This window comes from Plectropomus leopardus, chromosome 8 (assembly GCF_008729295.1).
Source record: "Plectropomus leopardus isolate mb chromosome 8, YSFRI_Pleo_2.0, whole genome shotgun sequence".
NCBI lineage: Eukaryota > Metazoa > Chordata > Actinopteri > Perciformes > Serranidae > Plectropomus > Plectropomus leopardus.
This window is the reverse complement of record NC_056470.1, coordinates 31,609,541-31,662,923: the sequence shown is the minus strand read 5'-3', so window position 1 is coordinate 31,662,923 and position 53,383 is coordinate 31,609,541. Positions and strand designations below refer to the sequence as shown.

General features: G+C 39.1%; 3 protein-coding genes across 6 annotated transcripts; 1 reads left to right on the top strand and 2 right to left on the bottom strand.

The window, feature by feature from the left end:
* Nucleotides 1–4,202: 4,202 nt before the first annotated feature.
* On the top strand, nucleotides 4,203–11,216 carry cd40 (CD40 molecule, TNF receptor superfamily member 5). Of its 2 annotated transcripts, none has more exons than XM_042492613.1 (9): nucleotides 4,203–4,311; nucleotides 5,105–5,180; nucleotides 6,710–6,832; nucleotides 6,925–7,071; nucleotides 7,169–7,262; nucleotides 8,468–8,526; nucleotides 8,982–9,074; nucleotides 9,178–9,194; nucleotides 10,565–11,216. In XM_042492613.1, the coding sequence occupies exons 1-9, from the start codon at nucleotides 4,243–4,245 to the stop codon at nucleotides 10,859–10,861; spliced, it is 975 nt and encodes a 324-aa protein (XP_042348547.1). In that variant the 5' UTR covers nucleotides 4,203–4,242; the 3' UTR covers nucleotides 10,862–11,216. The 2 variants fall into 2 exon arrangements, with proteins under 2 accessions (XP_042348547.1, XP_042348546.1); XM_042492612.1 differs by having other exon boundaries at nucleotides 9,178–9,200.
* Nucleotides 11,217–15,093: 3,877 nt separating this feature from the next.
* Nucleotides 15,094–16,781, bottom strand: irx7 (iroquois homeobox 7). The gene is made up of 2 exons (XM_042492604.1): nucleotides 16,560–16,781; nucleotides 15,094–16,070 (listed from the first exon to the last, which is right to left on the bottom strand). Exons 1-2 carry the CDS (start codon nucleotides 16,779–16,781, stop codon nucleotides 15,330–15,332), a joined length of 963 nt encoding a protein of 320 aa, XP_042348538.1. The 3' UTR covers nucleotides 15,094–15,329.
* Nucleotides 16,782–28,560: 11,779 nt separating this feature from the next.
* LOC121946711 (ankyrin repeat domain-containing protein SOWAHB) lies at nucleotides 28,561–51,248 on the bottom strand. Of its 3 annotated transcripts, none has more exons than XM_042491420.1 (14): nucleotides 50,935–51,248; nucleotides 46,557–46,618; nucleotides 44,438–44,659; nucleotides 43,620–43,730; nucleotides 39,716–39,772; nucleotides 38,129–38,230; nucleotides 36,730–36,742; nucleotides 33,538–33,542; nucleotides 31,960–32,046; nucleotides 30,919–30,951; nucleotides 30,518–30,520; nucleotides 30,227–30,299; nucleotides 29,965–30,060; nucleotides 28,561–29,075 (listed from the first exon to the last, which is right to left on the bottom strand). In XM_042491420.1, the coding sequence occupies exons 1-14, from the start codon at nucleotides 51,065–51,067 to the stop codon at nucleotides 28,903–28,905; spliced, it is 1,170 nt and encodes a 389-aa protein (XP_042347354.1). In that variant the 5' UTR covers nucleotides 51,068–51,248; the 3' UTR covers nucleotides 28,561–28,902. The 3 variants fall into 3 exon arrangements, with proteins under 3 accessions (XP_042347354.1, XP_042347355.1, XP_042347356.1); XM_042491421.1 differs by having other exon boundaries at nucleotides 30,919–30,921; XM_042491422.1 differs by lacking the exon at nucleotides 43,620–43,730.
* Between the last annotated feature and the right edge of the window lie 2,135 nt (nucleotides 51,249–53,383).

Sequence of the window (53,383 nt, the reverse complement as noted above, 5' to 3'; positions counted from 1 at the left end):
TATTAATATTCTAGTTATACTGAAATCAATGTTATACATTGATGGAGTCAGAGAGGTGTCACTGAGAAACAAACTAAGGTAAGACATAGGAGAGAAAGAAAAAACCCAAAACTAATTAAATGTACACTGATACTAATCCTGCCTTCGCCGCCACCAGTGCTACTACTGCTCCTATTACTTCCATCCTTATCTTCTTAAAGAGATGCAAACCATTACACTTTCTTTAGCATTTTCATTTTTACTTTATTATTTCAGCTGTCAGTTAATGTTCTTAATCTTTTATAGATTTATTTCGTGAGTTTCAGATTACATTACAATAAATGCTTTTGACTATTTTTCTTCCTTGTATGTTACATCTTTGCTGTTTTGATTTTTAGTGGTATTATGGTTACAATTTATTATAAAATTTTAATTTATGATACATTTAAAATGATAAATTATGTATATCCATATTTATATCCATTTAATATGCAAAGTCAAAACTTATTTAAAGGGTAAGAGAAAATTTTACATTTAACACAGTGTTGCTTCGGGACATAAAAGTTGGATTTGTCAAATAAGTTTTTTTAATGTAGAAACAGAAAAGCATGTGACTAGAAACACATTCTTTATTCCAATCAAATGAAAAAAAAATGAGTAGTACAAAGTGATGAAAAATGTGTAGTTTCCCCTTCAGCCATCTTTCCATCATCCCTTTTTTCTAATTCTTGTCAACAATTCACTGTTTTCAAGACTTGCATGAATATAAACCAAGATGAGCAGAGCGAATACAAGAAAAGGCACAGTATAGCGCTCAAATGTCAGAGCAGAATAGAAGAACAAAGACAGCGGGTCCCAGTCCAACTGTATAATTTACAAGTCAAAATACCCCGTCTCTCACAGGTGGATCTGTGGCATGAATAATACGAAATCACACAACCAGGAATATCATGATCATTTCTACTGAAACATTATCATAACATAACATGAGCTTTGGTATGAGAGAAAAGTTCACAGGTGTTATTATGTAAATGATGACTTCAGTTTCAGTGTGTGCTCAGGGAGAACGCTCTTATTAGGAATCCATTGGAATTTCCAGCAATGAAAAGCTTATGAGAAGTGAAGTGCACATGCCGTAATTGCATGAATACATGTGCAACAAAATCTGAATGGCAGCTTATTGACTGTGTTTCAGCAAACACAAAAGGCATCGGTTCCCTTTTTGTTACATTAAATTGTCAGTGTGCATGTCTGAACACAACAGCAGTGCACTCTCACCAGCGCTTCTTACACGACGACCATGCGGGGAATCCCCATTCATGAAAACTCCTTGGGGAATCCCTCCAGCTGCCTTAGTTTCAGCCTTTACAGCAGAGCAGTTGCGGCCGAGAACAATGAAACAATAAACCTTCTTCTGTCATGAATTTCCCAAGCAGAGATACATTTGGGGGAATAATACATTAGATAACTCTGTATTTTTTTCCCCATAGATAAACATGAAATCTGTATGTTGTTTAACCCCTTGAAACCTGGTCAAATTGGCTTGAGTTCTGTCAAAAATGTGGGAAGATGGCAATGAGCAATTTAAGAAGAAATTAACCAAAAATCAGCTAGAAATAATAAAAATGTACAGGAAAACTTGAAAATATTAAAAAAAACAAACAAACAAACAAGCAACATCAAAAAAGGGAAAGTAAAAATGTATTTTTTAAAAAATGTCCAAAAAACAAGATAATGACCTGAAAATCTGCTTACAAATTATAAGGATTCTCTAAAATAATTTAAAATGTATATATAATTTTGATAATTATGAATAAATAGTTGTTGGCTTTGAGTAAGTGTCGGCAAAATTTACAATAATGTCACATGCATTACATATTAAGTATTTTACTTACCTCTCATATATCACCTATTTGACTCACTACTCAGATTACTTTACTCTTGTATTATAATAACCTGTATGTGTTTTTAGGCAAAATTGATGACATATCACTGCTAGCAGAGCATGTCCCCCTGATGTCTCAAAACAAAGACATTCAAAGTCCTGTTTGAGAACAAACTACATGCTATGCTGCTACTCTCGCATCAACAGACGGTGGTTTCGAAAATCAGGAGTAAACTCAATGACCTAATTTATGAAATGAACATACAACAGAAAAGTGGGCGTACGGTCATTTCCACGCAAAGCTTTCCATTTTTCAATGTGAACGTGAACGGAGGCTCCAATCAAATTTTACATCAGGTCTCAGCTCATGTACGCAAGTTTGAGTCAGCATAAACTGGCTGTGCTGCATTGTAAACTTCCTCTGCATTAAAGGTCGAAAGTTTGCTTTAAGTTTTAAGCACACCGCAGTAGCGCGTGTTCACAAATATTGGTTGAACTTAACTCAGCTATGGAAATAACAAATTCAAATTCTTAATTCCAAATTCCCTTTTACTTTTAGTGGCGCACTTTCAAAGTTTAGTGTTAGTATTTTTACTGAAAGCTTTCTTCATATGTTAGTTTTTTCACTGTTTCATGAAGATGAGTTGATTTGGGCGTGATTATCCACGATCGATATTACGTAATATGGATAAAGCCAATCCAAAGCCAGCCATGAAATGTTAAAATGGCTTGACATACAAAACAACGTGCCGTACTCCGAATACTCTGATGCAGTCACTGACACTTGCATCAACCGCCCGCTTACTCGCCCAATCACACCATACGCTCACACATACAAGTCAAGTCAGTTTTATTTATAAAGCCCATTATCACAAAACACAGTTTGCCTCAGACATCCCTCTGTCCTTAGACCCTCACATTGCCTCAGGAAGAACTCCCCCCAAAAAACCCTGTAACAGGGAAAAAAATGGAAGAAACCTCAGGAGGAGCAGCTGAGGAGGGATCCCTCTTTCTGAAAGGACTGACTTGCAATACATGTCGGAAATAACAAATAAATACAGACACCACCCTGTCTCTAAAGCACCCACGCCACTCTTATAACACTAATTTAACATGCCAAATTGAAATCCTTCAGTGCTCCTTTCAAGACTGTAGATGTAACGTAACCAGATGTGGCAGTTTCTTTGTGGCTGGAACAGATAGGGCTGTATCACACCGACTCAGCTTTGCTCCAGGGCTGTAGGGGAGATAAGAGACAGTTGACAAAGGTGGGATCCAGGGAGCTGTCAATCAAAACGTGATTTGCCACGCCCACACAGTCTTAAGAAATTCTATTATCCTCAAAATGTGCTGTTTTGAACTCAGTTTTCCAATAGTTAAGAACATTCATGTTCACTCAGATCTTAGTAGATACTTAATGAGAAACTCAACTTTGATATAATATGTGCATTTGTATTTTTTCAAGCCACATTTCCAGAGGCAGTAGTAATAATCCAACAAAATAGTAACACACCACTGAAAGAGGTATTCCTCTTCATAAGTAGTACTTTTACTTTTGACTTAACGTGCATTTTGTAGACAATACTTATTTTTACTTGCACTTGGTGTATTAGTTATAGAGACCAAAACTGGATTTTATACCAGGCTTTAAATATGTTTATTTCTGCTGTAAATTTGGACATTTTAACATGGGGTCTATGGGGATTGACTCTGTTTTGGAGCCAGCCCCATGTGGCCATTAGAGGAACTGTAGTTTTTTGCAATTAATTTTTTGGGGGGGGCTTAATTTTTCAGCTTTGGAGGTTGGCACTTGTAAAAAAAAATAATAACAATATCATGTTGGCAGACACCTGTATCTGTTCATAAATCAAATTATTTTTAGAACTATTAAATTAATCTGTGATTAATGGAAGGTTAAATCATGTTGACATAAAAATGGCCCAACCTACCCCGCTCTCCCCTATTTCTTTTGATATGCATTTTGTTGATAATGTTTAGGCTATTTTAATTGCATTTAGTGTATTTGCACACAGTGATGTCGCTGTTTTTGTTGAAGTACCAATATCTCAGTATTTTTTCTACCCCTAATAGTTACCAAACTTTCATTTCATGTTATTTTCTGTAAATCAACCACAAAGTCTCATGTTTGGGCAGGTGTTTTAGTAAGTGAAGAGGATAAAATGGACATTTTAGGAACCAAACTGACAATACCATACGAATAATTTACAGAAAATGGTCAAGTGACAAACACACACAAACACACACACACACACACACACACACAGGAAATACCCTCGCGTGCTCCTCCCTTCGTGAGGTAGCTATTAGAGGAGGGAGCAGATCTCACAGAAAACAGACTGTGAACGCAGAGCAACAACATGCGGCGGACACAATTCAATAAAATGTATCTTTTACTGCTGTTATCGATGTTGATGTGGGCGTCGATGGTGAGTCACATGATTCATGTATTTAACTGTTAAAAAATTCAAATAGATTTTGACTCGTCATAACTGAAAGCTGCTGCGGTTACATTTTCTCACGCAGTCGTGCCGTTGTCGGCTATAATATGGTACTTTTATAGTTTATTTTATGAATTTTTCACGTTAAGATGTAGTGTAATCTGATATTTTGGTCGAAATTTCGCATATTTTTGTTTTCTTTCATGGTGATACTGTGGCGCACATTTGCAAAAATAAGTTTCACTTTCGTTTTCCGCGCTGCAGTAAGAATAGATTAAGTTCACGTGAAAGTGCATGGCTTTATCTGCATCGTAAACCAGGAATAATGATATTAATTGAAAAAAAAAAGCAAAAGAAAGACCAAAAGGCACCTGGCGTTCAGTCTCAGAGTAAACTCCTTTATGAGTGTTTGGGACTTTCCTCCACGCCCCTTACAGACGGCCCGAGAGGAAGTGAACCAACAGTCACAAACAGACAGAAAAAAAATCTAATATCAAAACTCATCAGTAATGAATAGGCAAAAATTAGATTATTTAGACATTTCAGTTAATTCCATCTTCATAGCACACTGAAGTCTTATTTTTATGTTTCTTCATTTCTCTACATTTTATTTATTATGCTATTTAATTTATTTTTTATTATGAAATATTGATATATACCTTCTATTTTGCAAATTTCGCATGTATATGTTTTGAATGTGTCAATAAGGTTTAAGGGCAAAAAAACAGCAGGGATACATTTTTTTAACTGCCTTTTTCTTTCTGTATTTTTTGTCTTGCAGGCTGCTGCTCAGTCCCGCTGTGACCCTCTGACTCAGTATGAGAAGAATGGCCAGTGTTGCAAAATGTGTGGTCCAGGTATGTAAACACACTGACATTTTTTGCATAAAATGATGTTGGAACCTGTTCAGTCTGTTATTGCAGACAGTCACTCTTTGTCTCTATGTAGAGGTTTTGTGACATATTTACTGGCAATTTAAAATGTAGCTGTGGCCACATTGTTGGAAAACAGTCTCAAACAGCATCAATGCAGATACTAAAAACATTAACTTTTGCTTTCACTCAGCTCCCCTCCTTTCCTTCATTAGTTTCTCTTTCACTTTCCCCATCCTAACATTCATAGCACTACAGAGGAATATTCTGGGAAATGCACTTTTCTGCTTTCTTGCCAAGACTTAAGGAGAAGATGAATGCTTCTCTCATATATGTCTGTAAATAAGAAGCTACATCCAGACAGCTGAGATGATTAGTGTTGCGGTCATTTGTCAGCAAAATCAGAATGAAACTTAAACATAGAATTAAAGGGCCACTGGTGAGTCATGGGCATGTGATGTCTGCAGGCAAAATAATGACCTTTTACAGTCAAAGTTTCTTCATTTCACTGATTCATTTATCCAAAAACAAGCAAGCAAACAACAGCATGAAGAAATCATGGCCCCCGCTGCCTCTCTTGCTCAAAAAAAAAACGCCATTTTGCCTACCCAGGTGCATGCTGGTCCTGCCTGATATGTATCTACATAATCATAGGTGACTTGCATTACCCAATTTACACACACACAAAGGTAATAATTATACAAAACTAAATATGCAAAATGAAATAATGATTGGTATTAATCTAAACAAATAACTAGCAAATAAAAAAGTATTGAAATCTAGCTAAATAAACGAACATCAAAAATAATCGAAACAATATTCCTTATGATTAGCAAACAATGCTTCTACAAGTTGATTAATCAGTTAATTCGGCATTGATGGAATCACAACAACCAGGTGAGCGCGCTAGTTTTATCTAATTTTAGCCTCTTAACCAATGAGATGCGATGATGTGCTTATACAAAATATCCTCCATATCTGCCCAAGCAGCTCAAACCTCGATCCAAATTAGTCCGCACTGAGTTTGAAAGAGTGTCTGAATAAGTGAGAGAAATACAAAGAGAAGTAACCAAAGCAACATTTCAACAGCCTCCATCCCTGCTGCTTTCTGCTGCTGTTGACTAACCTGTTAGCCAACTTGACCACAGAGTCAAATGTGACGCACCAAAAATAAAACCAACACCCACAGATAATATAAACAACTCTGCTCTGCTGGCAATGGGAAAGGAGTCTGTAGCCTATTTTATGTGGGTTAATCGTCTTCAAAATCATGTGTATATACTCTAATTATGTTGGAAAATGGTTATAATAGGCGCACAGCTGTAGCTTTGTATTTAACAGACAGATATGAGAGCAGTATTGGTCTTTTCATCTCTCAGCTAGAAAGCATGTTTGCGGAAATGTCATACTATTACTTTAAGCCACAGGTCCCCTTTTACTGCATGTGTTTAATACTATGATACCGCACTGTTTTGCTTCTTTGTTTTACTATGGAACAACTTCATGTTTTTCAGGCACCAGGATGTCCACCGTTGGCACCTGTGAAGATCCTCAGTGCACAGATTGTGGTGATAATGATTATCAGGATAAATACACCACTGATACAAAGTGCACACCTCAGCCGTACTGTGACCCACGTAAGAAGCAAATCAACATCTCCGCATTTATATATTGATAGACTTTTATTTGATATAGCAGGGTTTACAGCTTGTGTCCATTCTTCTTTCAGATAAAAACTTTCAGGTCCATGTCAATAAAAACAAAAAGGAAAAAAGCGCCTGCATGTGTAAAGAGGGATTCCACTGCTCCAGTGCCGTGTGTATAACCTGCGTGCCGCACACAACCTGTAAACAAGGATATGGGGCTAAAACCACAGGTACGACTTAACATTTGATATTAACCCAAATGTATAATAATCAGCTTTGGTTTTTAAATGTGCTAAATCATTTTTTGGCTGTCTCACTCTGCTTTAGGCAGCCATGCACGCGACACAAAGTGTGAGGAATGCAAAGAAGGCACATTTTCCGACGAAATCTCGTGGAACGGCGTCTGTAAGGAATGGTCAGAGTGAGTAAAGAAACTCAGATTCTTTTACATATGAAACGAGATTGCTCTGAAAAAAACCCCACCAGAAATTCATTATACATTCATTATATAGCACTTTTCTTTTCCAGCTGTTTCAGAGGCCTTTTTTAACAGAGATTGTGCTATACTGCTGTAAAGACGATTTGCCGTTACGCAGGCTTTAGAGAGCACGGCGGCATTTCGGAGGCAGAAGAGCCGTGACATGTAACACAGCAGCATGGGCGTCTCATGTGATGTTTTACACAAACATCAGTTTGACACTATTGCCCAGGGTTCATACGATGTGCTTGAAGTGCTTGAATTTTCCTCTCAGAAATTAAAGTACTGTAATACTTTGAAAATCAGCTGAAAGAGGGCAGTTATACGCACATCACGTAGGTGCAAGGCTATCAAAAAAAACAGCGTACATGAGGAAAAAAGTAATTCCTGCACACTTACTCCATGCCACATCAGTTCATCCATGACCACCAAAATCTAGTAAGTTCATCCTTGAGTCCATTGGAACATTTGTGCCAAATTTGAAGAAATTCTCTATAGATATCGTGTTCGCAATAATGAGACAGACAAGGTCACACTGACCCTGAGCTTTGACCTTTGACCACCAAAATTTAATCAATTCATCCCAGAATCTAAGTGAATGTTTGTGCCAAATTCGAAGAAATTCCCTCAAGGTGTTCATGAGATATCACATTTACAAAAATTTGACAGATGAGGTCACAGTGACCTTAAACTATGAGCTTTGACCACCAAAGTCTAATCAGCTCATCCTTGAGTCCAAGTGAATGTTTGTGCCAAAATTTGAGGAAATTCCCTTCTTGAGGTATTGCGTTCACCAGAATTGGCCGGACATACAGACAGATAACACGTAAACATAATGCCTCCAGCCAGCAGAGGAGGCATGAAACTGGTGACGACTTAGAGGAAAACCGAGAATAATCGAAGGGAGAAACATAACAAATGCTTCCACAAAGTCCACAAGGGTGACGTTATGGCCTTTACAGTCACAGATCTCAATGAAATTTAACATTTATAACACGTCACATGTGGTTTTATCCATTATCAAAACACCAAATGACAGAATAACTTTTGGAAGAGTTGTGTTTCGTCCCTTCCACAGAGTTTCAATCTGAATATTTTGATCACATGAAGCCAGAAAATATCCTTTAACACTGTGAAATTCTTTGCAGATGTCGGGATGGATACCACGTTAAGCAAAAAGGAACAAACACAACTGACAGTGTCTGTGGTAAGTTCTGTGTGGGCTGATAAATTATAAACGTTTCTCACTTTTAGCGCTCCCGCCCTCTGCAGCTCTGTGGTTAGTCGCGTCTTTCTCAAAACGAAACCATGACGGTGATGAGATGGTGCAGCACACAAATCTATGTTGGTCTGTGGTTTTGACTGTGGGATTTTCAGCTTCACCTACACAATGTTTACACTGTGTGTAGACTCCCGTGTTTTTAATGGCTAAAAAAAACACTTTTTTAGCCATTAAAAAATTGGTATGGACTTCCTGAAAGTTTTTACGCCTGCTCATGTGAGCTTCCTCTGTTCAAATGCAAATGTGTGGCAGATATGAAACCTTTTCAAACCATTTCCTGTTGTCTGAGTTCTGTATTTTTCTAAGTGAATACACATATTCCACTTAAATACTCTCATTTTTTTGTCAAAATGTGTTTAATTTCTTACTTTCTCTTACAGAGAAAAACCAGCGAAAGCACGTCGTGATCTGTCTCGTGACTTTAGTGATTGTGACTCTAGCTGCAATTTCACTCACGTATTGGTTCTGCAAAGGTACGCTGTGCTCTAAAAACTCTCTTTTATAGCATGTTTAATGAGTAAAGGTTTTAGTAATCCATTTTATGTACTAATGTTTTCTGTTTTTTCTTCTTTTCAGGAGATGCAAAGGAAAAGGTAAAGGTAAATTTGAATTTTTATTGTATTTATTTATTTTTATTTATTATTATTTATTTTTACTGAAAATATCTGTATATCCTAACAGTAGTACATATGATAAAAATAACAATAATAATTGTAGCTTTGTTTATATAGTACCTTTGAAAACAGAGTTTACAAAATGCTTCAACAAAGCAAAAGCAGAAATAAGATACATGGAAGTTAAAAACAAAAAACAAAAAAGTACAAATAATAATAATGCAATAATAATGCAAGATCCAGGATGCATAATGTCAATATTAAATAATACAAACAAATAAACCAAAAGCAATAAAACACTCAAATAAAGGGAAATCAAATGAATAAAACATAAATAAAATCTGTAAAATAAATGAAAAGAAACAAAAAGATGACGTCACACAAAAGCAAGTCTATAAAAATGGTTTCAAGTAGTGAATGAAAAGAAGTCAGTGATTCTGGGATAATCTGTGACGAAAATCATTTTCCTCCTCATCGTAGTGCTTCTACTGGTATTTGCAGTAATTCACCACGGCTGAAGGAAAGCAGCCAATCAGAGCTGAGGAGACGCTGCTGTCAGTCACTGCTCATGAGCGTTAAACTCGGCAGCGCTGATCAAACATGAATCATCATTCTGTTACCACATCGGCGGTTTGTCACCTCAGACGTATACATATCCATGTTTTAGTGAACTGTTCAGCTGTTAATGAGAAAGTTTGCTCTGGTTGGTGAACTGTTTTCAACGTGGCAGCCGGATCACAGTTATTGTCATTTTACATCTAAACAGTACACTAAAATATGTTTCCGAAGACATTTGAGGTGAAAAATAGGCAATGACAGTCAAATGAGACTGACGGCTGCGTTAGAGACTCCTCAGCTCTCATTGGTTGTTTTCGTGTCGTGGACTCTTGCAGAACTTATCCGAGCATCAGTTTTGTAACCGAGGAAACAGGTATCCAGGTCTGTCCCGAAGTAACAAAATCAACCTTTGAGCACCTCCAAAGCTCACTAATTAAAACATTATGTCATTTGTTTAATCTGCATTAAAACAAGTTGTGGGGCGACCTGTCGCTCGCCTGGTAGAGTGTGCGTCCCATTTAGGCTGAACCCTTTGGTGGGTTCGATTCCGACCTGCTGCCCTTTGCTGCATGTCAACCCCGCCCACCCTCTCTCTCGCCTATAGTTGTCCTATCAGTTAAAGCCAAAATGTCCAAAAATTGTTAATCTATTTGTTAAAAGTCCCTTGAATTTTTGAATATTTAGGTTAAAATGGGCGGTGGTTCTAAATGTCTGCTGCCTAACGTTCATCTGAAATGTAATATTCCATATTTGTAATATTTCTGCACTTGAACACTGTTTTACTCTTGCAGGTGTGTGTTGAGTCATGTTTGGGAGAACAGAAGGAACAACTGACAGAAACCAGGGTGCCGATAATGCACCCGACTGGTCCCATTGAGGAGGAGTCCATGTTTTCGGAGATGCGGTCCTCACAGGAAGAGGGTTGTTCGGGGCCGGAGGAAAACGAGCATCAGCCGAACCAGGAGGCGTCAGCGGCGGGTCGCACTGAAGGGGGAAACTTTTTGGCTCAGGAGAACGGGAAATCAGTAGTCATCTCCCGACAGGAGTCACAAACGCAGTCTTTTATAGACTTGGCTGAGAGTGTATAATTATGAGCTGCTGTGTTGCTGCTGCATGTTTTCCTTGTACATAAATCTTCCCCTAAAACTGTAAATAGTAGCTTCACAATAAATGTAAATCCTGTAGAAGTGATGAAGTTGCAGTGTAACTATATTCAGGGTTCATACGGTCATGAAAAACCTGAAAAAAGCAATTTCCATGCCTGGAAAAGCTTTGGGAAATTAAATTTACCCTGAAATTTCTGGAAAGGTCGTGGAATTTTGTTTTACGAACCTGTATAATAACACATGATGTGCTCAGGCACCATCGGAAATGTGAGAATCTGACGGTGATTTCTGTTTCTACATGTTTTGGCCGTGATAAATGGTGTCATTTTTGTGAAAACATCTTTTTTTTCTTTAAATAATACCAAAATGTTTTGGGTTTTTTTTGTTTTTTTTAATGGCTAAAATTTAAAATATTTAAAGAAACAAACTCGCAGGCCCTCGAGTTTGGAAGGCATATTTCCTTTTTAAAAAAATAGCAGGAATACTTTTTCCCTCAAAAAATGCTGAAAAATTAGAAGAAAAAAATTGCAAAACTTTCTTTAAATAAAATGACTTCATGTTTTCTTTTAGAAATATGTGGTTATATTTCCAATAAATATCAAACTGTCCCCAAGTTATATTTAAATATTCAGTTCTAATCCTGTTTTTAAATAATATGTTTTTAAAAAGTATTACACAGTCATGAAAAAGAAAAGGAGTATCAGCGGTCAGTTCAGTCTTAAAGTCATGAAAATTTATTGGCAAAATGTGTACGAACCCTGAATGTTAGAAGATAGTGCAACGTAATTCAGTATGTGACTTCACTGCATTAGTTTTGAGGTTGGTAGCATTTTTTAAGTTCTTGGCTACATTTTATTTTGATGTACTTGTGAAGTGGAAATAGTGTGAAATGTGTAATTTTGAAGCCTTTTATTGGCGTTTGAATGTGTGTCGCTTAAATGTGAAACCATAGAAGTGATAGTGATGTTTCTGTACAATGCAAAGGTCTTTAACCCTTTGGGCCCACTTTAATATAAAAACATTCATATTGCTCTGTGCAAAAAATGTGCTTTTCAGAACCAAGCTAATTTAACACTTAAAATGCCAGATTTTTGTCATGATGCCACTATGTCTTTTGATGGAGAAAATACATTATATATATATATTTATAAATATATATATATAATGTATTTCCTCCATATGCCAAATATGGTAATAAAAAAAAGATCAGAAATAATACAATGCATGTTTTATGCTTTTGTGGCTGTTGGATCAGAAATTTCTATTTGAATTGATTTCAATGGCACATTTTTTATACTTAACAGTATGAATATAGCAATTTTGTTTCCTCTGTGTAATTTGGACTTATTGTAGGAGCAGAGCTGGAAAATTTCAATATTAAACAAAAATAAACCATGTTGGCAAAATGTATGCCATAAGCATGAACACAGCCAAAAATATCAAAAAAATGAAGAATGAAAAGCGCATATAATGCACCAAACAGTCCCAGAGGGTTAAAGTGTGACCCCTGTGCCCTTCCTTGGTCAAAATTAAGACTATTCCCATAATGCCTTGGGGGGTATACAGAGGAAGTAGCCTGTCATGGCCTTCGTGGATTCAGTGAAGCGTGCTGCAGCCTGCAGCTTAAGCTCCGACATTTTTGCCCACATTTGTGCCAATTTTGGTAAAACATCAGCAATAAAAGTATGCCGAATTAATTATAAAGAGTTTCTCTTTCAGTTGCACCCGCGTGTGCACGGACAGCTATCTCTGGATTACCTAAATATTAATGAAAACGTAGAAACGTAAAGATTTTCAAGGACGTTCAATGCAGGGCGTTCGTTGTTTCAAACGGATTTATGGACGCTTATTTGCGTTGGACATCCGACATCAGGATATCCCCGGAAAGCGTAAGTCACACTGAGTCTAAAAATATGTGCATTGTGTCTGTGTCTCCTAATTTGACTGAATTTGACTGGTTGCAAACACGAGCGTACACCTGTTGACGCTGGTTTGGTGGATCAAAGTGCTGTAGTTCCTCTTTTGTCCTCATGGTGGTGCTGCAGGTTCAGTGTAGACTCAAAAATCCAGCTAATCAAACTGTTGGATTTTATTTTCGAGCTAAAATTGGAAATATAAGAAGTGGGATCGTGTCATTAATTAGCTGCACATCTAAAGACGCAGTTTTATCGGTGATCTGGACATTTTGAGGGTTAATGGCATGTTTTTGTTTTGTATTCATGTGTTTGCTGTGAGAAAGGAGGCTGAGATAAGAGCTAATCTGCCCTCTGTGTTCCTGTTTGTAGGGATTTGCATGAAGAGGTGAAGCCTGGAGACAAGGCTGCAGGGACTTTCTCATTATCCCCGGATTAATGGAGGTACAGTCCTTTGAATTTACATGGAAACGTGTGATTGATAGTGAAGAATCCTTCTGCAAAGCTGAATAATTACATTAACAGCCGTGTGTGCCTTCTGCTTCTTCCTGATATTACGTGAATTTTATGTTGCACCTGAGGAGAAAATGGCAAAAATGGATCCCTAACATGCACAGTCAGAGAGGAATTTAAGACATTTGAGGTCTGACATTTTTCAAAGTGTAATGCAAGCCAACAAGCTCACTAAAAACCTGTTTGGGAAGATTTAATAGACTTTGTTTGATATGCAAAGTAACGCAAATGCTCTCTTTGTACTCCTCCAATTTACATAAATAAGCCGACTTCTCATTTTGGTCTTGCATGAGAATTTGAGTTGATGTTGAAGATATCCTTACCAGCACAAACTATGCACTTTACATATTTTGGGGATAACGAGGATGAAGTTGGCTTTCGATTCGTTGCTTCCGATTTGACAGTTAACCCTTTGAAACCCGTCACAGCGTCAGTGTTTTTGTGCTGCCTTCAGGTTCGGACGCATTTTACAAGTTATTTGAGGCTTTGAAAACTGAGCAAATTTGTTTGATTTCTTTTGGAAACATGAGGGGGGAAGGCAGTGACCAACTTGGCAGAAAAATTCCCACAAAGTGCAAAAACATTTGACCCAAAACTGGTTTAAAATAGAAGGGGGTATTATTAGAAAATGATCAAAAACTGGGGGGGAAATTCAGAAAGCTATCTTTATAATGCCAGTAATGTTATATCTAAAATTATGATAAAGAAAACAATAAATATCTATTTTGTTTTCAGTTTCAGCTTCTTCTTTTCTCGGTCAGTCTTTTTAGTTTTTTCCTGTTTGTTTTCAGGTAACTTTCTTGTAACTTTTTTGCTTTTTTGGGCCGTATCTTGTTAAGCTGCTTGTTTCTTCCCCCTATGTTTTTGAGAGCAATCAAACCAATTTGCTCGGGTTTCAAAGGGTTAAGGGAAAGGTAATTTACATTGCTGAGCAACCAAGTCTTGGCTTTTTGCAGGTCTTACTGTAGTGAAGGCACGTTAGACACTTAAAATGAAGCCTCAACAAATAAATCTTGGGAACTTTTTTTAAGTAAATATAATTAGTAATCTTCATATATCTAAGTGTTAAGTTGATTTATGTGCAGAATTTTGTGAAGTTGTAACATAAAATTAACAGTTAAAATCACTTTGTTCTTTTTAAGTGTTAGCAATATGTGTAAATAAAGTTGGTGTGACTTAATTTGGTCAAGACAAAGAATTTCACCAGCAGTGATGAAGTTCGGAGATTTGCAAGTTCAGTTTTCTTAACATGTTTAATGTGATCGACTAGTTTGTAACCAGTAGAATACAGAAATAAAGCACAGTAAACTTGGTTTACTGAAGTTTCTAAAACTTTGAATGGTTGATTTGACTGAACTTAAGTCGCAACATCTTGACAAAATTAAATAAATACGACTACATTTTAAGTAAACTCAGCAATTAGGTGTTAATGTCAATTAATGTCAACAGAAATTTAGACTAATAGTAATCTTAACTTACATTTTCAATTTCATCAGTTTCCTAGATTTTTAAGTAAAATCAACTAAACTTGTCACATTTTACAGTGACTTGTATTTCATGTTAACCCTCACTGAAACAGGTCCAGATCAAAAATCACTACTCTAAGAGGAGTTTTGGATTGGAGGCCAACTTCAGTGTCATTTTGGGCTTCATATTTGATATTTTAGGTTTCCAAATGAAAGAAAAAACAAAGCTGCAAATGACTGTAGTTTACTGTAAACCTCCTACATCTATCACTGCTTTTTAGTCAAACATAGAGCAGTAAAACACGTCAGGAATTCGCTCGGAGCTGAACTTTATTTAAGCAAAAATACTTCTTCATGAATAAACAAAGGAAACATAATTTACATGCCGGTGATGGAAAAATACATCTACATTTATTTACATTTATAACAGTCTTTGGTCTCAATTTTCATTTCACTGCAAACTTCAGGAATTAACCACCAAATAAATCCCTGAGGTTTGAAAGTTTAAAGTGCAAAAAGATGAGGAGAAATGTCTTTCGTTTGTGTCTAAACGCCAGTTTAGACTATTTCATGAGTGGTGTAACATGACGGGACAAACAGCCCGTTTCTTGAGGCCCACTCTGCCCACAGTTTCCCGGCCGGATGGTAAATACTGTCCGCGGGTTTCTTCACGGTCTCTGACGTGGCAGTCTCAGCCAAAGACCAGATTTTGGGTTTCTGTGTGTTTTCTTTGCTCTCCAGAGCGGCTATTGTGTGATCAGAGTCGCTCTTTTCAACCTTCTTGACAAGTGCAAGTTCCCTGTCCTGATCCTGGCCGCTCGGCTGCTGCTGCGGCATCTCCAAATCCACAGAGCTGTCCGCGCGCTCAGCTGTGTCTGCGCGCTCACTTTGAGGCGCATCCTCGTCATCCAGGTGACAGTTCTGCACGGAGCTGTCCGCATCGTCGCTCTCTCCCTCCTGCTCGTCATCCTCCTCGTCTGATTTCCCCTTACACGCCCAGCTCACGCGGTTCTCCTTCTTCAGGCGCCGCCTCGCGTTGGCGAACCACGTGGACACCTGCGTGAGGCTCATTTTGGTGATGATGGCGAGCATGATTTTCTCGCCTTTGGTTGGATACGGGTTCTTCAAGTGCTCGTTCAGCCAGGCCTTCAGTGCCCCGGTGCTCTCTCGGGTGGCCACTTTGGCGACTCTGCCCGGGTCCTCGGCTGCTCCGGGGCGATACGGCGGGTAAAACGCACCCCCGCGTGCCAGCAGCGCGTGATGGTAGGGAGAGGCGGCCTTCAAGTCGAAAGCGTTGTTCTGGAAAAGAGAGAGGAGGAATGTAAGAGCGAGGAAACAGATCCCGATTGTGCGCAATTACGCACGCATTTGGCGATCATTGACGTAGAACGCACACTAAAATCGTGAGTTCAGAAAAGGTTCTTTTGGCTTTGTAGTCTAACTTTAGTGCAACTCAATGTGAGAATAAGATCTCAAAGATGCTCTTTGTGGAAATACACTTTTACGCTGATTTTACGCACAAGTTTAATCAAAAGTGGGCGAGGTAACGCACACTTAAATAGTGTGTGTAACTCTTGAACTCATGAGTTCAGAGGAAAAAAAAGTTTTTTGGGCTTTGTAGTCTAAGTTAAGTACAACTCAGCGTGTGAGATCTCAAAGATGCGTCTTCTAAAAATGTGTTGTTTTTACGCAGATTTTCAAACATTTTGTCAAAAGCAGTTCGTTTTTATTCCCCATGAAGCAGCTTTTCATGCAGTGATTGATTTATTTTATGAATTCTCAACTCACCATGTGTGCGATGTGCCTGTGGTGCGCATACGGGATGAAGTTGTATCCCTGTAGTCCTGAGTACGTTATGGGAACTCCAGCTGCCATCGCGGCCAGATGCTGCTGTTGTTGCTGCTGCACACCCGGCGGGCATCCCAGCACCGGGATCTGATATCCAGTCGGCATGCTGCTGATGTTCCGCTCCAAGAAAAAGCTGCCAATTCCACTTTGCGATGCGGGCATCTTTCCTGCGTCCCTGCTAGTTTGAGTAGCGACCTCAGTCTCCTGGATCTGTTTATATACAGCCAGCTGCCAGCGTGGGTCTGCAGGGGGGAGGGAGGGGGGAGGTCCCTCCGGTGGTGACTGACAGCTCCGTTCAAAAGACCCGCAGCTTTCACTGGCAACAAATCCCATCAAAGGAGCCCTCCGCTGTTCCTTTTAGCGTTTTCGTGGAGAGGCTAAATATGTGCTACTTATCGCAACACGAAGATCTTGAAGAGAAGTTTCAATTCAAATGCGACCTTTTCTTTGGAGAGGTGAATAAATACGCATGAAAATAACAATATGCTCATTGTAATAATTAACATGTGTTTGTCATAAAATAGTCTTTAGATTAAGTTTCATAACAGCAAAAAAAAAAAAAAAAAACCCTTTACATTTCGCAGCCCATAAACAGAAAACTGCACGTTTCAAAAAGTGATAATAATATTGAGCCAGTTTCATCGTTTTTATTGTGTTTTTATTTTACATCTTATTTAGTTTTGACGATAAGAAATCTTTCACCAGTTTGATGTATTTTTATGACAAATTTAACACTTCGCATGTCTGGCACTAATCGGCGGAGAGCTCAGAGGCGGACCTGGAAAGAGTTAACAACATCCCGCCAGTCTCTTCTGTGACACTTCATCACCTACAGATCTGTAGTTTCTGAGAATTGAATTAATTATTATCGCCAAAACATTAAATTACGCGAATAAACAATTACATAAATTACATTTTACGCACGCGTAAAAGTGCCGCTCAAAGACAGATTTGTTCTTTTCTCCAAAATAAACTCGCAGGTCTTTCATGAAATAAGTAAGAAAATGAATATTTTTGATAACACAAAGCCATTCAGCCTCAGAGCCATCGCTTTTTATTTGTTACTTTATTGACTGAACCACAACAAACTGGCCTTTTACATGTCGGATGGTATTGTTTTGAGTGAAGCGCAACGTTTCGATGGCCCTAATTAAACGAGGTTAAGTGAAACAGGTGTTGACTAATGTATATGATAATTGTGAGATAACAGATGCTAATGTGTGTGTGTGTGTGTGTGTGTGTGAGTGTGAGGGGGGTTGTTGGAGATATGAGGAGAGGATTACACTTCTTACCCCCCCGTCAGTGTTTGGGGTTACAGGGAGCCCCTCTCTCTTATCTCGCATTATTTTGATTATTATATTAACAGCATTATGAGATGCAGTGTTGCTTGTGATAGCGCTGGTGCTTTTGTGAGGTCGTGATCGTGAGAAATGTATTATAGAGTGTCAAAATGTGCAAGAATCGTACATAATGGCACTTTGTAAAATATTTCATTAGAATAGTGTCATTTTAAATTGATGCTTCTAGTTAAGTTTTATATTTTAATTTGTTTTCTCTTCTTTCGTTACATTTTATTCAAAACCCAAAACTACACATGCAATTTTATTTTCAGTCAGCCTCAATAAGTTACTTTTTTTCTGCATTTGCTTTTGATGAAACTGCTTATAATCCGACTATTTCTAAAGTTAATGCAGTATCACAATGACACATATTTTTACTTCCTTTACTGTTATTTTAAAGAAATGCATTGGCCTTCAGTTTAAATAAAACCACCTACATGCATAAGTAAGTTGCTGTTTTATGAGCTCAAAATGCTTACTATTTCTAATATTTAAATCTCACTTCGGCCTAATATGTTCACACATTATTCACAAATCTGAGCACTCTGATTTCACATATCTTACATCAGCAGTCTTGGTAAAAAAATAAAATAAAGTAAAATAAAATAATGATCTTAAACAGTTAAAAAGAGGCTACAAATGCATTAGGAGAAAATTTTAACTATGCAATACAATGTATATATCCTTGTGTTGCGGCAGATTTATGCTCACTAAGAATTTACTCTCGATTTTCGGTTTATTGGGTACACGTAGTGTAGCTAAAAGTAATGCACTTAATACAGCAGTCCTGCAATAAACTTCATGTAGGTTATAATGTTTCTAAAACTATTTCAGAGATGTGTTATTTGGGGTGCAGTTGAACTGTATTGTGTTATCCTGAATAAACCTACTCAAGCTGCATTAATGCAAAATGACAAAAAAATAAGTCTTTATGAAATTGTATGTATAAATAAATAAAAATAAAAACAAAACATTTAAATGAAAATTCTCGTAATAATAAGATTATGAATAGCCCATAATTAATTTCTCGGGAAAAATCCTTCATCGTACCTTTAATGTTCATTGAAAGAAAACTATTTCTTTAACACATATTATTTCATTATCCACCAGTATAAGGAAATGAACACATAGTATTCATCTGCAGATTGCAGTTGTCTCAATAAAATCTAAGTAAATGGGCACAAAAAATAGATGCAGACTAGAAATCACTGCTCCGTTAAATGATGAGTTTAATAACAGAAAAATAATCTGCAACTATTTTGAATAGAACAACTGATCCTGTCTTTTCTTATTTTTAAGTTTAACAGTGAAAAAATGCTGCACACGTCCAGCTCCTTAAATGGAAGAATATGCTATGATTTCACACAAGAGCCACAATATAGGAATATAAGTTCATTTAAAAATCATAAAAATGAGTTTTCTGACTTTGTATAGAACATAGTTATGCATCAAAATGTAAAAATATAAAAATGCAATTTAAACTTTTTTTCAGTAGAGGTTTTAAAATGGATTATGTCTCTTGTGATTCGCGTCAGACTGAAGTTACTGCACCTACAGCTCACCAGTGGAGAGAAGGCCACTATAATAATGATAATAATAAACTAACTTAAGATTTTGGAAACAAAAACATTACATATGAAGACGCCATTAGAATATTATTTTGAGAATTTTTTTGACGCCTTGTAGGCCAAAAGTTTAACTGATGAATTAGACAAATAATCTGCAGATTAATTGATAATGAAAATAAAAGTTTGTGCTGCTGACCTCTCTTGTCGTGTCTCTCACAATTTATCCCTGTTATTATTTTACCTGAGAGGTGTTTCCAATATTATCTCATATAACTGAGGGTTGTTTATAGTCCTCGGCCCAAATGTGAAGAGAAACAGAGAGAGACTGTTGCTGCAGATAAGAGTGGTGAAGGTGGAGGGAAAGGAGGAATTCATTCGGGTGGGGTCCACAGAACCTAAAGCAAATTTGAACGGGAGCAACAATAGGCCGAAGAGAAGGAGGCTTACGGCATCAGTGGTCTACATCTCCCAACACAAACAGCTCAGGGCAGCGGCCTTTGTCCTGCTCGTAGAACTTCTTTTCATTCTCTTCCTCTTTCGGCAGCTCGGCCACAAAGCAGGTGTTGGTCTCGCTCTGACAGGTCGAGTTTGCGCTGTTTGCCGTTAGGATGTCAGTCGTTTACAGGAGAGAGAAGCGACCAAATGGAGGACGATTGTCCTCAAAGAGATAAAGCATGAGATAGGAAAGAGGATGAAACTATCTCTGATAGCACCTGAGTCAGTCCTCTGTATTGAAACATTGCTTCCTTTATCTACCAATCCTCTGCATATTTGCAGTGAAGTGAGGCCGTAGGTTTGGATAAAATGCAGGACGACGGAGCGAGGGTCTAATAAGCAGGTCAGGACAAAAGGTTTAGGCGTGACCTCAATTACAGGCAATCCCCTACCTGCCAGCCGACAAAGGGACTAAACATGCAATTAGAATAACTCATAGGTAGGTGTGAACAAGACAACAAAAGCCTAAAGAGAATCCACAGAGTCTTCAACACCTTTCGCTTGTTAGTTTATTTTTACTGCAGCAGATACCGAGAGGGGAGAAAGTTAACAGAGGCTCATAGAAACTGAACCAGAGAGGAAATAGGTCCTTAACAAGTAAATAAAAAGGTTTTTACCTGTGTATTTAAAATAGTTTTTACATATTTTTTTATTCTGAGCTGAAGGGTGAGCTTATTATAAAATGTGAAATATGACCAAGCTGAGTGTTGGTGTGTGTTTTCCTTGGAGTTTCTCTGTATTGTTTGTTGTTTTTTGTAATTCCACAACTATAGATAGATGGATGGATGTACTTTATTGATCCAAAATTGGGAGATTATTTTATTACAGCTGCAAGTTAGTGAGGCGATGCAAAGGAGCAGCCAAAAAAAAAAGATATATGTGACACACTAGAAGAGAAAAAAATGTGTCTCAATTGAGAAATAAACCATAACACATCTGTAAGAATAAAATGTTTATCTACAGATTATACAGTATAAAGTATGTACCATAATACACTTTAAAATATACTAAAACATTAAATACTAAAAAAAACATTAAAATATGATATAACTTACTACATACATAAAACATGGGTGCAAATTTGTTGAAGTTTTAGTTTTTAGAATGCAGTGAGGTGGGAGAATTAGATGTGCAAATTTCTCATGTAAGTTTGGACATGACATAAGGGGACAATGTGACTCACAAGCACTTTAAACAGCAGAGTGTACGATTTAGGGGGATTTAGTGGCATTTAGTGGTGAGGATTGCAGATTGCAAACAGCTGAAACTTCTCCCTGTTAGAATTCCTTCAGTGTTTATTGTTCAGCAGTTTTTACCGGGAGCCAAATTATCCACAGAGGTCTATTTCTCATGTGCAAAGGGTGCATACGCACAAAAATGTGGCGCACGCCCTTTTCCACGCTCACATTCAGATGTATCAAGAGTGAAATGACCGTGGAAATGTGCCGCTTTTCACGCCAACTTCATGGCTGGCGTACGCACGTTTCTACTGCCTTTGATCCGTTGGCGACACTTAGAGGTGATGCTTGGAAACTGTAAATGTGAAAACAACGAGTGATGTGCACATCAGAGACACTGATGAACCTTTAACACATCCACCTGTCGGCAATTAGATGAGTGGATATAAAAACGTGCAAAATGGTGCAGAAAATACTGTTAACAACAGCTTTAGCATTATTAGAAGATATTGCAAATGGTGCACTACAAATAGAAAGCACATTTAGGGACTGAGAGGATTTTTTGGCACGCTATGACAACTGGCTCATCAGCCACTTTAGATTTCGGCTGATGCCCATACAGGTGCTGACCACACCGGGTTTCCTAGCGACAGATCGGGACTGTGCCAGTCGATCCTGAGCCGAGCCATGCCAGCTGCGTGGGATGGAATTATCTGCATGTGAGCCAGGTATCAAATTCCCATACGATGTAGTTGAACAGGCCAACATTAAAGCGCAATTTGCAGCGAGAGCCGGTTTTCCTAATGTAACCGGAGCTATCGACTGCACACATTGCTATAAAAGCACCATCACAGGGTGAAACATTTCAATTTGATGATTGTACAGATCATATGTGATGTGCAAATGCAATTAACAAACATTGTGGCAAGGTGGCCTGGATCAACACACAGTTCATTCATTCTAACAAGCAGCATGGAGCAGGCTGCAAGCTGGCACAGTGCATGATGGATGGCTTCTTGGTGAGTACGTAATTGATTTGTTTAATTGTCCTAATATTAATCCCCTTGCATTGAGCATGTGCGCCCCAGAATATCATCCTGTCTTCACAGCATAATTACTTGTCAGTTATTCAAGTTAGTGACTTGTAAGCCCCTGATAGCCTCTGTGTGTGATGTAATTATGTCAATAGAAGGTAGATTTATTGGTCATTTTTTAAACCAAGTTTTAAAAAACGAAATACTTGATCCTGCTACATATTTGGAGTTTAAGGATGATTTGATTAAAATCAGCAGCTTCAATGAAAATTCCATCCGGTTTCTTGGGCATGTTGCTGCTGATGGCATCATTCAATTCCTGCAGTGCAATTTTTTGAATTTGCATCAGAGTCTTGTGTCCAAATGGCTCCCACGAGGTCAGTCCATCCAGTGTAACAGTTGATCCGGGATGTTAGGGGTTAACCATGTCTCTGTGAAGATGTGCGCAGAGAAGTGTCTGATCTCCCATTGCTGAGTGAGTCTCAATCACTTCTCATCCACTTTATTATCCTGCGACCAGACATTAGCCAGAAAAAGGCTTGGTAGAGGAGAAGCTCTCGGTCCAAGTCGATTCAGCCTCGCCCTGATGCCGGCTCTCCTCCCCTCTGTTTTGGCAGTAAACACGTGCGTAGCTATTGGGCCATGATCCCGTCCTGCCCGGCTGTTAGGCAACGTTTTGGCACTATTACTACCTCTACTGGCAGACTAAAGGCGAGACAACTCTGTCCCCCCATTCTGCAATCGTCTGCTATATACAGAACAGCGAGGTGTCATAATGGCACGATATTCCTGCCTTGAACAGGTGAAAGTGGCTTCTAATGCTGCTCTTTGTGGCGCAGCTGCAGATTACACCAACGTGAAAACAAACATTTTCATGGCCTTATCAAGAGCCAGTGTTTGGTTTGTCCCTTCTGGGTTACTGTAGAACTTCAACAGTTACTCACTAAAACATACTTATTATAGTAACTCAATTTCTGCCACTGTATCCACCTGAATGCTGCACACTGTACCTTGAATATTATTGTCAGTTTGTGTTCAACAAACTAAAAAGGTTTATAGTATTTTAGAGCCACGGATCAAACAACAAAGAATTTCTTTTACTCGTTGAGAAACTCAATTGACAAACATAAAGGTCTCCAGCCAGAAGTCCCTAATGAGATTTTCCTGGGGCACCAACACAAATGGAGAGATGTAAGCAGAGTGTGAATGTTATCAAGCTCTCCCACCTCTTTACTATCTGACCCCCTCTCCCCCAGACCCCCTCCGCTCTTTGTCCTTTGTCATTACTCTTATCAGGACCACTCTATCATTCTTTCAAAATAGTAGTGGCGCTGAAACCGCTTGCAAATGTAAGTATGTCTTTGTTTGGGGCCGGACGGGGGCCCGCCTCCCAGCTCCCTCCTGGGTGCAGCCTGATTGACGGCCCTCCGCTGGGTGAGTGACAGGCGGCGTTGGTTAGGCCCGTGATGGCCTGTGTGACAGCTGGTGCCGCTGCAGGTTGTGTCCTTGTGTCGGGCCCCGGCGGGTGGGTGCTGGGGCCCCCGGGATCCCTCTGCTAGAGCCCGGCCCAGTTTGCTGGAGCCCGGTCAGAGCAGCCTCCCCCGGTGTGCTCGTTGTTGCAGATCAGCTTGTTAGCTCGCTGCGTCGTGTTTCGACATCAGCTGCAGGTTTCTCTGCACAGACGTAGAGGGCGTCGCCTTAGCGGTTATTTCTGAGAGCTCCAGTGACAAAGAGACTTTTTCTCATTTCTAACATGATTTTCTTGCTGCATCTCTTTCCTCCTCCTCAGCTGCAAGGTGTATGTCGATTTTAGTGAAGCGGGGAGGCCTTTTTTTCTGCCAAAGTTGAAGAAATACTTCAACCCCCAAATTACCATCTGTATGCACCATTTGATTAAACATTTGCTAAAGGCATTTAAACAAAGTTTTGTGTAGAGTTTGTTGTATTCCAGATTCTTAATTCTTAAAACAGAAATATTTTCGTTGTTGTTGTAAATGCCTATTGGTTTCAAATATCAGTTATTGTCTCTTTAAGTACTAATAATCAGCATAAGCCCTGAAAAAATCAATATCGGTTGAACCGTAATATCAATTACTCACTCCTGTTAGATTGAAGAAAACGTTTTTTTCTCTCATGCCTCCACGATGAACGAGGAATCCAAAAACAGAAACTTTGTGATGTATTGAAGTCATGGGGCATCGTGTTTAAGAGCAAAACTACATAAAAAACCCAGAGGTATGGACTCGGGTCACATGACTTAGACTCAAGTCACAAATTTGATAAATTTAGACTTGACTTGACAAAATCGAAAAAGACTTGCAACCCGACTTGGACTTTAACGCCAGTTACTCATGTCTTCACTTGGACTTTTGCATTGTGCCTGGACGATGCCTTTCTGTACTCCGATTTGGGAAGAGAAAGCTAAAGACATTTTGTCCAAGTTCAGATGAGTTAAATAATAAAACAACACAGGACAGAAAAATGAAAATGTATTAAGTTTTGGTCCTGGTTAACAGTGCTCCATGAAAGTTCAATGTCAGGTCAGTTTTTTACGAGATTATTTTCAGTCGCGCTTGAGTACTTAAAGTACTCATAATTTTTGTAAGTGAAATATATGTTTACTCTGCTGTTATAATGGCATTACATTTAATGAAGAGTGCATTTTGACTTATTTAGGACTCAATACTCAAAGTTTAGGATGTAGGACTTTTATACAAAGACTTGGACTTGCAAATCAATGACTTGGTCCCATCTCTGATGCAAACTCTCACACAACTCGTGCAGTATAATCCAAGTGTCTTTTATCCAGCTGTGTGCTCAATACTCCCCTAAAACATGCATCTTCACTAAAACCTAACAATTAAAAAAATCTTTCACATCAGTATTTTCTTTCACTTTTGGATTCTTTGTTCACCGTTGAGTCATGCAAGAAGAATTGGCAGATTTAGAAAATTATTTTAAAAATTGTAACTTTTCTAGCACTTTTTTGGAAGTCATTTCTTTGTTGTTGTTTTTTTTTTTTTTGTTGTTTTTTTTTTAAACTTTTTTTGTGTTTTTTTATTGACAGTTAATTTTCTTGTACTTAATGCTAATTTTTGTCTTATTTCTTCTTTTGTTGCTCATTGCCTTCTTCCCATGTTTTTGGAAGCAATTGAGCCAATTTACTCAGGTTTCAAAAGGTAAATGTTATATTTCTAGTTTAAAAAAAAAAAGCTTTAAAGAGTGACATTACCTCAGTTTTACGCAGAAACAAACTGAAGTTCATGCATCTATTATTTTCTCTGTATAGCCTCACGGAGAGCAGCTAATGAGGTTATTGGGCATCTGTGACGTGACATCTACATTTTGGCCTATTTGTGAAACAATGGTGACAAGGAAGCCCGGGACATTGGGCTCTGTGTTTTCCAACTCAAAATAACAAAGCCGAGCAGCCGCTGGTGGGAGGCTGTGCTCTCATGGAAATGAGCAACTGAACCAACAATGTAGCGCCTAATCTCTTCAGAGAGAGGAATCAGTTACACAGCAGTATGCACCCCTCAATGCTTTTCATTAGAGTCAGCGTGCTATTGAAACAGTCACTCCACCCCCCTGACTCACACACAAACACACACACACACACTCACAAACCCTTGTGTGTAGCCACAGGCTCTGCTCATACATGCACCAGATACAAGGTAGCCCCCCGACAACAGAAGGGGTGAAATAAGTGGGGCAGAGGGTGGTATGGGGGTGCGAGGGCCTCAAAGCATCGGATTAGAGTTAATGTGCCCTCCCTGGGTTATAATCTCTTCAGAGGGGGACTTTGTTTGAGGGGCTTGAGGGCAGTAAGATAAGTATCTATTACAGAAACTCCCTCTTATCCCCCAAACATCCTCGCTTCAAAAATGAAGCACAAAAACATTTGCCTCTGTTCCCCTCTGTGTCGTCTGATATCCAAGACCCAAAAGCAAGTGCTGCCCTTTTCAGCTAATCAGGAATTAAGGTCTAAAGCCGTATGGAGAGTTAGCAGGGCCCATATTTACTCCATCTGTAGCCCGCAAAGTCAGGTAGTTAAAGGAAGATCAAAGGCAGCTTAAAAAACGGCCGTTATTGTATTAAAAGAGAAAAGGAAAAAAAAAAGGGCATTATCACAAGTTGTTCTGCTTCGTATGAGGAGAAACTGAGTGTGAGCAAAAATGACCTGAAACAGTGTTTAAAGTGAACTATGCAGCTGCAAAATCAGAGTGCTATAAAACACAGATATTCAGTTTGATATAAAATACAGTTTAATACCAAAATATCTTCATCATATAAATATTGTGCAAAATATGTAATGGAGGCAGTTTTTTTTTAACTTCAGATGATACAATTAACTTGAAATTTAGCTTTTACAGTTGCACCAAATTATAAACAATGAGCATATTTTACAAAAAAAATTAAAATGACTTCTAAAGCAACACTAAGGCCCTTCAAATCAATGCACAGAACAATGTAGAAGACTAAAACAATCTTATAGTGCAAATTTCTTTTGCAAAAGGTAACATAGGTGGACAATTTTTTTTTTAAAAATCCACTGACACGTTGGCACAAAAGTTTATGAGATTAAACAGCATTAGTCAAAAAACTCAGTGGCAACTTTTTTGAATCATGACAAACTAAACACAGACAAACTGTGTCACGACAGAATAACATTAAGCCGAATGCGACTCTGCAGGGATATGAAAACTCTTAACTGGCATTGAATCAAAAGCGTGAACTGAACTAACATTAACAACAGTGATTTAAAAAAATCAACTTCTGGGACTCTGTAATGTCTCAGCTCTGATTTTAAGAAACACACTGATGGTTTTATATGTTGAAGCCCATTAATGACCAATTAAAGACATTTATGCTACCGAAAAACATTTTGCAAAGTAGAGTTCAACTTTTTATATTAAATGTAAACTGTCTTCATTGCAGTTTGAAAATGTACATTAATTATACTTTTTTTGTTAATTTTCTGATCTATTATTTGTAGATTCATCCCTCTATTTTTAAAAATTATGTTCCTGTCTCATAATGTGGTTGCGAGCTGGGTTTTAAGCTGGTGTGTTCTTGGATTTTACGTAAAACTGAATGATTATGACAGCTGCTTTACTAAGAAACCCCCGAGCAATCACAAACTTGCTCAAAATAAATGCAATGAATGAATGCATGCTGTCCGAGTTTCTTGCTCTGTTATTGGATCATCAAGACTTATTTGTTGCAATTAGGGACAGTAGAGCGGGAGAGATATAAGTATCACTCTTTTTTATTATTATTATATGATATATATTTTTCTTGGGGTATGACCTTTTTGGAGGATCAGAGGAGGATTTTTTTTAACATATCTTGTTTCAGTTTTCCCTTGAAGATTAATTAATTATAAAAAAACATAAAATAAAAAAGGATCCCTTACTATATTACAATTTCATATTAAGGTTAGCATTCAACCTTTTCATTTTTGTACACTTTGCCTTTAATACTTATTAATCATGAATCGAGTACCAATGTTGTCGTTCTGTTTTAAAGCTGGAGAGTGGGACTTTTTTCTCGCCCTCTCTGGCAGTGAGAATAGTTACACAAACACATCACTGATTCATGCTTTTCACATTTGCCTGCAGGTGAGCTGCGTCGCCTCCGCCCCGCATCAGCGCTCTCCTCAAGTCTTCTCCTGTAAGTATTTTCACCTTAATTCTTCTTCTGCATTTTGAGTTTGTTTTTTTTTTTTATCTGGAGCATTTACTCCATAAACTTTTCTTGAACGTTTCTTCAGATTTTTTTTTTATTTTTTGCTTTAGCTTACATCATGCTATCCTCTGCTGTTCAGTCACTGTGGTCTTTACGCTGTTAATGCCCTTTAACTCTGACGGGTTGACGGTTGTGTGCCAAAGTCGCCTCAGACATCATAACTCTGGTATACTGTGAAACATTGAGAGGTTTCCCCGGCAGAGACGGACTTAATCAGCATTGTGTGAACTCTTTTGGCAACGGCTTAAATGTATCAGACATTAGATAAAACGTAACAGTAACGCACTCCAGATTTAAGATGCTGGAGGTTTTCTCAGTGTGTCCAAACAAAATATTAAAAATAGCAAGGAGGGTTTTACTGCTTTAACCACAAAAGTTAAGCCCCCCTCCCAACACCAGTCATTTTCAGACGGTCCCTTAGTTGATACTATAATTGTAATTATTAAATAAATCAATACCTGTGTAAAAGGCAGTAAATCAGTCTAACAACTTGTGGTATGTTTTAGAAAATGGTCATCGTAGTGTTATATACAAATGATTTTTAATAGTCCAAAACATAAACACCACCAGTGTGCTCCTTTTAAAGGACGAGTCTGATAATTTTAATACAGAATATCTTTATCCCGTTATTCCAGGAATTAAAACACAAACTAAGACGATGACTTTAAAGACTCCATGTGGCCTGAGTGTCTGAAACTGTAAGGCAACATTTAGCAACATTCATCAAAATTTAAAGGCTTCAAGAAATACTTTTGTGGTGAGCATAAATATTGATAATACACATTAACGCATAGCTTCATCTGCAGCACTTCAGAGTTTATCATTTACATCGTGCGTGTGTGAATATGTGAGGATTAGGAGGACGTGTGAGTGTGGGAGAACTAGCAGAGTCGGAAATCGTCCCCGGTGTCGGTCTTTACTCAGCGGGAGAATTTTCGGGGTCTGAACGCGGGAAGGGCGAGCTGATGTGACGCCATCCTCTCCTCCTCGATCGGAGCCAGCTCCTCCGCTGAGCCCCACTTCTTCTTGGAGTGAAACAGCGACGCCAACTTCCTGTTTCTGTTCCGCTCTCTGGCCTGAGTGACTTGAAACTCTGAGATCAGAAACAAAAGTTAAAGAAGTATTTCACCGATATAAAGACGGTCCTCACATAAAATCAGTCCGTCTACAACTACCAGAATGCATCTCACCGCACCCGACCAATAAATGAGTGAGACAATGGCAGCCATTGATCTCAGATTTCAGTTAAACATGGAGCTAAAACATGTTTCTGAAAACATGTTTTCACTGTGCAGGAAGTAGTACAGCGCCAACTTCCTGTTCACTAACTTACTATTACAGCCAAACTATAAATATGTTTCTGGAAAGATTTTAGGCAAGAAAAAGGCGATGCAGTAAGATCTTGATCAGCTGGCCAAACAAAGAAATACAACAAAACAACGTAAGAGCACAGAGGTCATTAATTATTACAAACTAATCAAAACTTAACTTGTGGTATAAATCTTTTGAAACGTAGATTGATATCAGTTTTCTTGTGCTGCATTCAGACGCTTTGTACAAGCTGAACGACCCCTTTGAAAGCTGAGCCAAAAAAAGTCAATGACCAACTTGGAAAGAACTGTGTAACAAATTTTACAAAACAATTAATTGTTTTTTTAAGAAAAAAGAAAAAAGAGGAGAGGAGAGCATTTTTAGAAACAAGTCCAAAAATTAGGGGAAATATCCTGAAAACTATATTTATAATTATATTAATGTTATATTTTAAAATTTAAAAATAATTATGTTACAATTATAAATTTCCTGTGCTTTTTTTGTTTGTTTTTTTTAATGTAATTTTCTCGTAACTTTTTAACTAACTTTTTGCTAAGTTTTGGGCCATGTCTTATTATGTTTTTGAAAGAAACCAGAACAACTTGTGCAGGTTTAAAAGGCTTGATGAAGTTGTTGGTTATTATTCATCACACGATTTTAGGTTCACTCACGCAGCTCGCAGTCTTCCTCTGGACCCTCCGCGTCCTTGATGTTCAGATAATGGCAGGCAAGATGGCCGCTGTAGTCTCTTAAGTTTTCTTTGGCTCCTGGTAACAGAAAAAATAAATCTCAGAACTTGAGACGAGTCATGGAAAGCAGCAGCTACTTCACTGACACTTTACACTTTAAGCTTTAAGAAATAACCCATGAGCCATGCACTGAACAGTGCTGCTGTTGTGCGTTATTGGCACAGCTAAATAAAAGCGTTTTTACCGTATGTCTCTATGAGCAGGTCCAGAATATGCCGATGACCGTGTAACGCTGCGATGTGTAAAGGCGTGTATCCCTGCAGAACAAAAACGTGGAACAGAAGGAAAACGTACATAAAGAAAATGAAATATTCTCATTTTAGGGCCAGAGGTGATGTAAGGTGGCATTCAAACACACTCTCCACAGTCACGTCACTGACACATAAAAGGAAGCCGTTTAAAACTGACATTTTCACTCTGTGTTGAGTTCAGAGGTTGTAAACTGTGGCAAAGTGCTGGAAGGTTTAGTTCTTACCCCCTGGAGTTTCCCAGGCCCGAACGCAGCCAATGAAAACAGCGTGGGAGAAAATATACAAATTAGCAAAGGTTATGGAAACATAAGATAATGATAAAAACATAATTGCCTGGTAATTCGCCGAAAATTGCATAGTTCTAGAGTTGTGCATGCTGGCACATAGACGCACTGTTTTGGGAAACAATTAACGTGACATGACATGATTTATTAGCGGAGTACTCTCGCAGCCCGACAACACGTGCTGCCGGGATGCGTTTGCACAGCTGGATCATTTTCGCTGCATTACGTCACTGAAGGGCACAGAAGAAGAAAGCGGCCGCCGCGTTGCTGATCTATTGTAACAAATCAAACAACTTACTGTACACACCGTCACTGTGTCACGATAGAGTCTGCATACTCACATGCTGCAAGACAGAAGAATACCAGGAATAAATCTGTGAAAATTGTGCACAGAAAAGTTAAATTGCACAGAATTAAAGGGGCACTCCACCTATTTAACACACAAAGTTCAATTCGCACACCATGCAGTACGTTCACATGATGTTAAGTCAAATTATTGAGTCAGTCCGACTAAAATTAGACTTTTAAAATACATGCAAACACTTTAGCCCGACTGAAATCAGACTAATTCAGATTTCTTGAAATCGGACAAAAACACCAAGATAATTCAATTGGAAATCGAGCCATTCTGTCAAGTCTGACAAAGTCAGACTTTAACTGGACTCTGTGATCTGCGCGTGCTCCTGGTCGCCGCACCGGATCCCCTCGGTGGTTAGGGATAGACACTGTCACTTATTATCCACTGAACGGTGGATAAAATGATAAAATGTTTTTGATGTAACTGCTTCAAATCCCCGTCATTAAGGGCCGCCTTACAGCAAGGTAAAGCTGTGAAAATATCCTTAATATAGCGTAAGCTACACTTAAACTGATATAGATTTTTTTAGGTGGCTTGAAACAAATCAATGAAGGCAGAGTTTGCTCAGCGCTGTTTGATTTTATGTACGTGACGCGGCGGTTTTCCATCCTGAAGTTATTGCAAAAAACAGTTCTGATTGTGATGCGGTCTAAACTTTATAAATATTATAGATTTACATTAAAGCTGAAAGAGGGCAGATCTCCAGCTGCTGTGGTGTAGTCGAACATACTTCGGTCAATAAATGGATTCTCCCCTGGTGCTTGTGTACTGGGACACGGACATTAGTCCAGTTAAATGGTGTAATCGAGGCATAACTCTAGCTCGACTAAACTATGCATGTAAACTGTTTTTTGGGAGCTTGACCCATAATAAAGACTAAAAGTCAGGATATGTTGGTCTCTGCTGCTTGAATTTTGACAGTTTCTCCATCTTACACAAATCCCAGGAAATTCTTGATGTAATGTTGGCACGTAATAGTTGGCGTACCCCTTTAAATTATAGCCTTGAACAAAAATGCACTTACTGATTTAGTGTTGACATCAGCGCCTGCGTTAGCCACCAACGCCGCCATGTCCCCGTTGCCATGTTTGGCGGCCCAGTGCAGAGCTGTCTGTGTGCAACAAGAAAAGAAAAGTCACTCGTAGACTAAAAATCTTCTGTACTGTTGTCAGGCGTGCTAATCGCTGTAGCATCATTACAGGTAGTCTAAGCTGAGCAGGGCAGCTTCTCATTGGCTGTGTGAGGGCTGAGGGCCAGCTGCGCACAGAGGGGATGGAGATGGTTTCCTGCCATCGAACAGAGCCTAATTACAAAACAACACAGCCCTGTGCCCACAGTTGGGGGGCCCGGCCGCCTGTCACCGGGGGGAAGATTGATGATGTTAGTGTGACCTGCAGAGTGGAGACCCACCCAGACATCAGCGCGCTACTGTCAGCACACGTCAAGCAGCGAAACACGGGGCCCCGCGACACAACACTCAGTGATACACCCACAGGTCCACATGCTAAGATACTAGACACACGTATGTACGACACACAGCGAAAACACACACGCAAACCACATCCACCTGTCGGGCTACAGCTGTGATCTCCACATTTTTTCCAGCACTCTTAAAGCAGCATAAAGTGTGTAATTATGAGCTATCAACAGGTGAAGCGGAGCGTAGGTGCAGATGTCGGCTGAGTAACCACATCCACCACTTCTGAGTCTGACCCTCAACACGGTGAATCCAACAGTGACCATTTCAGCATCACACGTTAACTCCGGATAGATGAAAACCTTATAACCTTTGGTTATTTTTGTCTTCACTGCTCTTAATCAGACACGATAAAAACTCTTATTCTGCACTTTAAAGAACATTTAAAGAAACATGTAACAGAATAACACAGTTTTCAAACAGTGTCCTCAATAAAAATGAAGTCTGTTGGCGTCTTCAAGTCCTTTAAATCGACTTCAGACTTCAGCATTGCCAGCTGCACATTTTGAAATGTGCCGGTAAGCTCCAAAACCAATCAAGTTTTCATAACATAGCTGTTTAATTCCACGGTTCGCAGAAACAAAATCTTATGTTTTCTTACTTTAAAGATATATTTTGGGCTTTTTTGGCCTCAGCAAACGGCCGCTGGACAGATCACATAGCCTCTGAGGCTCTACCAACTGAGCTGCCCAGCAACCCAAAAATGTTGTGTTTTCTGACACATAATTTATGGCTACATGTTAACTTCAATTTATTTAACATGAACAAACATTTAAACATTTTACTACCAGTTATATTTGTTTATATCGATGTTGTATTCTGTTGCAAAATAATGGGTTAATATTTTAAGGGCATGTGACATTTCCAGCTACCTGGAAATACAGTCGCAACTTGAAAAACTTTCAGAAAGCTATTTTGTTCTTATGATTGACAGAATATTTTTTCATCCAAACAGACAGAGAAGTCTTTGATGATTCTAGAAAAACCTTCAGAACCGCTGTAATTGGGGTTTTTTTGGGTTTTTTTCAGAGAAAAACAGATGTTTAGCTCTGTGACTTGTGACAAACTGACCAGCACACAGGTCCTTTTGTCTTTTGAGGCTAATTGTGCTAATCGTAGCACAACAAACCTGCGTCCAAAAGCTGGCTGAGAAAAAATTAGACTTGTGTCACTGGGAGCGATAGGTGACTACACCTCTGTGTGTCGGACGTCTGAGAAACAGATTGTGATAGATGCTGTCTGGCTTAAGTGTCTCCATCTCTTTTGTCTGTCCCCTGTCACATCTGAAGACAGAGTGGCCAAAGAGCTGTTTGACAGGCGGCTCGGCGGGTCTCCCGGTGGGCAGGAGTGATGGACGAGGCCGGACAGGATGCAGCGTCTTCCCTTCCTGCGCCTCTCGATCCTGTTCCTGCCCACCGGGGTGGCCGCCCCTCCTACCTCCACCTGTCCAATCACTCAGGGACGTCCCTGTCCCCGCCACGCGCTCCCCAGTGAGGGAAGTGGTGGCCAAAGAGGGCTCGCATCAACAGGCGATACAATGGTTACTGTGTCTGACACTTGATGTGGAGGAAAGAGAGGAGTGATGGGCTGATGATGTACTTACAAACTGTGTGGTGGAGGAAGTCGTCACAGCAGGAGCAGAGGCGTCACGAGGAGGACAGGAAGAGAAAAAGAGTGTTAGGAGTGAGACTTTTAAGCAAAACTGTGGTATTTTTCAGCCTTTTTTCCCTTGTTTTTCTTTTTTCCCGTGTTTTTCTTTTTTCCCGTGTTTTTCTGTGACAAATGGTGATAAGTTTTAAAATTGGTCGAGTATTGAGGAAGAGCTCTGCAGCTGATTGTGGCGAAACAGACTGCAGTGTCGCGTTAATGGGCATTTGTGCACAGTCAATTTACGTCAACTAAAAGTGCAATTGAAAAGCTGCACCTTACTTTTACCCGTTCATCGTGTTTTAAAGTGCCGCCTTGCCCCACAGCACAGAGTTTCTAGCATTAGTGGCTGCAAATCTTCCCTTATGAAATGAAACAACCCTTGAAGACCCTGATACATCATGGGTAGTCGCTGATGCTTGGGTTTACAGAAACACATATGCAGTACGTGTTGCCAACATTTCAAATATGCTGTTTTCTGTTTTGGTGCTTTTTCTCTTCTGTGGGCTGTCGGCATCCTTACAGATTGTCATGATGCTCATAACTGAAATTTCACCCTATCAAGTAACCAAAGAAGTCTTTAAATAAACAAGATTACTGCTTCATTTCCGGGCTAAATGCTCCTACCCTGCCAGTCGACACTGATAATAGAGGAGCTGTAACAAGTGCAGCAACTTTGCTGCTAGACTTTGGTTAAATTTCAGGTGTTATATGTCATCAAAGGAGGCAAAATGTGCCATGGAAAATTTTCAAAATGCAGTGTTGTCACACACAAATCAACAATGAAAATGTCACATTTGCTATTTTGTTTAGTTAGCTCCCAAGACATACGCATACCAGTGATTGATAATACACTTCAGTGACTGCGAACTAAGATTATATAATGATTATTGTATTTTTTAAAACTTTAATGAAGAAATTAAATTTGTGGTTTTCTGTTGTTGCTCATGCAGCCATCTTCCTGATGATTTCCCATAGCATTCGATTAGAAGTAAGCTTTTGAAAAACCTCAGTTTGGCTGGACAAACACTACATCCTACCCCTCTATCCCAAAAAGAATTGGGACAACATAACCCTAGATGTGAATGCACAAAATGATGGGTAAGGGATGTAGTACAGGTGGTGTATTTGGATTGGGGCTTTGAAAGTCTGCCAACACTGTGTTAAACATACAAAGATGATATAAACCCTTAATTCATCAAGTGAGATATGAAAATATGCTAAATCTATACCTCCTTAAATGACTGTTTAAATACTTATTTTATGGGTTTAGCGATAGCTATTTCTCACCTGTTTCTAGTTAAATAAAAAGGTATTAATCTTTGACAAAAAGGTCTATCTCTCAGCCTGTCAGTGGCAAAAACAGCACTTAGTGGACATAAAGTGACAAATGCCCTGAGGAGTTACATTGCAGCGTGTTTTGCAGTTTCCGCCTGCAGCGGTCTCCATCAATATTGGACCAAGTTAAAAAATTTGTTGAGTCCATTAGTTTCTTAATCATGAGGGAAAAGGGTTCAGGTAGGAAAATACCAAAGTTGCCCTTTAAGCAATTTCAAACCTGCTGTTTGAAGTGCACATCTATAAAACCACCTGATGCCAACAAACATTTGGTCCGAACAGGAAACACTTAAGTCCTCCCCAGGATGAAGAGTAATCCCTTCAGTCCTGCTCAAACACATGCTTTAGAGTCTGGTATTTGGTACGCTTAACATGACTTCTGTTGGGCAAAGTGAGGACATGACACATGCAGATCACATATAAATACTTTTAAAGACCGGCTCTCGTGATTCTGCGTATCTCCGTATACGTTATCTGTGGAAAAGCATCCACCTCTGCAGAACAGGGAAAGGCTGAGGGCTAAAGGGAACATCAAAGAGGCCCGAGGGGGACTTAGCACCTTCCCAGGGACACAACCAGCATTGTTCTACAATTAATCCCAGCCTGCTCTATTACTTTCAGATTATCTTTAAGTGGGTGAAGTCTTTGTGGGGCATTAAGACTCTCCTTAATCTCCCCCACACATCTCCCTACACTTCAATGGCGGCCGTGCTATCTTGTCCGGGTGGGGACGGCAGAGGCTTAGGGCGACTCTTAGAAGGTGGTCTGCCATGGCCACAGGACAGTGTGAGAACTGTGACACAGGGGAGGGACAACAAACATGAGCTCAAATCTCTTAAGCGCACAGGGAGACAAATAAAAGGATTTGGGTTGTCAGGGGGGCACAGGAGCTAAAAAGCTATCTTTCATAATCCTTTTGATAGTGGACCTTTGAAATGCATGATCTGGATGTTTTAACACGGGGTTCTCAGAATACTATTAAGGGAAAAGTCTCGGCAGAATGGGCTTGTGAAATTTATACAAGCAGAAAGTCTGAGAGTATCACATTCAGATCAGATGAAAGAAAGAGTTTTAATGCAGGTTGTAAATCAACTCTCACTTCAACAGGCTACAGTAGGTGTTCAGAGTTATCAACCATGATGAAACTCACCCCCTGAGAAGGACGGTCATGGTCGCAGTGTCGGGAGTCAAAATGAGAAAATAAGAAGCTTTAAGTCAGACATAAATCATGGAACAAAAAAAAACAAAAGTCCAACAAACTATTATGAGCTGGTAAAAACATGCAACATGTCACATACATTGATTATTACTACTCAAAGTGCCAAATACTCACTGAGGTGAAGTCCTGGTTTGCCCCCCAAAAAAGACAAGAAAGCATAAATTAATGAAATAATGCATTCAACAGCATGAAACTGTTAGTTTTCTTTTTTAAATTTTGTTCATTTTGTATCCGTGTTTGATTATTAATTCTTACAGTTTTGATAAAATTGCATCCACCAAATGAATCGCTGTCAGATCTGGGAGCAGACAGCACCACTAAAACAAAGTCAAGCAGGATGAAGAACAAATCTAGAAACATAACTAGTAAACTTGCCAAATTATGTAAACCAGTTTTTTGGATGTTAAAAGTTAAAATCCCTTGTTGCACTGGGAACAGTGTACGTAACTACAGAAAGTACAGCAGAAAGCATGAGGGCGGTTTGTGATCTGTGGTCGATGTTCACAACAAGAGACTCTCAAGAGGGACCCCTAAAACCTGCAAGGCAAGAGTCACATGATGGATAGGATATGGCTGCGTATTTTCTGGGGTTTTACAATTTAGTTTTTGGAGGGTTTTTTAAAATGTTGCCATGCAACGAATCTTCATAGAGCAGCTCATGATAATTTCAGTTATGTACAACAAGTCCTTCTAGCGTTACCGAAAATATTTCCCCAAACAGTTGGGTTAAGTTTTGGAAAAGAATCCTGTTTGGGCACAACATTATGTATTTAACATAACGTCAAGTTTGACCTGTTCACCACTTGTTGCTCTTTATATTATGTCACCTGACTTCCTCCTTCGCTCCCCTCATATAAGAAATGACAGGTCACATAATAGCAGTCTCCTGGTTCACGATTACGCAGGTTATGAAATTATTTTATATATACATTATTTTTCATAGGTGTAAGTACAAACAGTGAATGAGAACACTGGACACGCTTCAGCAGAAATGTATTATTAAAAATATGTGTCCTCAGCTCAGTGTTTTATCACAACTTAATAATCACAGTTGTCAAAGCTTAATAGAGATGACAGAAGCATTGATTAACAAGCTTTTTTCTCTTTGAGTTTTATTAATTCTATCAAGGACAGCTTTACTTTTTTCACTGATTGCCTTCTTACAATACAAGTTAACAAGCTGGTAAGGCTACTGAGCGTAACCTTATGATGACTTCCTCTGTTTCTGTCACAGGACCCTCTACCTGCAGGTCATAGCAGTGTACCTTGAGAGGCATGGGACAACTTATGTTTTTATAATTTTACCATTTGTCCTCATTTTCTTTTAAATGAGTTTGGCTAGCCTTGGTGTTTGTTTAAAATGGTTTTGATCATGTGTTTCTTGCCCTGTCAGACTTTGTGGTAGTGATATCTCCACATTCCCCTTTGTTTTTATCACAGACAGATGGCAAAAACTCTGAAGTTAAATTCCAGTTTGCATTAAAAAGGACTGATCCTGTAGTGCGGCGTTACCTTCTTGTTTGCGAGCGAGGGGTCCTGTCTGAGCAGCTGAGAGAGGTCAGGGACTCGAGCACCTGCAGCCGAGTAGATCCACTCCTTCTCAATAGGATCCAGCTATCGCAGAGAGAGGGAGGGGTTCAGATTTACACACACACACACACACACGCACGCACACACACACACACACGCACACACACACGCCCCACACTGTCCACATCCTGTTGTGGCCTCTATGGAAAGTGCTGAAACTACAAACCCTCTAATCCATTTCCTACATATGACTGAGTCACAGCTAACTGTCACATAGAGGAGACAGCCGTCATCACACTGCACACAGATCATATTTCTGTTACTGGTTTAAAGGGAAACTATGCAGGAATTGTCTGTCACTGTTTAAAAACGCTCCTGAACTATTGTAAAAACGTTGTATTTGTTGTTATGAAAAAGCCGATACTTTACCAAGCTAACCAATCAAACTCTCGGCACTGACCCGTCCAGGAGAAAACACACAGCTCTGCGTCGCTCCTTATCCTCTCCTTCAGCGCTCGCTGGTGAAAGTGACAACGCATTCTCACTCCAATCTCAAAAATACCGAAATTTGCTCAGCGACCCCACTCATCAGACTATGACCCTCTAGATACCCCTCCAGTGTCAAATTTGAACGCCCTGAGCAGGGGTATCTATTTCAGTCGTCCCATGCATTGTGTCTTTTAAAATTTAACTTGCAGTCTCTTTTCAAAACAAACTAAGAATGTAGGTAAAAAAAAACCTTGAAAAAACCTTGGTTTGGCTTAAAATAGAAACATTTCTTACTTATTTAATGTAAAGTCCCTTGACATACGTACGTTACATAATATATGTCATTAGCATAGTATGCTACACATACTAGCAGAATATGATGTCATGAAAATAACTCCATTGACTTTTGGTTTCAAACAGGACACAAACACGTGTTTCCTGGGTGAAAGTCCGGAGTTTGTTTGACCATCCATATGTGGGCCTTCTTGCTCTTTATACTATGGCAGTTGCACGGAAAAATGCTGCCAACTGTTTTGCACCGCTGCTATTCTGAATGCATCAGAATTAGACGCCGGGGGCCACTGACCAGGCATCAGTATTTGATGATTTGCGTGTCAGACAGCGTTAAAAGTGAGAGTCAACCCGCCAGCTCTCGTTTTGGAATGAGCTTTGTCCGCTCGCCTCACTATATTTGCATTTTTTGTCCCTGTGTCCGCAATTTTCGTAGTTTTTCATATATAGTTTTCATATAATAGTCGCTACCTTTTTAAGAAGTCTCAATCTCATCCGAGTGCTGTTATTGGCTGGGGGCTATACGACCCAGAAATGTCCTAAAAAAGGCAAAATATTATCAAAATACCAGCAGCAGGCACTTTTTCTGCAGATTAATACACCGTCACATACTTCTGATGGCTCAGGACTGTGTAAATTTTTTGAGTATACCTTTTAAAGGGCACAAGTAGTAACAGGGAGAGTGGATGTGTTTTCCCAAGACCAAACCCTAATGGTCATTTTTGAAATCTTTTACTTAAAACTCTTTGTAATAAGGAAGCTATATGAAAAGGAAGGAAAAGTACTCACAGCGACGGCAGCGGAGCCCATACTGCCCGTAGACTCCTCGTCTTGCTCTGACTCGGACTGAAAAACAGAATACACATGACCGTTACTCAGCAGTGACAAACAGTTAGCTGTACTTTATCAGTTATAATGGTCACACAGCGTGATTCAGCATCACAGGGAACACACACACACACACACACACAGAGACTGGTCACACTGCTGTGATGTTTTCCAGCTGACGAGATGAGACCAAAGGGTGTCAGACAGACAGAGAGGTAATGAGGCAGCGAGACTGAGGTGCCGATTTCACACACAAGGGGTAATGAATAACAATCCAATTAACAATTAACCAAAAAAAAACAGGCCTACAGTCGGGCCGTGTGTTTTTGTCACCACGACAGTCTCAAGGGTGTGAAGAGAAAAACTCTAAAAAAAAAATTAAAAATTACAAAAAAATAAGGAACACAGGCGGTCAGCAGTGTCACTGTGGCTGATTTATGTGAGAGGAGGGAGTTTTCTTTCCTTAACTTGATTGCAAATTGTTCTCAGATCATACGGAGACAAGATGTTAAAACACTCGGGCCTTTCAAGTCTCTTGCACAAACTGCCACACGTCAGCGTGCTGAACACGAAAAGTGGAGGGATTGTATTTATCCAGCCTATTCCACTCTGGCACATGTCCATGTTTTTTCTTTGCACTTTTGGTGGAGACTAATAATAACAGGGAGAAAAAAACATTGTCGAGCATGAAAAGAAAGACTAAGAGGTTACAAAAATTAAAATATTCTTCCAGCATTTTTATTTTTATAAATTGTACTTTAGTTGCTTTTAGGGCTTCAACTATTATTTGCAGCATTAATTCATTTGTTGATTTAAAAAAAAAAAATTATTCATCTGGTTTTGATTTGGCAGAAAATACTGTGAAGAAACTGCAATTTTCCAAAACTCGGGTGGCGTTTTCAAGTCTAAACAACAATATAAACCTAAAAATGTTCAAATTAGTACATTTCATCCTTATGGAGACGTGAAAGTCTATACAAAACTTGATGGAAATCCATCCAAAAGTTGTCAAGACATTTAAATAAAAACCACCAAAATCAACCTTATGGTAGCACTAAAAGTCAAAGGATAATCAAAGTCAGTAGGATTCATCCTCAAGAGACTGTGAATGTCTGCACGCAATTTCATGGCAGTCCGTCCCAAAGTTGTTTAGATATTTCAGTCTGGGCTGAAAATGACAATAATCCAAAGTGACTATCCTCAAATGCTCATCTAAGCTAATCACCAGTTTAAATGTTGCCATTGGACATTTCTGCAAACCACAGATATGTCAAAAATGTAGGTTTCATATGTATGTGTTTACATTTTAATTTTTAGTTGTGAAAAGTTGTGTGGTTTTATTTAAGCACAATAACCACTTGGTTGGGGGGTAGGAAAACATCATGTGTTGGCTTAAAATACCTGATTTGGTTGCTACAAACATGACTGAAAATGCCCTGATGTCTTATTAAAAAAAGTGCTTTTGTTGTTTGTAGGTCTTGAGCAGTGGTCTGCTGCTGTCCACAAAATAAAGTACAGGTGGTACCCAGGCAAGACAGCTGCAGGCCACTTTTTGAGAGCAACTAACAACAAAACCGGTTGTTTTAGCAAGTCATTGCTGCATCAGTGTGTTTTGCCACCGAACACAGGTGGCAGTTTTTAGCAAGATTTTTTTACCAAGACATTGCTCCATTTCCAGCAGCCTTTGAGCCACCAAAACTGGGTATTTTAAGCCAAACATGATCTTTTCCTAACCATAACGCTTTTTTTGTACCTAAACATAAACACACATTAACCACAGCATTGTTGAAATGTAAAGTTTCAGTGTCTCTACATAATGTCATGCCAAATTTCATCTGGCGATTGGGACTTGATTTCCTATCAAGTTTTGGCAGAATATTCTGCAAACAGGCTTAAACAGCCTCAGGTGTTGAGATTAAGAAGAGCATATGAAACCAGCCAGGTAGCTTCTCTGATGTGAAACAACTGTCAACACTGGGTCCTAAATACAAAGTTCAATGGTGTGACTAATACCTAAAGCAAACACACTTAATCTGATTGCTGGTGCTTCATTAACACACTTCAACATATTTCATCCGTCTATTGTGCCGGCCATCAGGGCCAGCCTCACATCTCTCTCTGGGATGAATCTCAATCTCTATAATGGGCACAAATGATTATTATCTTTCTAATGAGTTCCAACATGTTGCTGTTTAACATAATAACAGAGCGCTTTATTTAAATGCAGATTCTCCCCCAGTGGGTCCCCCTCCCACTCAAACTCTTCATAAAGTGGGTTACAAATCCAGGTAATTTACTCAGCACCACCTGGTGGGTAAAGGAGGAACCACTGCAGTGTCAGCACTGATCTGGGAGTTAAACTGTGAGATAATGTACTGTATTTAATTTCTTTTTTTTTTTTAATCACATTTTATGTAAGGTCAAATTGTGTCCTTCTTTGCACACATACGGCAAACTTAAATTTTAAACTATTAGTAGTATTTAAACTACTATTTTTAGACACAAAAAGTTCAAATAGAAAAAAAATTAAATCAGTTATTTGGCTTAAGTAACAGTTCGACAAAGGTGCATTAGGCGACTTACACTATAAGATCTGGGGCCTACATTAAAAAAAAAAACCTTAAAAAAATGTCAGTGTGTCAGGTCATTTCAACAACAGGTCTTCATATTGTATTGTCTGTAGTCTATACATTTTATCAAATGTTAATTTTAATATTAGTTTACCTTACAGACATCATTTTGTCCAACAGCTATCCTTCCTGAGGGTCTAAATACAGTTTGACAGCCCTCTAGGTACAATAAAATAAATAATAAATAGATTTCTGGTGGTGAAGTAGTGATTATTACACTAGATCCCCACAACCCTGTCGGGTAGCCTGAAGTACCCCGTCATCACCGCCGCTCGCCATGTTCCAAATGTGATCCTCTGAATGTCATTTAAAATGACTAAACTGTATTGACTACATAAAACTAAATGTTGATAGAATATTTTCTGTGCATTTTTTATCACAGACATCATAGAGTTGTCTAAGCTTGTTTTTTTTACCCCCTAGCTGTGGTTCATATTGTAACACTTGAAGTGTCAGACGTTTAATCAAACATTCATTATGTTTGACTTTTTATTTCGACTTCACTGCTTGCTCGCTAAATAATCATCACTCTCTCAGTCGCAAGTACCCCTGGTTGGGAGATTTTGGTCTAGAGTATAGTCTAAAAAACTAAACGGTTTTTACGGTAACGATTCTAGAGACCTAAAACACACGTCACAAACACAGCATGCTGTGAATTTATGTGACAAATGCTGTTTTCATAGGCCAGCTTCGAAAATGATGCAGGGCCCAGCCTGCGGTCTTTATAGGCCTGTCTGCTCTGTACTATTGTGAAAGACTACCGACGTGACTTTTAATACAAGAGTGTGGGTCTAACCCTCATCCAGCAGGTTTTTTTGTTTTTTTCATTTCCCTTATTAATTAATCTGCTCTTTATTGTCTTGATTGTTTCATATAAAACTGTCAGAAAAAATAGTTTTTTAAAAATAGTACGATTCCCAGAACCCAAAGTGATGTCCAACACCCAAAGATATCCATTTACTGTCATGGAAGTATGAAAGAAAAACTAAAATATTCTCATCTGAGTCGAACAATTGATTGATTGCCAAACTTTTCCGTGGGTCAGCTAAATGTTTCAGCGTCTAAGTGAGCTACATATTGCACCGGAGACAGCCACAGAGCAGCATCATATTTTTGAAGTTCACAGAATTAACAGCATGCAGAGGAGTTGGCAAAAAGCAATAATGCAGAAACTTTGTGCCAGCGAGTACCAGCCCAGTGTTCAATCACTGGCTCTCACTCAGGCAAAATGTCACCTTTGACCCTGAATCTTTGTCCAGCTCATCGTCCCCGTTGCTTTGTGCCGAGGGCTCCTGGGTTTGGACAGCAGGAGGCTGCAGGAGAGCGTTCTGATTGATCTGCTGGTCCTACAGGGGGACACACATAATGTGCTATAAACTCAGACTTTCCCTGATCTGAGTGTGTGATCTGAGGCCAAACATTTAGCTGCGTCAGTGCTGGCTGAGGATAACAGACGGCTCTTTGCTCGCTCTTTTTTTCCCCCCAGCACCATCTGGGTGTGGATAGATGTTTGTTTTAGTGCCTGTTTGAGCAAATGTGCGAGGACATTAAACCAGCAGCATAAAATACATTTAATCTTTCAAATCTATGATTAAACGCTCAAGTTTACTGCAGGAACAATATGTAAAAGTACTTCAGAGGATTATTGTGCATTAACCGGCACAGTGTTTATTTTCACAAGAGTTTATCGCTGCTTCTATGCATTAGTTGTAAATGTTGCTGCCCTTTATGTAAAGACATAAGCCCTTTGACCTTCCCTTTCTTCTCGCAGTGGCTTACTTAGTGAAAGAGCATTTTTCTGCTGCACAGGATTCCTCTGCGTAAACCATCATTAAATGCTGACACATGGTAGTATAGAGAAAAGGAAGTGGACACAAAGATGGCCCTGTTGAGAGATAAATGCGTCATTCACATACAGAGAGAACACTGTGTGCTGGAGCGATAGCACAGAGTTGCATTTTAGTAACCCAAGTTGATGCTGAATCACACCAGCTCGTCCCAGTTTGTTTTTACAGTTTGATAAAAAAGAATAGTGAGCTGATTTTGAATTCACCTCTGCAGCACCGTCAGGCTCTCCACATGACATCGGCTCGTCCTGTCGTTCCTTCTGTGGAGGAGAGGAAGTCGAGGCGTCCGTTGTGTCCCACTGTACAGTGGCCGGAGTTCTGGCTGGGCTCGGACATCTCTGTCCGTCACCGTCTGTCCCGGGATTTTTGGTGTCTCGCTCATGCAGCATTTGTCTGTATTTCTTCTTTAGGACAAGATACTTCTCACCCTAAAACAAAGTCAGATAGCACAATGCGCATTTGAAAAGAAGGAATAAGCCCTGTCATGTGGTTATAACATCTTTTTCAAAATATCTTGTGTTTTTTTTCCTATATATCCAAAAGGGTTGTTGGAAAAAAAATCAATACGGCATTGTGATATGGTATTTTGCATGGCAATATTGTATTAATGTACAAAGGCGCCAAACAGTATTATTTTTATTTCATAAATTATTGAAATTTCAAATGAAATTAAACTTGTGGTAGCTACTAGAATAATAAAGTCAATCTGAGCAGTTGTGGCTCAGGAGGTAGAGCGGGTTGTCCACTAATTGGAGGGTTGGCGATTCAATTCCCGGCTCCTGCAGTCTGCACGTCAAAGTATTTTTTGACAAGATACTGCCCATGGCTGTTCTATCTGTGTGTGAATGTGCATGAATGTTACAAACCTGAGCAGCAGGCAGCGCCTTGTACGGTAGCCTCTGCCATCAGTGACCGAATTTGTGTGAATGGTGAATGTGAAAAGTAGTGTGAAAGCGCTATACGAGTGCAAGTCCATTTGACAGTTGATTTTTCAGTCTACTACATAAATGTTTTTGCCAGTTTTTTCCTTAATTTGCAATTGTGAAAATGTTACAAATTGCACATTATTGCAATATAAGTTATGACTGAAAGAGCTGAGAGAGCTTGTAGGATGTAGCAAACTCGCTGCTCACACACGGGGTGAACAGAACGTCACCAAAATGTAATATAATGCAGCAAGCTCTAGTGTAAGTAGCTACGATAATGTAGTTTCAGCTGCTTCAGCAGACACACCCCCAGCATCTCAGAGAAAAGAATACTGCTAATTTTTTCAAAGTTTTGAAACCTAATTTATATATTTGACAATATTTTTAATGATAACAATTTGGCTGGATGGTTAATAACATGTTTTTCTTTGATGTGACAGACTCATTACACATATTTTTACTTATTTAACTTAAACGTTTAACTGAGCAATATTTGGATATATATTCAAGGGTTTTCTATAAGGAGATGAAGGGGACCGAATTTGTAAGAAGATTATTTGATTTTTTTTTATATATATAAAGATCACATCTCTAATGCCGTTTGAGTCCAGTTATTCAGGGAACAGATAATTAGTGAGACGTGGTACTTTGCACATAAAGGATTCAGTGAAACAAAATGTCAATCATAAAAATAGTGTCAAGTAAAACGAAAACTGCAGCTGCAGTCCCTTGTGGGGAAACCAGAAGGTACAAACAGTTCTGTAAAAACAAAAAACAGATTGTAGAACGCCCTGTTGTGTCACAGTTGACTGCACTGATACCCCTCCTAAATCCACAAGCCAACCACCATCAATACAACACGACATGACATAACATAACATGTACTTTTGCACTTTAATATTTATTTTGACATTCTTCTAATACCACATCTATCCATCTTCTTCATATGCTACTTCAACTATATTGCGCCTTGTATCAAAGTTTACCTCGGTCTACTACTGCACACTATTTCACGATAAAAAAATTGCACTGCTCACTGCACTGTCTACACAACTGCTGCTACCATTCACACTGTGTCACCTTGTAACATCACTGTCACTTTAACTTCCATCTACTGCACTGTACCTCTATTTTTCACAGTACATTGATCTTTTATTTATTATATGTTATTCTATTTGACCTTCCATGCATGCAACTTTTACCCTTGTACTGCTGCAACTCTTGAATTTCCCCTCTGGGGATAAATAGAGGATTATTTTATCTTATCTGAGTTTAAATGGAGCATTAAAAAGCAGTGAAACATTCGCCTGTTTATACCACAGTGTTGACATTGACTACAGAATACATGGGAACAGAGCTGTTTCCACAAAAGGTTAAAGTATTTGAAGAGTTTACTCACATTCTCTGACTTCACCACAGCGATTCGGTCAATGATGAGCTTGAATTCCTCTCTGTATTTAGCTGCAGGGAAAAACATTTAATGTGAAATAATGACAGGCTAAACATAGCTTCTAATGTCTCACATTCAGTAAAACACAAATGGTTCCAGCACCCAAAAATGTTAAATGAGGACAAAAAGAAATGGCACAAACTCAACTCGGCCAGTTTATGAGGGTGACAGAAATAGACGAGAATAATAAAAGCCTTAATCGAGTTTGATTTACGATTAAACACATTTAAGGGATAGTTTGGATCTTTAGAAGTGGGGTTTGTTTTATGGGGCACTTATCCACAGCCAGTTCATTAAATATCGTAGATGGCAGATCCCAGTTTGGAGAAGCAGGCTGGAGTCTGACACAGAAGCTAAGCAAGTCCTGCTCTGGACCAGGGCAGCAGCAAAACCTAAAAAATTACAATCATTTCAAGTGTACCATATGTTGAGAGTATTCTTTACTACATTACCTTTACGTCACAGTCCATTCCCATGGGAAGACACTATTGTCTTCAGTTCTCCATTTATGTTCTCGTCAACGCCACCAGACTCAGTTTGTGTTATTGTGTGACTTTGACGAATCTGAACGAACCCTTTTAAACGGCCAAGTCATACGATAACACCAACAAAACACCTGATCAAGACAGCTGTGAACCACTAACTCCTGTGTTCAGCAACATTAACCCTTTGAAACCTAGATTGTCGTCAGTTTTCTTATGCTGCGTTCAAATGCCTTTCTCAAGCTGTTTGACCCTTTTAAATCTGAGGAAATTGTTTTGATTTCTCATGAAAACATCGGGAAGACTGGGCGAGGAGTAGTCTATAGATAGATAGATAAATAGATAGATAGATTGGTTGATTGATAGATAGATAGATAGATAGGTAGATTGGCTGATGACAGAATTTCAGCATTTGAGGTTTTTTTCTTTTCTGTTTTTTAATCTTTTGCTTATTTTAATCCTTTTTTTCTGATTTTGTGGTAATTTTTTCATAACTTCTTTTATTTTACAATATCTTTTGCTGTTTTTTTGGCCATTTCTTGTTAAGTTTCCTGTTGTCTTCCAGTGAAGTCTGGTTTTGAAGAGAGTGATATAACAGCTTCATTTACCGGAAATCACTGTTTATTCTAAATATAGTGTACACTTAAATGATAATGAATTTTTTGGGGTGGCCAAATACATCTTGATAGCAAATAAATTGCTTGCTTCTCCAAACTGAGGGCCTGCTAACTGAAATCTTCAGTGTGTGTCATAAACTGTCTATGGTTAAATACCTCATGAAACCGCTTTAAAAAATCTGAACTGTCCCTTTAAGTATTTGCAGAAACAGAAGCAGCTAGATTGTACTGTGGTCTGTTTACAATCGATGTGCGGTTTATGAGCTTCAGTCTGCAGGATGATTTGCTGATTTATGTTTCTGAGGCAGTTAAGAGGAAGGAGGTCTGACCAAGTTACATGCAGCTCACCCTGCAAAGAAACAGTTGCTTCTGTGATAGAGAGGAAAGATGCTCCCCTCCAGCAAAGATCCAAACAGATCACAGTGCATTCCCAAAGGCAACAACCTGAGTCACTACGGTAAATCTTTCCTGTGGGAACCAAACAAACATACAGCTGATAGAGCTCATCAGATAACGCTTTCTGCCTTTGTTTACAGCAGTGAGCAGATGTGTGCAGACTGTGTGATTAAGAGCAGCCGCATTGGCTACACAAGCGAGGAATTTTTCCAGGCATAGGTATTCCATTCATGCCTATAGGTGCACATGGGCACGCAGCTCTGGACAATTGAAGTGTTTCCGTTTCCTGATGTGGACGGAAAGAACATTCGTAGTGAGATAGTTGCACCGCTCAACAACAACAGGAAATCCAAAGGAAGCAGCCACTTACATCTGTCTCAACAAAAGAATTCCTTGCTCACCAAACTGAGAAACATACATGTTAGTCATTTATTAGCCAAAGGTCTGCACAAACAAATGTGCACAGCCCCCACCCCCCGCACCGACACACTTGCCCCACTTTTTGGATCTGATGAAAAAGCAACCCCATTAGAGATCTACATCCAGTCATGCATGTGGACTTAATTATGATTAAAGCACTATCATCACAATTACCACATGGAAATCTGCAACCACATGCTACGGCAGACTTCAAACGTCTGGGAAGCACTTTTCTAATTGGACAGACATGTCAGATGGCAGAGTATCAAGGCAGCTCTCTAAACCTCTGTCAACAACTGCACTGCTGACATAGCATCTGGACAGAACATGCTGGGAACAGCAATACAAGGTCACTCTGGATAATCATTTAGGGAGGTTAAAATATGTTTGTGTGTCAGCCTGTGCCAAAGGTAAAGAGCAGTGTTGAACAGAGAGATAATGAATCATTTCAAGCTCCGGGTCCAAAATATTTTGCAATAAAACTGCAGATATTCTACCATTAGTCAGTCACATGTTTTTTTTAAGGGTTTCACTGGGATGTGTATCTATTTTAGGCACACTTGGCTAAAAATAATGCAAGCTTCAATAAATCCTGTCGAACCTGCTAGATTTCCCAACAACAATTCCAATCATTTAGAAACACAACATACCTCACCATGACTATCAAAAGTTTACTGATTGAGCAAAGTTGTATTTTACTGCTTATAAATTCAACTTTTTTTATTTATAAAATTCAGAGGGCACAATCTTCTTACATTTTTTTAAGTTGAATTTATAAGCAGTAAAATGCCATTTTACTCAGGAAGTAGGTCTACACTGTAGGGATGTAATGATGCGTCAAATCAAGATTCAAATCTGTGAGATGAAAAATGAATCGCGAACAGCAGAGGGCGTAATTTACATTTGACGTTTCTTGCTCGACATGCCACGTCACTACGTTTTCAACATCCTACGTCATGTCCAAGACTAGAGTCAATGCACCAACTTAAGTTGAAGCAAAGGTTTCGCGACAGGCGATATTTAAATGGAGGACTCGCCCTCCGGTTTCAAATCGAAAGTGTGGCAGTATTTGAGCCTCTTCAAGTCAGAAAGAAATAAAGGCGAAAAGATAACCGAAAAGACAAAAATGGTCTGCAAATATTGCAAGAGGGTGTTGAACTACACAAATAGTACAACTAACATGATGCAACATGTGAGCCGGCATCATGGCAAGGAGCTCCGGTCAGCCCCGCCTACACACGTTACTCCTTAACGACAACTACACGGCCAAACCACACTGACAAGTACATTTGCAATCCCGCTCGTCCAAGCGAGTACAAGAGCCAAAGAGTTATCACCCACAAGTGGGAAATGACCAACTTAGTTCTTCAAACTCGCCTCCTCTGCTTTCCCCTTTAGCAAAAGCAAACCTTTGCACACCAGCCACCTCTGTCCCAAGAGAAAGAGTCTTTTTTTTTAACAGCAGGGCACATTGTAAATATCCATCAATTATCATAATCTGCTGCTGATTGATTTTCTCTCCTCACAGTACTGCAGTCTGAGTCTATGTGTATTACTTTCAAGGGCCTGTTCTCTCCCTAACATAGTTTCTGAGGGCCCACTCTCTTCGTGGGCCCCCTCATCCCAACTTCCCTGTGCTGTCTATATTTACGCCCTTGGTCCAGGTCTGTTACTTTTACGCCTTATTGTATTTTTAGACAATAGTTATTTCTACTTTTACATAAGCGGCCTAAAGGATCTGAGTACTTCTTCCACCACCATAGACTGCACTCACCAGGTGAACACTTAACTACACTCAACAAACATCTGTCAAAATGAGCCAGATATGAGAGGAGTTTTGTTGTAAGCAGTGATTCAGAACAGTTACATAACTATCTGTACAGTAAGTGGGTGGAGGAGAACAGCACAGACCCACACACTAAAAACACTACAACTGAGATCATCTAGACAAAAGTGGGAAAAAAGTGAATTTATAATTATTCCTCATGTTGCTGGGGGGCCACAGCTGTGTTTGAGGAGCCACAGGACCTTCATGTGACACTGCAGGGTGTCATACATTTTAGTGATGGTCCTGTGCTGAGTTACCAGGCAGCTACAACTGGCCTGAGGGAGGAAATGACACAATTCCTGCTGAAACTGTAGGTCTGTTAGAGGGGCTTTTAATGCAAACCAGATGTCTGCTTCACGGCACAGGAACAATGAAAGGACGCAAAAGCTGTTTGTTAAAGCACACTGATGAATGTTATAAAAGACACGAATCATTTTAGTGTAAATATGAGAGGGGGGTGAGCTGATATTTGTGCCATCTCACGGTACCGAGATGCCGCGCGACCACGCACACCACGTTTCCCCATTTTTTCGGGTTATTATTTCAATCGATGTGAATCCCCGAGACAACGACTCGCTACTTACCACGTAACTGCAAGTCACTGTGGCCAATAAAGGGCTTAAATGTCTTCAGTATATCTGCATTTTTGACTCTGCCTGAGCTGCCTCCGGTGGAGTAGAAATAATCCAGCAGCGACTCTTCACTCACATCACTCATCTCAGCTCGCTGTCTATAACACCGCTTTCTTTCTGCGCCTCTTTCCTGGAGAAGTCTCTGATTTAAAGATGTTTTTCCCCACTTCTCGCTATTTTTCACTCAGCCATAACACCGCAGTCAGTCCTCTGTTGGCTAATTTGTTGTAGTAAACTTCACTCCACCCAGACGAGCTGACCGCTACTGCGCCTCCTCCTGTTAACCCTTTAAAAACACCAGCATCTTATCTTTGTACACTTGCGTCGCTGCCGTAATCTTGTTTTTTCCCCGCTTGAATTTGGCCTAAACTCCCTTTTTTGCCTTGCAATGCAAAAGGCCATTTTTAACGCAGGCTGCGCGTTACACTCATTATTAAGAGTCATCGTGAATGTCTCATATTCTCATAAATTACTCCCAAGGAGCAGTTTTTGATAATGTGCCTACTTATAAAGTTTTCTTCTTAAAATGTATCTAGTGGTGGAAAAAGAAGAATTATTACAGCAACAACAATAATATTATTAAGAATAAGAAAAACAATAATGACAACAAGTATTATTATCATTATTATAGATAATATGTATTTGTCAGTTGTTTTGTGTATATATATTTATTTTATTTTATTTTTTTATTGTTCATCTGAATCTGCGAAGTTCTAAAGGTGTCAGATAAGAGTACTGGAATAAAAAGAACTCAGTTGTAAGAGTGTCTTTATCTTAAGTGGGTTAAGGATGCCAAATATTGTGGGAGGAAAGGTAATTGTTATTAATGCAGATGTTTAGGTTTTATTGAATGTGTGTTCAGACCACCATTTGCAATTCTGTGAACAAAACCTGACAGAGCAGAGGAGCTCATGGATAGTTTTACCCTGGCCTCATCTTTCAATTAACATTGTCCATGCATAGCACCCTCATTTCAAATATTTCCCTACCAGTGTTGGAAAAATAACCTACACCCTACCCTTTCCTGTGAGCTTACCTTCAACAGAAAGCAAACATTTTTATCAATCATTCAAGTCATATTGAAGACACAAAAAACAGGCAATTACTTAACAGTTTCATCTCTTTTAAATGTGATTTTTTTTCTCTTTTTTGATCATCTGAATATTTTTGCGGTTTGGACTGTTGGAAGATTAAATATGATATTGATGATGTCACCCACGTTGGAGCCTCTGACTGACATTAAATAGACCAGACAAGTAACTGATTGAGAAAATAAAAAGTATATTACTTGATAATAGAATGATAATAGCTGCAGCTGTAATGCCTTCTGTGCAGCTTGGGTTCATTAAGATGATGATTAAGTCATCATAATAACTTTCACGTAAAACCTTGAGTTAAAACCTTTTTAAGATTTTAACTGGACTTTATTGTATCCATTATTTGTCCCTCAACTTGAGACATTTGTCTTAAGTGCTCCCTGTTATGTCTAGTTGGCTAAATTGCAATAATGTCTTGCAGCGTTTGGCACAAGGCCCTGTTTTGAGATCTTTTTTTAGTTTTTGGAGCCAGCGTGCAACATTAACATAAACCATAGTTCCCACAATGAGGCCCAAAAAAAATTAAATGTTCTGAAGTGAAAGTTATTTTTGTGTAGATATTTGACTCTATGGGTTTCATTTGAATCACAGCCCCCTACTCCCCCCTCCTCCACGTGGTGCACACCAGTGAGTCAGTTCAGGTATTAGACACACGACACATTGTCAGATTAATTGTGCGATTGTGCTGTAAATATTAAATGTGCCGGACTTACACGTTAATCCCTCTGTCCTCCTCTAGTGTAGCTTCTCTTTGAGCGAGTTTCCATTTAATTTAGAAATGGGTGATTTGTGTTTCATGTTTTAGGCTGCTGCTTTAAGAAGACAATATTGTAATAACAGTAAGCTTCTTATGAGCTGATACAATTATTGAGGTGAGGAGTTTATATTGTCGCGTGAAAGTGGGACCTTATGCTCTTTCAATTTAGAAAACAACACAACTTTTACCAGGATAAAGACATTTGATCCTCGAGCATATGCCGCGTCTTTGCGGAATGAATTTATGCCAGAGAGCAGCTGGCAATACATTATCACCTTGATACTGCTGTCACGGGGAGCATCAGCCGTGATTCAGAAGCACCGATATTTTACTAAAATACAACTACCAATACAAAAATGCATAAATTCACTATTTCAAGTGAATGTTCTGCATGTAAAATTCTCCTTGTATTAAAGTACAGAATAAAATCAGCTAATTTTACCTAAATTATAGAAACTAAAAGTACTTGTTCTGTGGAAATTTGCAGAATTGCGGATATATTTTTAGAGATTGAATCATTTGATTATTAATAATGCACCATTAGCAT

Coding starts and splice junctions, on each gene's coding strand:
- cd40 (XM_042492612.1), top strand. CDS start 4,243: ATGCGGCGGACACAATTCAATAAAATGTATCTTTTACTGCTGTTATCG. Junction 7,072..7,168: donor ATATGGGGCTAAAACCACAG/GTACGACTTAAC, acceptor ACTCTGCTTTAG/GCAGCCATGCACGCGACACA. Junction 8,527..8,981: donor CACAACTGACAGTGTCTGTG/GTAAGTTCTGTG, acceptor TTTCTCTTACAG/AGAAAAACCAGCGAAAGCAC.
- LOC121946711 (XM_042491420.1), bottom strand. CDS start 51,067: ATGAGTGATGTGAGTGAAGAGTCGCTGCTGGATTATTTCTACTCCACC. Junction 44,660..46,556: donor CTGTGGTGAAGTCAGAGAAT/GTGAGTAAACTC, acceptor ACTTTGTTTTAG/GGTGAGAAGTATCTTGTCCT. Junction 39,773..43,619: donor ACAAAGATTCAGGGTCAAAG/GTGACATTTTGC, acceptor TCTGTTTTTCAG/TCCGAGTCAGAGCAAGACGA.
- irx7 (XM_042492604.1), bottom strand. CDS start 16,781: ATGCCCGCATCGCAAAGTGGAATTGGCAGCTTTTTCTTGGAGCGGAAC. Junction 16,071..16,559: donor ACAGGCACATCGCACACATG/GTGAGTTGAGAA, acceptor TCTCTTTTCCAG/AACAACGCTTTCGACTTGAA.